Genomic DNA, 72089 nt, shown 5'->3' with positions numbered 1-72089 from the left:
ATTGACCATGGTAATCATAGCTGCTGATCCCTGATTACCATGGTCAGGTTACGTGCTTCCGTCATACCACTGCTCTGCTCTCTCCCCCTCCCTCCCTTCCTGTCAACTCAGGAGTCTGTGTGTGATCCATCTCCTCCCCACCCCGCCCACCGCTATAGCTGTAAAATTACTACTGAGAAATCCTGTAACCCCCTCTCATACAGGAAGATATAATGTGCAGTATCTTTTTTGTTTTTTTTATACAAATTATCCCACAAAATACCTTTTTTACAGTGCTGCTAGGAGCTTGCATGCTCACATGACCTCTTGCCGCTCTCCTCCCAGTTGATGTCAGCGGGGAATCTCAACTGTAGTGTTCGTATCGGTAAAGGAGAGCATCGTCAGGTTACGTGAGCGCCCAGTGGCGCTCTAAAATAAGGTATTTTGCAGTATAATTTTTAAAAAACACTGATACTGCACATTATAGCTTCTTGAAAGAGAGGGGATTAGAGGATTTAAATATAAAATGAGTACAGTGAAACCTCAGATTGCAAGTTACGCGGTTAACGAGCGTTTCGCAATATGAGCACTGTTTTTTTTAAATCCTGACTCGGTTTGCGAGTGTTGTCTCCGTTCCCAAGGTTTTCAGAGTTCAGCCGAGCTGTCCTCGGGCCTTTCCAAGTGTTTCCGAGGCTCTCCAGCGCCCCCCCCACCTCTGGCCACATGCAGTAATGCATGCCATTAAAGTCAATGCAGAACAAATTATTTTTGTTTCCATTGACTTCTATGTGGAAACTCACTTTGATATGCGAGTGCTTTGGATTATGAGCATTCTCCTGGAACGGATTATGCTTGTAATCCAAAGTTCCACTATACTGTTTTTCTTTATTATTATGACCTATGAGACTATTTAGAAAAAGTTGAATGTAGCAGATTAACTTTTTATAGATGTTATATAAGTTATCTTGTCTAATGTGAGCGTTTAAGAGAGCAGGCATCACAAAACACCTACATGTACCTTTAATTGTGTTCCTCTCCTCCCCTCTCCTCTCCTCATTTTGGCTGCACTCAGCTATCAGGCCCTAGGTTCTTTCTGATTTATTAGCTTCACTATTACGTTGCCCAAAAGGACACCTGTCACAATCAGGGGTCAGGCTTGAAGATCAGTTGCTATAGCAGTAGCGGGACTACCATCTACCAGCAGGATAAGTACACAGACAGTCTCCTGGCAGACGACACAGGCTCACCTGAAGTGCGGAGTGTAAGTAATAAACGGAGCGCCTGATTGTGAAGATGGATTTTTCTGCGTGTTAGTACCAGGTAGCAGTCCTTAGTATCGCCCCGACCGGGTGCTGAGCAAGCCGGGGTCCAGTATCAGATAAGCAGGTAGGGATCAAACAGAAGCATAGTCAGTAAACAAGGCAAAGGTCAGTAACAAGTAGTTGCAGGTTGGAATCAGACAGAAGAGTAGTCGAGGAACAAGCCAAGGGTTGATAATGAGTGGTAGTAAAATATGGACGGGAGCAGGGAAGACAGGAGTGAGATACTGGCTGAAGAGAGCACAATAATCTAGCAAACAGAAAGTGCAGAGACATGGCTTAATTTAGGTTCATAGGAGGAGGAAACAGTTCAAGGTTCAAGACAAACAAAGTTCAAGGCAGGGCCATCCAAGGAATTGTTCAGGAACCTGGCCAGCATTCCAGGTGGCTCAACAAGAAGAGACATTTCCTAACACAAAAGAGGTTCTGGCTTCCAGTACCTGACGGCACTTAAGATTTAGTAAAACTTCAGCCCATTGGAAATTGAGATTGTGGGGTTTTGTCTTACCTCTGACATCAAGGCAAAGTCTGTGTTTTCTTGCTGAGCGTGAGAAGTTAGGGTAAATACTGACACCATGGCATCTCATGGTTCTGTATTAGAAAATGTGACTTTTATAAAATTGACAGAAAAAAGGCCAGTGCTTTTAAATATTGTACCCAAAACTACTTACTGAGTTTTTCTACTGTCCCTGTAGATCTATATTTCAACCATTCACAATTGTCAGGTCACCTTTGGCCAGGTGACAAATGCACCCTGATGGAGACAGGGGTGCACCGCAAGGTAGTGAACCCAATAGCAGACTGCTGCGAATAGATAGGAAACGTGAACCCAAGATTTCCCAGGGCGCAGAGTCTAAGGTCCAGCAGGTGTTCACCAGAGCCTCTAGTGGTGAGGATGGCCTTCGCTGCAACTGAACCCAGGTCGCGGCCCCTGGGGTCCCCACAGTGCTTCCTGGTGTTGTTCCTAATGCTTCCGTCCCTTCATTAGGAACACCACCAGGAAGCACTGTGTGGACTGTTGATTTTTTAATTTTCCTTTGTAAGCAGCGTTTTACTTTTATTAAACTGTACTTTGCGTACTTCACCATGGAAAGTCCTTCTTATTTATCCTGAGCACTACTGATGAATACCTAGAGGACCTAGTCTACACCTTTGGACACCAGAAGGAACCGGATCTGTGGGAGCCACACAGCAAACATCTATTACCATCGCAAGCAGAGATCCATACACTTAAGTTGATTTTATCACTGCAGGAAGGTAAGCGCTCTGTGAGCTCATTGTTTTTGAAGAATTATCTAGAAGACCACAGAAAGAACATCATCACTTTTATTCACAAAGATTACTCACTGTATGGGACATTTGTGTCACGGTTTTCAACATATGTTTTAGCCTGTAGTTTTTAGGCTATTCACACAGCACTTGGCTGTGTCCATTTGCTTATTTATTTGCGCTTATCACTTTATCATCATTCACTTGTGTATTTATTTATTTATATACATTTAGATTGAGCAGCATTTTTTCCTCATATTTATTTTCACTCACTGAGTTCACTTGGAGGCACGAGAGCCCTTTACATAATTTTTAACCCCTTCCCTGCCAGTGGCATTGTTATAGTAATCAATGCATTTTTATAGCATTGATCGCTATAAAAATGCCAATGGTCCCAAAAATGTGTCAAAAGTGTCCGAAGTGCCGCCATAAGGTCGCAGTACCGATAAAAATCACTGATCGCCGCCATTACTAGTAAAAAAAAAATATTAATAAAAATGCCATAAAACTATGCCCTATATTGTAGAGGCTATAACTTTTGCGCAAAACAATCAATAAACGCTTATTGCGATTTTTCTTTACGAAAAATATGTAGAAGAATACGCATCGGCCAAAACTGAGGAAAAACTATTTTTTTAATATATTTTTGGGGATATTTATTACAGCAAAAAGTAAAAAAATATTATTTTTTTTACAAAATTGTCGCTCTATTTTTGTTTATAGCGCAAAAAATAAAAACCGCAGAGGTGATCAAATACCACCAAAAGAAAGCTCTATTTGTGGGAAAAAAAGGACGTCAATTTTGTTTGGGAGCCACGTCGCACGACTGCGCAGATGTCAGTTAAAGCGACACAGTGCCGAATTCGCAAAAAGGGGCCCGGTCATTGAGCAGCAATATGGTCTGGGGCTGAAGTGGTTAAACAATGTTCAATTGGTACTAAGGGGCCCAAAGTGTGCCAAGAAAACACCACACCAATACACCACCACCACCAGCCAGAACCATTGATACAAGGCAGGATGGATCCATGCTTTCATGTTGCTTACACCAAATTCTGACCCTACCATCTGAATGTCGCAGCTGAAATTGAGACTCATCAGAACAGGCAATGTTTTTCCAATCTTCTATGGTCCAATTTTGATGGGCCTGTGTGAATCAGTTTCCTGTTCTTAGCTGACAGGAGTGGCACCCGGTGTGGTCTTCTGCTGATGTTCAGAGATGGTACTCTTCATACCTTGGTTATAACAAGTAATTATTTGAGTTACTGTTGCCCTTCTATCATGTCGAACCAGTCTGCCCATTCTCCTCTGATATCACACTACTTCCTCTCACTGGACATTTTCTCTTTTTTGGACCATTCTAGAGATGGTTGTGCATTAAAATCCCAGTAGATCAGCAGTTTTTAAAATATTTGGACCAGCCCGTTTGGCACCAACAACCATGCCACGTTCAGGGTCATTCTGATGCCTGATTTGAACAGCAAGTCATCCTCACTAGATGCCTAAATGCAAATCTGATTGGCTGATTAGCAATTTGTTTTACTAAGCAATTGAACAGGTGTACCTAAAAAAGTGTCCGGTGTGTGCAAATATTTAGTAGAAAAGTTTCATAAGTAGGTCTGCATAATTGTAAGGATTTAAGGTGGAGTATTTAACCACTTAAAGCGGAGTTCCATTTTTCAACATCTTTGCATTCAAATTAACACTGCCCCCTTAAATAGAATTGGTATGTTTTGTTTTTTTGTTTGAAAAACTCACGGTTTTATTCCTGTGAGTTTGTTTCCCCCGCCGCGGCGGAATGGCCTCCCCGCCGCTTCTAGCGCTGCTATGCCTCCTGGGAGATGTGTCATCAATCCCAGGAGGCTGGGCTGAACGAGCGCCGCCGTAGTTGAATTTCGGGGGGGCGGGAGGGAGGGGGCAGTGCCGCCCATAGAGGTGGTGTCCTCTTCCTCCTCTCCAACTCCCCCCTGCTAGCACCGCCCCCCCCGCCTCCACCACCCGCCCGCTATCTGTCTCTGGTTCGCGGAGATACAGATCATTAGGATGACAGAGGAGCGCATCTCTGATAGATCTGTGTGTGAGAACACCCGCTCGTAGTACAGCCCCGGAGGCGGGGCTGTACTACGAGCGGGTGTTCTCACACACAGATCTATCAGAGATGCGCTCCTCTGTCATCCTGATGATCTGTAACTCTCCCCACTCTGCACTGGTGTCACAGAGTTAGTGGGAGAGCGGAGCTTGCCATCCACTGTGCCCATAACTGTGCCCAACGCTGCCCTCACTGTGCCCAACGCTGCCCAACACTGTGCCCTCACTGTGCCCAACACTGTGCTGTAACTGTGCCCAACGCTGCCCTCACTGTGCCCAACACTGTGCCTGTAACTGTGCCTGTAACTGTGCCCTCACTGTGCCCAACACTGTGCCCTCACTGTGCCCAACGCTGCCCTCACTGTGCCCTCACTGTGCCCAACGCTGCCCTCACTGTGCCCAACGCTGCCCTCACTGTGCCCGTAACTGTGCCCAACACTGTGCCCAACGCTGCCTCACTGTGCCCGTAACTGTGCCCTCACTTTGCCCGTAACTGTGCCCTCACTTTGCCCGTAACTGTGCCCGACGCTGCCCTCACTGTGCCCGTAACTGTGCCCTCACTGTGCCCAACGCTGCCTCACTGTGCCCGTAACTGTGCCCTCACTGTGCCAATGCGGGGTACATAGGCCGATGCGGGGTGCTGGGCCGGGGCCGATGCGGGGTGCCGAGGCCGATGCGGGGTCCCGGGGCCAATGCGGGGTGCCGGGGCCGATGCGGGGTGCCGAGGCTGATGCGGGGTGCCTAGGCCGATGCGGGGTCCCGGGGGCCAATGCGGGGTGCCGGGGCCGATGCGGGGGTCGATGCGGGGTGCCGGGGCCGATGCGGGGGCCGATGCGGGGTGCCGGGGGCCGATGCGGGGTGCCGGGGTCGATGCGGGAGGCCGATGCGGGGTGCCGGGGCCGATGCGGGGTCCCGGGGCCGATGCGGGAGGCTGATGCGGGGTGCCGGGGCCGATGCGGGGTTCCTGGGCCGATGCGGGGTGTCGGGGCCGATTCGGGAGGCCGATGCGGGGTGCCGGGGCCGATGCGGGGTGCCGAGGCCGATGCGGGGTGCCGAGGCTGATGCGGGGTCCCGGGGCCGATGCGGGGTCCCGGGGCCGATGCGGGGTGCCGGGGCCAATGCGGGAGGCCGATGCGGGGTCCCTGGGCCGATGCGGGGTGCCGAGGCCGATGCGGGGTCCCTGGGCCCATGCGGGGTGTCGGGGCCGATGCGGGAGGCCGATGCGGGGTGCCGGGGCCGATGCGGGGTGCCGGGGCCGATGCGGGGTGCCGGGGTCGATGCGGGAGGCCGATGCGGGGTGCCGGGGCCGATGCGGGGTCCCGGGGCCGATGCGGAAGGCTGATGCGGGGTGCCGGGGCCGATGCGGGGTCCCTGGGCCGATGCGGGGTGCCGAGGCCGATGCGGGGTCCCTGGGCCGATGCCGGGTGTCGGGGCCGATGCGGGAGGCCGATGCGGGGTGGCGGGGCCGATGCGGGGTGCCGGGGCCGATGCGGGGTCCCGGGGCCGATGCGGGGTGTCGGGGCCGATGCGGGAGGCCGATGCGGGGTGCCGAGGCCGATGCGGGGTGCCGGGGCCGATGCGGGGTCCCGGGGCCGATGCGGGGTCGATGCGGGGTGCCGGGGCCGATGCGGGGTCCCGGGGCCGATGCGGGGTGCCGGGGTCGATGCGGGAGGCCGGGGCCGATGCGGGGTGTCGGGGCCGATGCGGGAGGCCGATGCGGGGTGCTGGGGCCGATGCGGGGGGGCGATGCGGGGTGTCGAGGCCGATGCGGGGTGCCGAGGCTGATGCGGGGTCCCGGGGCCGATGCGGGGTGCCGGGGCCAATGCGGGAGGCCGATGCGGGGTCCCTGGGCCGATGCGGGGTGCCGAGGCCGATGCGGGGTCCCTGGGCCCATGCGGGGTGTCGGGGCCGATGCGGGAGGCCGATGCGGGGTGCCGGGGCCGATGCGGGGTCCCGGGGCCGATGCGGGAGGCCAATGCGGGGGTGCCGAGGCCGATGCGGGGTCCCTGGGCCGATGCAGGGTGCCGGGGCCAATGCGGGGTGCCGGGGCCAATGCGGGAGGCCGATGCGGGGTGCCGGGGCCGATGCGGGGTGCCGGGGCCGATGTGGGGTCCCGGGGCCGATGCGGGGTGCCGGGGCCGATGCGGGGTGCCGGGGCCGATGCGGGGTGTCGGGGCCGATGCGGGGTGCTGTGCCGGGGACGATGAGGAGTTCCCGAGGCTGATGCGGGGCGCTGTGCCGGGGCCGATGCGGGGTGCCGGAGCCGATGCGGGGTGCTGTGCCGGGGCCGATGCGGGGTGCCGGGGCCAATGCGTGGTGCTGGGGCCGATGCGGGGCGCCGGGGACGATGCAGCACAGTACAGGGATGGTGGGAACCCCTCATAATGGGCACAGCAGGAGTACAGCCACAGGAAGTCAGTGCAGGGATGGTGGGAATCCCTCATGAAGGGTTCCCACCATCCCTGTTCTGTGCTGACTTCCTGTGGCTGTACTCCTGCTGTGCTCATTATGAGCGTACGAGTCCGAATTGATAACGGCTAATGCGAAACGGAACTAAACAAAATGAATTTATTGACAGTGCACATGTCTAGTATATGTATACACACCACATATATAACAAGAGATATATATCATCTTGTTATGTAGATATATCTGCACAGGAACAAATTATTTAGTATATTTACTGGTTCCTGGAAGGAGGAGGGGAGGAGAGGTTTGCTTTGCATAGATAAGGGGCGGTAACTTCCTCTGACACTCCCGTTGCTATTGAAACCTGATCTGAAACCATTACACTGCTTGTACAGCACTGAGCATGTGCGAGGCTGAAATCCAGGAAGTCATACAGTCTGGCTTCATGATGCCCACACTTAAGATGGCCCCAGTCAATTTCTGTTTTATAAAGTGTCTAAATGCTGTAACAACCTAACAAAACGGACCTTAGTTTACAGACTAACTTTACTAGAATACATTAAGCTTGTGTATTACAGGGGTTTTCATATTTTAAAAGTTTTTATATTTAAAATTGTGGCCGGAACTCCGCTTTAAGGACCGCATCCTGCACATTTACGTCGGCAGAATGGCACAGCTGTGCACAAGCACGTACCCGTACGTCCTCTTTAAGTGCCCAGCCATGGGTCGCAACCCGGTCCGAAGCTCCGTGACCGCGGGACCCGCGGACCCTATCCCCGCTGGAGTCCCGCGATCGGTCCCCGGAGCTGAAGAATGAGGAGAGTTGTGTGTAAACACAGCTTCCCTGTTCTTCACTGTGGCGCTGTCATTGATCGTGTGTTCCCTGATATAGGGAAGCATAATCAATGACGTCACGCGTCCAGCCCCGCCCCCTACAGTTAGAAACACATATGAGGTCACACTTAACCACTAGGGGGCGCTGAAGGGGTTAACTCCCAAACTGCAATTGTCATTTTCAAAGTAAACAATGCATTTTTATACCATAATGTCGCGGTCACGGAAAAAAATCGCTGATCGCCGCCATTAGTACCGTATTTTCCGGTGTATAAGGCGACTGGGCGTATAAGACGACCCCCTAATTTTACAGTTTTTTTAAGATGTTTTGCCTGTACTCACCGTATAAGACGAGCCCCCTTCCTAGGCTTCATATTTCTTCCTTCTGGAGCCATATCTCTCTTCATTCTTGCTGGAGCTGGAGCCAATCACGGCGAGCAATGTATTCTATTAATGAATACAAAGCCTGCTTGGATGGGTAGACGCTGTAACATCATCAGCCCGCGCCTCTCTGACTCTCAAAACCAATCCGGACAGGCTACTGTATGTAGCCTGCTCGGATTGGCAGAGGTTGTTACTCCAATCCGAGCAGGCTCTGTATTCATTTGAATACATCGCTCACTGGGATTGGCTAAACGGTATATACTGTATGTAGCCAAAGCTACATACAGTATTACCGCACATCCAGCAGGCATCCGAGCAGCTGACCCGGCGTATAAGACGGCCCCTGCTTTTTGGCCAGTTTTTCTAGGTGTAAAAAGTAGTCTTATACGCCAGCAAATACAGTAGTAAAAAAAAAATAATTAATAAAAATGCAATAAAACTATCCCCTATTTTGTAAACACTATTAGCCAGATTCAGGTAGAGTTACGCCGGCGTATCAGTAGATACGCCGTCGTAACTCCGAATCTGCGCCGTCGTATATTTAAGCGTATTCTCAAATTGAGATACGCTTAAATGTTGCTAAGATACGACCGCCTGCGCCGTCGTATCTTAGCCGACTATTTACGCTGGCCGCTAGGGGCATGTACGCCGATTTACGCCTAGAGTGTGTAAATCAGCGAAATACGCCTATTCACGAACGTATGCTTGCCTGTCGCAGTAAAGATATGCCGTTTACGTAAGGCGTTTTCAGGTGTAAAGATAAACCACCAAAAAGATGGCGCAGCCAATGTTAAGTATAGATGTCGGAACCGTGTCGAAATTTAAAATGTTTACGTCGTTTGCGTAAGTCGTCCGTGAATGGGGCTGGCCGTAATTTACGTTCACGTCGAAACCAATGAATCTTTGCGGCGTAATTTGGAGCATGCGCACTGGGTTATGTCCACAGACGGCGCATGCGCCGTACGTTCAAAACGTCAATTACGTGGGGTCATGCCTTATTACCATAAAACACGCCCACCTCTTCCCAATTTGAATTTGGCGCACATTTACGCTACGCCGCTGTAACTTAGGACACAAGTGCTTTATGAATACAGCACTTGCCTCTCTAACTTACGGCGGCGTAGCGTATATGAGATACGCTACGCCTGCCTAACGTTGGGCACGTCTACGTGAATCTGGCTATATAAATTTTGCGCAAACCAATCGATAAATGCTTATTGCGATTTTTTTTACCAAAAATAGGTAGAAGAATACGTATCGGCCTAAACTGAGGAAAAATACTTTTTTTATATATTTTTGGGGAATATTTGTTATAGCAAAAAGGAAAAAATATTGATTTTTTTTCAAAATTGTCGTTCTATTTTTGTTTATAGCGCAAAAAATAAAAACCGCAGAGGTGATCAAATACCACCAAAAGAAAGCTCTATTTGTGGGGAAAAAAGGACGCCAATTTTGTTTGGGAGCCACGTCGCACGACCGCATAATTGTCAGTTAAAGCGACGAAGTGCCGAATCGCAAAAACTGGCCGGGTCCTTTACCTGCATTTTGGTCCGGGTCTTAAGTGGTAAAATTGTTGCACAAGCCCAGTCGGTTATCTTTAGTAGTCTATCATTCTGACTTGTTCTACTTCGGGTTTCACGTTTTCCACTCAACTAGTTTACATGGACAAGACATTCCTTTCTTGGAAGAATATGTTCTATGCAGCATTTTCAAGAAAAATCTATAAAAATAAACCAGTGAAGAGTATAGTTCATTTCTGACCACGTAACAGAAGGGTTTTATCATCTTATTAAAATGTTCCATTATGACCTAGTTGTATAAATCAGGTAATGAGATGGCGATTTTACAGGTGATTCTTTTTTCTGTCTGTACCATTCTCTAAACAGATTGTGATTTCAGCAAAGAAATACAGGAAAGAGTTTGTCCGTTGGGGAAATGTGCAGCGCTCAAGCAAAACCTGTCTGTATCTCTTATTATCTCTATACTTGCTCAAGTGAAGATTCTAACATAAGCATATTTCAAGACAATCCGCTAAGCCCTATGTATGTCGAAAGGAGAAAACCAATATTTCAGATAAATAATCCTTTGTGTATTGGAAAAAAAAAACACATAGGGAACTATTTATAAAAACGGAATGAATAAGTGAACCTTTCTTTGTTTTACAGGATTTATTTGGAACACAACTTTTCTGTTTTTAACCACTTAAATACCGCACGCCGTCATATGACGTCCTTGAATTTGTGTGGTGATATCTGAATAATGCCTGCCCCCGTGCCATCGGGGGCCCGGAGAACGTTTTGGCTGCCGCCAGATGACGACCATAGAGATTTCCGCCATCTCTATGACTGTTGGAGGCCCAGGCGCAACATTATGACCTTACGTCCGGCCCCGGATGTAAACAAAGCCGCGATCGAGGCTGTCAGCATGAGATCGGTGAATTTATTTTTCCGATCTCATGCTTTTCAGCCTGGAGGAGTGACGTGGGGTCCAAGACCCCACGTCACTCCTCCAGGCTGAAAAGCATGAGATTGAAAAAATAAATTCACCGATCTCATGCTGACAGCCGCGATCGCGGCTTTGTTTACATCCGGGGCCGGCATCTCTCCATAAAGAGGACATGTCACAATAGATTCCTATTACAAGGGATGTTTACATTCCTTGTTTACATTCCTTGTAATAAGAATAAAAGTGATAAAAAAAATTAAATGTAGAAAAGTGTAAAAATAAAAAAATTTGGTAAAATAAAAAAAAATATATATATTTTTTTTAAACGTCCCTGTCCCCGGCAGCTTGCTCTCAGGCCCCGTACACATGGCCGAGAAACTCGACGGGCAAAACACATCCTTTTGCTCGTCGAGTTCCTTGTTTGGCTGTCAAAATACTCATCGAGCCAAATGTTCCCATTGCCCAACGAGGAAATAGAGAACATGCTCTCTTTTTGGCTCGACGAGTTTCCTGACGGGTTTCTCGGCGAAAAGTGTACACACGACCGGTTTTCTCGGCAGAATACGTCTCCCATCAAGTTTCTTGCTGAATTCTGCGAGAAAACCGGTCGTGTGTACGGGGCCTCAGAAGCAAACACACACGTAAGTCCCGCCCACATATGTAAACACCATTCAAACCACACATATGAGGTCTTGTGCTTTCCAGCCTGGAGGAGAGATGCGGGGGCTTATTGACCCCGCATCTCTCCATAAAGAGTACCTGTCATGCACCATTCCTATTACAAGGGATGTTTACATTTATTGCAATAGGAATAAAAGTGATAAAAAAAAATATTAAAAAAGTGTAAAAATAAAGTAAAAAAAAAAAAAAAATTATTATTATTTTTTTTTAAAACACCCCTGTCCCCGGTAGCTTGCGCTTAGAAACGACATGTAAGTCCCGCCCACATATGTAAACGCCGTTCAAACCACACATATGAGGTATCGCTGCGTGAGTTAGTGCTGTAACTCTGTAACGCTAAACTGGTAACCTGTAAAAAAAATTAAAGCGTCGCCTATTGAGATTTTTAAGTACCGAAATTTGGCACTATTCCATGAGTGTGCGCAATTCTAAAGCGTGACATTTTGGGTATCTATTCACTCGGCGTAACATTATCCTTCACATTATACAAAAAAATTGGGCTAACTTTACTGTTTTGTTATTTTTTAATTCATGAAACTGCCTTTAAAAAAAAAAAAAGGCGTATGAAAAATGATTGCGCAAATACCGTGCGACATAAAAAGTTGCAATGTCCGGCATTTTATTCCCTAGGGTGTCTGCTAAAAAAATCATATATAATGTTTGGGGGCTCAGAGTAGTTTTCTAGCAAGTTTACATGTAGGAGAGAAGTGCCATAATAGGCCTGGTATGGAAGTGGTTAAAACCAATGACTGCATGAGACAGCTTATGGCACGGAATGGGCAGCTAACACTCCAATGTGCCGGTAGTGATAGCGCAGATAAATTGTATCAATTCTGTTGATCTTGTGAAACTTCTTTATTTCCTGTGGATAGATGTCTATTAGAAACAGATTAGAGTAGGTGACAAAAGTAGGTGTAGGATTAGATGTCTATTAGAAACAGATTAGAGTAGGTGACAAAAGTCTGTTACTAGCGAGAACGATAACTTGGCAGGAAAGCAACAAACTGAAGGATGAAAAGGAGTGAAGGATAACGAAATTTGGCCTTTAAAATGTTTGGTCTTTAAAAGTCATTCAGTTTGGTGCTCTATTCTTTTTACAGTTAATAAATATAATAATTCAACCCATTCACACAGTTTATAAGGTGAACTATATTGTAAAAAGTATTGGGACGCCTACCTCTACAAGCACATGAACTTTAATGGCACCCCAGTCTTAGTCTGCAGGGTTCAATATTGCATTGTCCCTCCCTTTGCAGCTACCGTGTTTCCCCGAAAATAAGACCTACCCCGAAAATAAGACCTAGCGTTATTTTCCAGGAGGGCTGCAATATAAGCCCTACCCCGAAAATAAGCCCTAGTTAAAATGTTTGTAACATCCTATAATCCACTCTATTACAGTAGTATATAATGTACAATGTGTGTGTTTCTGTAATTTAATTGTGGGGAAGAGAGCTCTGGCGGGTCACAGAAGCGCTGAACGAAGGTATTTGGCACAATTATATTACAGAAACACACACATTATACATTATATACTACTGTAATAGAGTGGATTATAGGATTTTACAAACATTTTAACTCCATTTACACTGGGGATTCCTGTCAGGCAGGGAGAGAGAGGGGGAGAAAAGACACCACATTACATGGTAAGACCTACCCTGAAAATAAGCCCTACTGTGTCTTTTGTTGCCAAAATTAATATAAGACCCGGGCTTATTTTCGGGGAAACATGGTATAACAGCTTCAACACTTCTGGGAAGGCTGTCCACAAGGTTTAGGAGTGTGTCTATGGGAATGTTTGACCATTCTTCCAGAAGAGTATTTGTGAGGTCAAATTCATCTCTAATTCATCCAAAGGTGTTCTATTGAGTTGAGGTCAGGACTCTGTGCAGGTCAGTCAAGTTACTCTACCCCAAACTTCCTCATCCATGTCTTTATGGACCTGATTTCAAATCATTTGGTGGAGGGGGGATTATGGTGTGGGGTGGGGTTATAGTGTGCTAAACCTACCTTCCAGCCAGAGCTCCCTTTTAGTTCAAAGAATGTAGGCCCAAAACCACATTTAAAAAAGCCTTCTTAAGATCTGCTACAGCCTGTGGTGGGGACCGAGCAGCCGCTGGGACCAGCTCCCCCTACTGCCATGGGAGGGAGAGGTGAGCACATGTGCCATGTGTACTATGATGAGCTCAGCAGCTGCAACAGGAGAGTACACACTGCACATGTGTGGTCCAAAAGAACAAGATGGTGCTCCCCCTGTGGCACGCTGGGGTGCTGATCCCACTGGCTGCTCCATCCCTACAATTTAGGAAGACTTCTGTTTAATGCAGTTCTTACCTTTATTCTTTGAATTGAAAGGGATTCCTGTCTGGAAGGTAGTTTTAGCACATTATTCTGCTATATGCATATCGGACAGCGTAGTGTGCTTTATAAAGGTGAACTTACACTTTAAGAGGAAGTGAAGAAAAAGGCTGTACATTTTCATTTAAACAGAAGATTTAAAAAAACAAACAAAAAAAACGAAGAAAGATGAAAAAACTAGAAGCAAAATTGTATACATACACTATATTACCAAAAGTATTGGGACACCTGCCTTTACACAGAAATTAACTTTAATGGCATCCCAGTCTTTAAAGTCATTGGGCCAGATTCTCGTAGATCGGCGTATCTTTTTGCGTGGGCGTAACGTATTCGATTTACGTTACGCCTCCGCAACTTAGACGGGCAAGTGCTGTATTCTCAAAGCACTTGCTCTGTAAGTTGCGGCGGCATAGCGTAAATAGGCCGGCATAAGCCCGCCTAATTCAAATTTGGAACAGGGGGGCGTGTTTTATGTAAATAACTTGTGACCCGACGTGATTGTGCATTGCTCCAAAGTACGCCGCAAGGACGTTTTGGTTTCGACGTGAACGTAAATGACGTCCAGCCCCATTCATGGACGACTTACGCAAACGACGTAAAATATTCAAAATTCGACGCGGGAACGACGTCCATACTTAACATTGGTACGCCACATGTACGCCACCATATAGCAGGGGTAACTTTACGCCGGGAAAAGCCTAACGTAAACGGCGTATCTGTACTGGGTCGGCCGGGCGTACATTCGTGAATTCGCGTATCTAGCTGATTTACATATTTCTAGGCGTGAATCAGTGTACACGCCCCTAGCGGCCAGCGTAAATATGCAGTTAAGATCCGACGGCGTAACAGACTTACGCCGGTCGGATCTAATAGAAATCTATGCGTAACTGATTCTATGAATCAGGCGCATAGATACGACCACACAACTCAGAGTTACGACGGCGTATCCAGAGATACGCCGTCGTAACTCCATTGTGAATCCGGGCCATTCAATTTGATGCTCTATGCTTTTTACAGTTAATAAATATAATAATTCAAGCCATTCATGAAGTTTATAAGGTACACTATTTTGTGAAAAGTATTGGGACACCTACCTTTACAAGCACATTAACTTTAATGGCATCCCAGTCTTAGTCTGTAGGGCTCAATAGTAAGTTGGCCCGCCCTTTGCAGCTATAACAGCTTCAGCTCTTCTGGGAAGGCTGTCCACAAGGTTTAGGAGTGTGTCTATGGGAATGTTTGACCATTCTTCCAGAAGAGCATTTATGAGGTAAAATTCAACTCTAATTTATCCAAAGGTGTTCTATCAGGTTGAGGTCAGAACTCTGTGCAGGCCAGTCAAGTTATTTCACCCCAAACTCCCTCATCCATGTCTTTATGGACCTTGCTTTGTGCACTGGTCCAAATCATTTGGTGGAGGGGGTATTATGGTGTGGGGTTGTTTATCAGGGGTTGGGCTTGGCCTCCTATTTCCAGTGAAGGGAACTCAGCATACCAAGGCATTTGGACAATTTCATGCTTCCAACTTTGTGGGAACAGTTTGGGGATATCCCCTTCCTGTTCCAACATGACTGCGCACCAGTGCACAAAGCAAGGTCCATAAAGACATAGATCGAGTTTGGGGTGGAGGAACTTGAGTGACCCGCACCCAATAGAACACATTTGGGATGAATTAGAAGGGAGACTGTGAGCCAGGTCTTCTCGTCCACATCAGTGCCTGACCTCACAAATACTCTTCTGGAAGAATGGTCAAACATTCCCATAGACACACTCCTAAACCTTGTGGACAGCCTTCCCAGAAGAGTTGAAGCTGTTATAGCTGAAAATGGTGGGCCAACTCAATATTGAACCCTACGGACTAAGACTGGGATTTTTTTTCTTAACTTTTTTAGTTCTGTTTGCGTTATTGTAGAATATTATTAGTATGCTACTGAGGATTTTTTTTTCACCTTTTTATATATAGTTTGTATAGTAATTAGCAGCACAACTATTATAACTCTATTTTTGTATTACTTTGTGTGCCTTGGAACACATTCATTTATTGTGGAAAGAGATTGCCTGCAGAAGGACAGCACTCACAACATGAAAGGAGACTTTTTAAGTAAGTTTATATTGGATTGTCAAAAACAACTATTGTTTGTATTACTAATATTTCAATGCTGATGTTAAATGAAAGCATATGCTATGACCATAGAACTTCTTTAACCTTTTAGCACTCAGAGTACGCAAATATGCGGCCTCTCAGCGAGTAGGCCTTGATGAGTGCATGCCCTGCGTTCTCCTGGTACAGTTACCGCCCCCTAATTGAAAGCTTCCGATCCCTACTACGTGAACAGGAGATTTTCAAACATGTGACCACTGTGACCGCCAATCACGGCGGTCACATGATCATAAACCCCACCCCGTCTCCCAGCATCAGAAACCCCTTAAAGGGCCGAGAAGCATCGACTTTAAGGGGTTAAGTCAGATCTTAGCACTCTGCTCTCTTTCCTCTTCTTGTGCTGTTGCTCTATGTACAGATTGGTGGTGGAATGCTGGCAACTCACTATTGGCAGGGGAAGCTGGGCTAAAAAGAGAACGTTGCACTATGAAGGAGCATCAGCTGAAAAATTTGAGATTGAATTTCTGCATGATGGTTGCAGCTACAGAGGTCAGTGAGAGCTTGTTCTAAAGCTGATTTGCTGCAAAGGATCTAGTAAACGTCCATAGCCTGGCTACAATTCTACTTTCAAGGACCGACTCTTTTCTGTCTTTTCCCACCCTACATAGCCTTACTTCACTTGACTCTAATCATTTTTAACACAGTTTTACATAAAATACTGCGGTCTTTTACTAACACGAAATCAGCAAAAGCAGCCCAAAGATCTTGCATGGAGCCCTAGACCGATGGAGATTGACAGTTACTTTCTGTTTCTTCCATTTGTGAATAATCACACCAACTGTTTTCACCCTCTCATCAAGCTGCCTGGCGATGGTCTTGTAGCCCATTCCAGCCTTGTCTAGGTCTACAGTTTTATCCCCGACATCCTTGGACAACTCTTTGGTCTTGGCCATGGTGGAGAAATTGGAATCTGATTGATCGCTTCTGTGGACAGGTGTCTTTTATACAGGTAACAAGCTGAGATTAGGAGCATTCACTTTAACTGCTTGCTGATCAGCCGCCGTCATTCTACGGCGGCAGGTCGGCTCTCCTGGGCGAGAGCCCGTACAATGACGTTGGCTCTTTTTGCGCCCACTTTTTGCGGCCCCGTTCGGGTGCCCGGCGGGCGCGATCGCCGCTGGGCACCCGCGATTGCTCGTTACAGAGCGGGGACCGGGAGCTGTGTGTGTAAACACACAGCTCTCGGTCCTGTCAGCGGGGGAAATGCTGATCTTCTGTTCATACAATGTATGAACAGAGGATCCGTGTTTCCCCTAGTGAGGCCACCCCCCCACAGTAAGAACACACCCAGGGACATACTTAACCCCTTCCCCGCCCCCTAGTGTTAACCCCTTCACTGCCAGTGGCATTTTTATAGTAATCCAATGCATTTTTATAGCACTGATCGCTATAAAAATGCCAATGGTCCCAAAAATGTGTCAAAAGTGTCCGAAGTGTCCGCCATAATGTCGCAGTACCGAAAAAAAATTGCTGATCGCCGCCATTACTAGTAAAAAAAATATTAATAAAAATGCCATAAAAATACCCCCTATTTTGTAAACGCTATAACTTTTGCGCAAACCAATCAATTAACGCTTATTGCGATTTTTTTTTACGAAAAATATATATAAGAATACGTATCGTCCTAAACTGAGGAAAAACATTTTTTTTATATATTTTTGGGGGATATTTATTATGGCGAAAAGTAAAAAATATTCATTTTTTTAAAAATTGTCGCTATATTTTTGTTTATAGTGCAAAAAATAAAAACCGCAGAGGTGATCAAATACCACCAAAAGAAAGCTCTATTTGTGGGAAAAAAAGGACGCCAATTTTGTTTGGGAGCCACGTCGCACGACCGCGCAATTGTCTGTTAAAGCGACGCAGTCCCGAATCGCAAAAAGTGCTCTGGTCTTTGGGCAGCAATATGGTCCGGGGGTTAAGTGGTTAAGAAATACTTATTTCACTCATTAAAATGCAAATTAATTTATATATTTTTTAAATGCATTTTTCTGGATATTTTTTGTTGTTATTCTGTCTCTCACTGTTAAAATAAACCTACCATTAAAATGATAGACTGATCATTTCTTTGTCAGTGGGAAAAACTTACAAAATCAGCAGGAGAGCAAATACTTCTTCCCCTTTACTGTATGAACTACACAATTGCACATATATGTGATTTTATATAGTTTTGTACAATTGCACACGTGTATTTTGGAAAAGGACAGCGGTCATCTTTGAAGGGATTTTCCCTTTCACAGCAGCATCTGTCCCCAATAGATATATATTTAAAAAAAAAAAATATTTATTATATTCAATTGATTTTCGTATTCACTTAAATTGACAAAGTGCGGGTTATAAGTAGCAACGCAGGTTGTCCAACATCCACAGAAGGCTACACATTATGTACAGAGATGACACCATTGACAAGAGTCACCAATGACACAACATTGTTAATGGTGTCATCTTTGTAAACATTCTGTAGCCTCCTGGGAATGTCAGACAGCCTGAGCCCCTCCTTCCTCAAGAACTCAGTGTCGGCTTCTGCTAGGAATCCATTATTTTCTTGCAGTGAAAAAGAAGATGTGTTACTATAGAAAAACTTAATATACCAACATGTGAAATCTGAATAACATATATAAGTTAAATATTTTCAGTGCAGCTCTTGCATATACAGTACAGAAGGTCTTAATAAATAATTTTTTTGAATAAAAAAATAAGACAACAGTAAAGTTAGCTAAAAAAAAAAATTATATTGTGAAAGATAATGTTAAGCCGAGTAAATTGATAACCAACATGTCACGCCTTAAAATTGCGCCCTCTCGTGAAATGGCGACAACCTTTAAAATCTCCATAGGCGACATTTAAAAAATTCTACATGTTTTGAGTTACAGAGGAGGTCTGGGGCTAGAATTATTGCTCTCACTCTATCGATCGTGGCGATACCTCACATGTGTGGTTTAAACACTGCTTTCAAATGCGGGCGCTACTCACGTATGCGTTCGCTTTTGCACGCAAGCTTGGCGGGACTGGGTGTGTTTAAATTGTTTTTGTTTTTTCTTATTTATTTTACCTTTTTTTTTTCACTGTTCTTTAAAAAAAAATTAAATTGGGTCACTTTTATTCCTATTACAAGGAATGTAAACATTCCTTGTAATAGAAAAACTCAAGACAGGTCCTCTTAAATATGAGATCTGGGGTCAAAAAGACCTCAGATCTCATATTTACACTACAATGCAATAATGACAATGCAATTGACATTTGAAAAAAATAATAATAAAAAAAATATAATAAGAATACAATGGCCCTTTAACCACTTAACGACTTCAGCCCCGGACCATATTGCTGGTCAAAGACCAGAGCACTTTTTGCGATTCGGCACTGCGTCGTTTTAACTGACAATTGTGCGGTCGTGCGACGTGGCTCCCAAACAAAATTGGCGTCCTTTTTTTCCCACAAATAGAGCTTTCTTTTGGTGGTATTTGATCACCACTGCGGATTTTAGTTTTTGCACTATAAACAAAAATAGAGCGACAATTTTGAAAAAAAATTATATTTTTTACTTTTTGCTGTAATAAATATCCCCCAAAAATATATAAAAAAAACTTTTTTTTACTCAGTTTAGGCCGATACGTATTCTTCTACATATTTTTTGTCAAAATAAATCGCAATAAGCATTTATTGATTAGTTTGTGCAAAAGTTATAGCGTTTAAAAAATAGATAGAAAACCTAAATTTTCACAATCCTATACCCACCGTTGACCAAGAGGAAGACAAAGAAACCACAAGTTTCTGCTTGATCAACTGCTATAAGATTTTGGTGTTATTGATGAGATCAAACTTATAACATTTGTATTTAAAACATAAAAAAAAAATCTTAAATGACGTTTGATTATTTGAATTACATACTCTTATTTTTTTTATTTTGTTCTCTTTTTAGATTCAGTTTTAGCCATAGGCGTGCGCACAGGGTGTGCCAGGTGTGCCTGGGCACACCCTAATCACCCTTTGCTGCATAGATTTCCCCTGCTGCTTGTCTGCTGAAGAAAGAGACTGGGGAATCTCTGTCTCAAAAGCGAGACATCAGGGGTCGCTTTAGACCCCTGATATTTCACCAAAGCCCCCCAATGCAGCTTGTAAAAGATTGTAAAAAAAATAATAATAAATTATTGTAAATAAGAAATTGAGAAAATTGTTAAAAAAATTGTGCAAAGTAAAAAAAAATGTACAAAGTAAAAAAAAAAAAATGTAAAAACAATTTATTGCAACTTTTTTTGGAAAAAGTAAAACAAAAATAGTAAAAAAGTAATATCATTTTTTTAATAAAAATAAACTACTAATCTCTGCCCTACTGACATTGTCCACTGTTCTACTGACACTATTCATTACCCTACTGCTATATATATATAAATAAAGAATAGGATTCTTAATTATCTTGTCTGTTACATAGATTCATACGATTTATTGGTATATTATATAGGGGACCAAAAAATAATGTAAGGGGTTAGCTCGGTAGCGAGGTGTGTGACCCCTTGGTTGAGTGTGTGGTGAACCCAACCAAGGGGTCACACACCCCGCTACCGAGCTAACCCCTTACATTATTTTTTGGTCCCCTATATAATATACCAATAAATCGTATGAATCTATGTAACAGACAAGATAATTAAGAATCCTATTCTTTATTTATCAATGAATCTTAAAGTCCACAGTAATTCTTGCAATCACAGCACTGTTGATGTTAATGACAAAACAAAACCAGCTCAAGGATGACACGTTTGCATCTGTATTAGCAAAGTCACATGATAGCTGTCCACGCTGTTATATTCTCAGTCGTCAAGAGTTGCTAAGCAACTGATAACCTAGGTCCTAGCTGTGATTTACTGCGCTAATAATAACATGAATATAAGTTTACCCAGCCACAATGTTATTTTGAATTTTGCAGCAATTTCTGAATATGATGATGTCTAATTTTACTAATTCTATTTAGGAATCTTATATAAAAAATGACCTGTACCTTGTGATGTGACCCACAGCTCTATTACAGATACATAACAGAAGGTAAAACCCTTGTAAAGCAGTTGGTCATGCAAAGGCTACTGTCAGAGGCAGGAGTAATGACCCAAAAGGACCAAACAGACACATTTGGGGTTGATGCAGAAATAGTTCCCTGGAAGAAAGATGACTGCCATCAGGGCAATAGAACATGCTATATTTGATTTAAAATCAGTAATGTGGCCTTCTGTGGAGTGTTGAAGCAATTGAGATGTCACTTTTCTGTGTGTAGGCTGGCTATAAAAAGTAAATATTTCTCTTTCGTTCATAGACGGACACAGCCTTCATTGACCTTAGGGGTTATGCTTCTTCCTACCAGGAGATTTAGGAAGAATTCTACAGCACTTAAGGTGTTAAAAACGTTCCTTCATGCCGCTCCTCCCAGGGGGCGTGGCTCCCCCAGGCATAACCCACACCCTGCTTTAGCAGCCTCAGTTTGTTTTCTGCCTAACGACAGGAGGTCAAGGCTCTCTCTGGAGTTCCTGGACTCTGGAGTTTTTTTCTGGCGATTTTTCTCGCTTTTTTATTATTTTGTTCCTGCATTTTGAATCCTGCGATTCTTCTATCAACAGCCGACTGGGTGACAGGCTGGGTCCTCGACCCTTGTAGTCCCCCAATGTTCGGCCTTCGAGCGTGTGCCGGCCCTCAGCTCAGCTTTGGGATGTCCACGACAGGCCCCATTGCTCCAGGGGCGGCCGGGGAACTTCGGTTCTAGGGCACACATATGACCGGTCTCTATGGCTTTGTCGCAGTGTGTCTGGCCGACAGCCATGCCGTTTACGGACGTTGGTTCTGTCTGGGATACCTCCAGCCGGGTAGTGGCAGGACAGGTAAGTAATGGCCCCTTACTCAGGTAAGTGGTCTGGCTGGTGGTTTCCCTGGGGAGGTCGACTGAGGGTCCGCCCTGCTTTCCTTTCTCCCCTTCCTCTCCCTCCTTCCCCTGACTGGGTAGTGGCTGTGAAGGGGGGCCTCCTGGGTTTTCTTTGTTACCACCGGAGCCCGTGTGTTGTTAGGGGGACTGTGTTGTTACTCTGGGGGGTGCTGCTGTGTGCTGCTGTGTTCTATGAGGTAATTTTTACCTCAGACAGCGGCCATCTTGGAAATCTCCTTGGTAACGCTGTGATTCTTTTCTGAGGTGACAAAGCACAGCCAGTGCTGCTGTGTTCTATGAGGTAATTTTTACCAGACAAAGCACAGCCAGTGCTGCTGTGTTCTATGAGGTAATTTTTACCTCAGATGGTGGCCATCTTGGAAATCTCCTTGGTAACGCTGTGATTCTTTTCTAAATGTGACAGACAAAGCACAGCCAGTGCTGCTGTGTTCTATGAGGTAATTTTTACCTCAGATGGTGGCCATCTTGGAAATCTCCTTGGTAACGATGTTTCCCTGAGATGACTCATCACAGCCTCTGGTCTCTTTTACCAGTTTTTAGTGCTGTGAAACGCTGTGAATCTTCCATGAGGTGAAGACACATTATAACAAGCACATCAGAGCACACCTGAGGTTTTTTTCAGCTCCCTCTGCAGCTGGGTGGGGTGGTGAATACCGGGGGCCCCCATGCTCTGCAATAGCAGCAAGGAGGTGACCAGTGGGTTTTTTTGTCCTGCCTTGCAGGGTGGGTGACTCAGCGCTGACACTATGGAACTCAAGCTATGCCTGAGTTAACCCTTAATGCCCCTTCCCCTGCCACATCTGTTATGTTGGCTGTCCTGGGTTTCTTGCCAGGTTTGAAGCAGCTAGTGCCCGGATGGGGGGTAAAAAAGCGCCCCCTCCCTGAAGCCTGCTTCTGGGGATGACACAGAATCGCTGTTTTTTTCTGGTTCTGTTATGTCAGAGGCTGCGGGTTTAACCCTTATGGATAGTGAGGATGACTCTGCTGCAGTCAGTTGCTGGCAAGAATTTGTTGGAGCTCTTGTTTCTGCGGTGCGTGAGACTCTAAAAATTGAGGATGTGGCGGAGACACCTCCGTGTCAGTACCAGCACACTACCACGCACCGCTGAAGTGTTTCCTTGTGTTCCTTATTTGGACAATATGTTATACAAGGAATGGGATGCACCGCAAAAAGTTTGTCAAAAAACTTTGCAACCTGTTACCCCCTTAAGGGGGGCTTTAAAAAAAAAAAAAAAGTAGGTCTCTCCTCCGCCAGTGGACCCAGACTGCGCATGGCCACCACGTTGCCTGTGGAAGGGGCTCCTGCATTTCAGGATCCCGCTGATAGGAGAGTGGAGGCCGTGGCCCGCTCCCTATTCACGGTGGTGGGTTCGGCGGTGAGGCCGGCTCTGGCCGGGGCCCTGGTCAGGCCCCGACTTAAAGGGCGAAGCTCCTGTTGCAGGAGCTGGAAGAAGGACCTCTAAGGTGGCCTTGGTGATGGCCGTTAAGGGTGAACGGTCCTTTTGGGTCTTCCCTGACTGGCATCATTGAGGATGCCACGGGTGGTAAGCGCATGCTGTTCCCACAGTCTGGGAAGGGCTAGGGACCTCGCCCTGTACAAGGACCCTCCTTGCCTACCTCCGAGCGTTTTTTCGCTCGCCCTGTGCGGTGGGGGTAGGTCTACATGGTGCTTGAATCCCCGCTGCGGGGTAGCAGCGCACCTGATACCGCATGCCTAACAAGTCTGCGGACATACCTGCTTCCGCCTGAAGGTCTGCTCCCGCCCGTGTCTCGGTTGGGAGACTGGCTTCGCATTGCGAAGTGTTTTCCTTGGGGTACAAGATTGAGTTTCTCTCTTGTCTGCCAAACAGGTTTTTTCCCTCCGGCTTCTGGCCTCCTCCGGTTCGCCGGTTGACTCCGTCGGGGGCTGTCCAGGATCTTCTGGTCAGGGGAGTGATTGTGCCAGTTCCCTCGTTGGAACGGTTTCGGGGTTTTACTCCATTCTGTTTGTGTCCCCACGGAGGATGGGGCCCGGTCGATCCTGGGCCTCAAGTCCCTCGTTTTGTTTTGTCAAGGTGGTGTCGATTCGCTTGGTAATAGCGGCACTTCATCAGGGGGATTTTCTGGCATCCTTGGATGTCATGAACGTGTACCTGCATATCCTCAAACCACCGGAGATTCTGTGCTTTGCGGTCGGGGGGGACCATTTTTCAATGGTGTCCTTCCCATTCGGCGGGTTTTCGCCAAGGTGCTCATCCCGATACTGGCCCGGCTGTGACAGCGGGGGTTTGTTATCATGGGATGTCTGGACGACATTCTCCTACGAGCTTCTTCGAGCTCTGCATTGGTAGAGCCGTGCCTATCACGTGTCAGGCTCTCCGAGTGTTCGGCTGGTTTCTGGATTGTCCTGAAATCAGGGTTGATTCCGTCTCAGGGATACCTGGGGCTGGTCCTGGATTCCTCCGGGGCGGGAGTGTTTTTCTCCTAGCGGAAAAACTTCAGACTCTGCTATCTGCTGTGCAGCAGTTGCCGACCCAGAAGCGGTCATCTCTGCGATTCTGCAGGAAGGTTCTGGGTCAGTTGGTAGCCTCTTTCGAGGCGGTTCCGTATGCCCAATTCCATGCCAGGGTACTACGGAGGGAACTGCTGTCACGATGGGACTAGCTTCCGTCATCTCTGGATTACCAGATTCAGTTTAGTCATCTGATCATGTCTCCCCTGGTGTGGTGGCTGGCGTTTCCGGTGCTTCGGGCCGGAAAGTCATTTTTCTGCAGGCCACTGGACAGTGGTCACGACGGATGCCAGCCTCTCCGGTTGGGGAGGGGCGCTTGGGGCACCCAGTCAGCCCAGGGGCACTGGACTCAGGTGGAGTCCTGCTTACTGATCAACGTTCTGGAGCTCCGAGCAATCAAGCTTTGCCTTGCCAGGTGGTCCCTGGATCTACAGGCCTGACCGGTCAGGATCCTGTCCGATAACACCACGTCCGTGGCGTAGGTTGATCATCAGGGAGGCACACGGAGTTCTGTTGCAGCGACGGGGGTCGCGCGCATCCTTTTGGTGGGCCAAAGGGTCCGTTCCGGCTCTATCGGCTGGGTACATTCCGGGAATACGGAATTGGCTAGCCGACTACCTAAGTCGCACTGCACTGGGCCAAAGAGAGTGGTCTCTCCACCCGCAGGTGTTTCGGGGTCTGTGCCGAAAGTGGGGCACTCTGGACGTGGACCTTCCAGCGTCCCGTCTCTATCGGTAGGTGCCACGGTTCGTGGCCAGGTTTAAGGACCCGTGGGCGGACGCGTCAGGCGCGTTGGTGGTTCCTTGGGGTCGCTGTCGCCTACTTTACACCTTCCCTCCTCGGAAGCTTCTTCCTCGCCTGCTGCGCAGAGTAGAAGCTGTAGGGATTCTGTCGGTCCTGATTGCCCCAGATTGGCCGCGTCGCTTCTGGTACGCGGACCAGGTGCGTCTGCTGGCAGACGCCCTCTAGCGTCTTCCCCTGGGAATTGATTTTCTGTTACAGGGTCCGATCTTCCACCCTGTTTCACAGCCACCGGCCTTAGCGGCGTGGCTGTTGAGAGCCAGGGGCTTAAGGACCGAGGCCTATTGGGCTTGGTGGTCTCTACCGTGCTGCCTGCACGGAAGTCTACCTCACGTAGGTTTTTTCCTCATACGTGGAAGGCCTACTTCTCTGTGTGTGGGGAGATGAACTGGCACTCTCGTACATGCGTTGTGTTCAGGATTCTGCTGTCTTGGCAGCAGGGAGTGGTTCAGGCTCTCGCCTTACGTACGGTTAGGAGCCAGATTTCTGCTCTGGCTGTTTTTACTTGCAGCGACCCTTGGCATCGCACTCCTCGGTGCGTGCGTTGGGTCAGGGGGTCTGGCAAGTGGCCCCTCCGGTGCGCCCTCCATTACCCCCATGGGACTTGAATTTAGTCCTTTCAGTGCTTCAGGATGCTCCCTTTGAGGACATTCGTTTATTGTCACAAAAGGTGATTTTATTTCTGGTAGCAATTACCTCGATCAGACGGGTGTCTGTCTGTTCTGGCGGCCTTGTCTTGCAAGGCTCCCTGCTTGGTCATCCGTAAGGATGAGGTGGTGCTGCGGCCGCAGCCGTTTTTTCTCCCTAAGGTCGTTTCGGCTTTTCACTTGGATGTGGACATTGTTCTTCCATCCTTATGTCCTCAGCCGAAGAACCCGAAGGAGGCCTCTTTACATTCTCTGGATGTGGTTCGGGCCCTTCGAGTTTACTTGTCGGCGACAGCTCCGTTCTGGAAGTCGGACTCGCTGTTCGTGTCTGTGTCCGGTCCCAGTAAGGGCCTGGCAGTCTCGTCGGCCACCATTTCCAGGTGGATCCGACAGGTTGTGCTTCAGGCCTATGCCCTGAAGGGCGGGCGCCCCCCTTTCGGGTCATGGCGCATTCGACCAGGGCGATCGGGGCCTCTTGGGCTTTCCGACACCAAGCCTCTGTGTTACAGGTGTGTAAGGCTGCGACCTGGTCGTCGGTCCATGCTTTTTCAAAGTTTTATATGGTGGATGTGAGTGCATCTTCTGATGCCTCCTTCGGCCGCAGGGTGTTACAGGCGGCAGTTTAAGGTTGGAGTTCCTCCGTTGAGTAACTCCGGTTTTTGTTTGGGGTGTAACCTGTTTTTGCTGTGTTATTTTCCCACCCCTCGAATTTTTTGACACTGCTTGGGGACGTCCCTAAGGTCAATGAAGGCTGTGTCCGTCTATGAACGAAAGAGAAAAAAGGATTTTTGTACTCACCGTAAAATCCATTTCTCTGAGTTCATAGACGGACACAGCACCCACCCCTCCTTTATTTGTACTGCTTGTTACGAACTGAGGCTGCTAAAGCAGGGTGTGGGTTATGCCTGGGGGAGCCACGCCCCCTGGGAGGAGCGGCATGAAGGAACGTTTTTAACACCTTAAGTGCTGTAGAATTCTGCCTAAATCTCCTGGTAGGAAGAAGCATAACCCCTAAGGTCAATGAAGGCTATGTCCGTCTATGAACTCAGAGAAATGGATTTTACGGTGAGTACAAAAATCCTTTTTTTTTCTTTTTATCTGAAAAAGTAGCTGCATGCAGGGCCAGGGGCTCAGTGTGACTTACCTTTCGGTGGACGGTGCGGCTTTGCATTTAAAAATGGCGCCGCCTGGCGCTTAGACGCCACTGCGCATGCGCCCTCTGCCCGAGAATAGCCAAGCGTTTTCGGGCTTTCCCGAGCAGCGGCGGCTCATGCGCAGTGTGCCTGTCGGGGGCCGGCAGCAGCCATTTTTTTCAGGTGCCGCAGCTGATGTGTTGCTCTTCATCCTGTCCCAGGGCAGAGGGACCTGGCAGTGCCTGCTGCTGTGATTCATAGGAGTCGGACTCCTGTGATGATCATGTGAGTAACTGACTGCTACTCACATTCTGCGAGCTGTGATGGCCGCGCGGCGCCCCTTTTGCCCATGGCGCCCTGTGCGGCCGCACAGCTCGCACACCCCAAAGGCCGGCCCTGCTCAGGAGCCCATCCTGTACCTCAGCAAACAAGGTCCGATGGAGAGATTCTGGAACAACTTCCTGCAAAAAAGAGCCTCTGGAGAACCTATACTTTTAAGGACTATAAGATCCTCTGGAGGACCTATAATTTTGGCAAAACACCCTCCAGAGTTTTAGACATAACATGGGTTGTATATTGCTTCACAAAGTACCACCTGATGAATGCCCCCAAGGCCCCTTTCACACTGGGGTGTCCGCTATTTTTAGCGGTGCTTTGCTGCCGTATTTTTGGGGGTATTCGGCCGCTAGCAGGCGCTTTTAACCTCCGCTAGCGGCCGAGAAAGGGTTAAAACCACCGCAATGCATATGCTGCAGCAGCGCTGTGCCGGCGGGATAGCCGTGGTGCCCATTGATTTCAGTGGGCAGGAGCGGTATACACACCGCTCCTTCACCGCTCCAAAGATGCTGCTAGCAGGACTTTTTTTTACCTTTCTGCTAGCTCACCGCTCCAGTGTGAAAGCCCTCGGGGCTTTCACACTGGAGAGACAGCAGCGTTTTTTTCAGGACGCTTTGAAGGTGCTATTTTTAGCGTTATAGCGCCTGCAAAGCACCCCAGTGTAAAAGGGGTCGTATGGTGTCACCTTTCAAAAGCTTCACTTTTGATATCACCAAAGGCACTGGAGAAATTATCCTACGAATGAAGGAAACAACAGTCAGTCATCACACCACCACTATATAGAAACTTGTTGGATTTTCATATGAATGTGTTGTCAAAAGTATAATATAGAATAAAATATTATTTATACCTTTTTTGTTGCAAAACATGATTTGTGCTTCTGTAAAGGTATTTCAAGCGAAGTTCCACCCAAACATGGAACTTCCGCTTTTCGGTACCCTCCCCCCCTCTGTTGTCACATTTGGCACCTTTCAGGGGGAGGGGGAGCAAATTCCTGTGTAAAACAGGTATTTTGCTCCCACTTCCGGGCATAGATACCCGAGCCACCCACATGTATCTATGCCACTTCCTTTGTCCCCCCGCTGTCTTCTGGGATACACACAGGTCCCAGGATACAGCAGTGACCAGTGAGATAGCGCAGCGTGAGTCGCGCAGTAGGGAACCAGGAAGTAAAGTCGCAAGGTTTCACTTCCTGATTCCCTTTCTGAAGGTGGCGGTGGCAGCACACGAGAGCCGAGCGATAGATCGGCTTCGGGTGCCGACATCGCAGGTGCCCTGGACAGGTAAGTGTCCTTATTTTAAAAGTCAGCAGCTGCAGTATTTGCAGTATCCCGTGAACACGTCCTTTGTAGTGATGAATTGCATAGGGGGAGCTACGTTCTAATGTCACTACGCCCACGTTAATCTCGAAAGTATACAGGCTGCTATCGAGAGCCGGCCGTCTCGATTTTATGCTGTTATTATCAACCTATATGTAAGTGTCCACTCGTATTTTTTACTCATTAAATGTGAAAGGTTTTACACTATATAAGCCTTTGTCTTTTATGGGGACATCCTTGATCCTGTTAACTGTGCACAAGGGTTACTATCAATGAAGTTGGACGTCCGCTGCATGCCAGAGAGACCCAAGGCTGGGTTTTTAGCCACAGGCGCTGTAAGGGATTAGCTCGGTAGCGGGGGTGTGTGACCCCCTGGATGGGTTCACTACACACTGATTTATACAGAGAAACAGCCGAAGACTGTTGAAAACAAAGATTTTGGTTTATTCTTCCATCTTGCTGGAAACAAGTGCAAGCATCCAAACAGCATAAACAAAATCAAACATAAAATAAACCCTGGCCACTTGGGGCGTCTACCTTCACCACACAGGAACCTATCTATGGAGTCTGGCACAGGCTACTGCTGGGCCGACACTGCTGGTCCTACAGCAGAAAAACAAATAGTCTTTTTGATTTTTATCAGACAGAAAAATCAACAGCACCTCACCTCTTCAGAAGTATTTCTGATCACTGCTCTCCTTCACTCAAAAAGCCTCAGGATGCAGCAACCAGTAGTAATCCTCTGGATTACTTATAGAGGCCTTAATTGCCTCATTCTGAACAGCTGAAGTTTTTCAACGCCCTTAAATCTTTCTGGCTGCTTCTGCAGCCGACACCTGATAATAATTGGTATATTGTCTAAACAAGGCAGAAATCTCCCGTCTGTGACAACACCCACAGATTTACCTGACTTCCTGTCACAGCGCCTATTGATCCCCTTTAACAAGGTATCATAGCATTGTGGTAAGCAGCAGTGTGTAAATAGGTGGAGGCACTTTCCTATCTTTACTTCTTCCAGGGTGTCTTTTTTGTATTTGGTGTCACTGTGGAGGATCCATTAATACAACTTATGGACTCTTACGTTTTTGCCTTCCATCTACATAGATTTTTGTGTTTATTCTTCAAAGCGACATCCCTGGGAGTCTTATTATACTTGACTGTGTGTGTTTATTTTTGCGAGTCTATGGCATTAGACTTACCTGGACTTCAATATTATTTTTACATTATATTTTTTTCTTTCTCACAGGTTTTTTTTAACTACTCATAGTCACTTTGATGTGTGTGGTTATATTCTTTTCAGTGTTTATCATGTGTTTTTTCATTTTCTGTTGAGTGCATCCACATCAGTGTTAGTGGACTAGTGCTTCACAGATCAATTTTTTAGTGCAACGTTTTGCTTTTCTATATTTATTTAGTGCTGTATTTGTAGCTGCTGACTTTTAAAGGAAAAAAATTGGCGGATCTCTGCTTTAAGTTATAAATGAACACAGTGAGTGATTGGTACGATCACTCATTTTGTTCGTTCAGGAAAGGAAGGAGCTGGTAAAAAAAATGAAAGGGATAGAGAGTGGAAAAACAAGGCGTGCTTTAAGTACCTGTTTAAATTTTAAGGCGGGCAATACCTGGTCCTACTTGTCATGATAATATCACCAGATAGGCAGTCAATAACAGGCAACAAGTCTTGGTTGTCAGTATTACATTGGGGCGCGGTATTACTTTGGGATGCTGTTTATACACTCCAGGGCCGGGACAAGGATTGGGCAGAAGGGGAGGCTGCCCTGGGCACTGTGGTATCATGTGAGGTTCTGGGGCAGCACAAGGAGATTGGGAGGAGGAGATTTGTATTGTGCTAGAAAAGGTAATATGGTAATATGGTCCGTCATGGTACGAAGAAAATCCATATTCCTCACAAAATCTTATTTTTCGTCAAAATTCTCAAATGAGGTACCTCATTTTTTTTAGCACTTTTTTTTACCTGAAGATCTGCTTTAGGCCCCGTACACACGACAGAGGAACTCGACGTGCTTGGCACGTCGAGTTCCTCGTCTCGTTTTGGGATGAAGCCGCCGAGGAGCTCGGCGGGCCGCCTTCTCCTATAGAACAACGCGGCCAACGAGAAAATAGAGAACATGTTCTCTATTTTCTCGTCGAGCTCCTCGGCGGCTCCATCGAGCCAAAACTGTACAGACGACAGAGATTCTCGGCAGAATCCGGGTTTTGACCGAGTTTCTCGGCGAATTCTGCCGAGAATCTCTGTCGTGTGTACGAGGCCTTAGAGAGAATGTGAAATTGTTGTTATCAGCCCCTCTGCTTTGTGTAATTGTGCGTTCATTCATTTTATTACTTTATAAAATGTTATTAATTTTATTGTTGTGATGAAAAATCAACGTCTTTATTGTCCCTAGTGCTAGCAAAAATACATGTGAAAAGCTTCAGCTTTATGGGACACAGTACATAGCCATAAGTTATATTACCACGTGAAAATAATAACCCTAGAGATTGGCCATTCCATTTTTTTAAAAGTGTATCCAAATTTAACAAGACAGTCCAATAGGAAAAATCTGAATATTCATCTAGCATAAATTATGAAGGGCTGATGCCCAATATCTTTGATGGGTTTGATCACATGCATTTTCTATGTACAGTGCCTTTGTCTATCTTATCAATATGTTTTTATATGGATGGTCCTATACTGCTCGTTTGAATGTTTACTCATGGATCTGTATCTTTATGTAAAAATGCAATAAAATATATAAATACAGTAAGGCGGGGATGCCCAACCTTTGAAGAGCGAGGGCCACTTAAGTGACTTGGTAACCTGTCACGGGCCACAATGAGTGGAGCGGGCGGATGACAGGTCTGTGTCCACTCTTCATATGAAGAGCAGACACAAACACAGTCCACTCTACTCTATGGGCCCTTCAATCCGATCCACCCAGGTGGAAGGGGATGGAGCCCCTTCTGGTTTATATAGCTGATCGGATTGGAGGTAGGCGGTGCACCTGCAGATCAGTTTGAAAGCAGCCCAGTAACCACTGCAGAATAGATATGCCCAGATTTGCTATCACTCCGCCTGTGACAGGAGCTGGTGCTATACAGGAAGCATCAGCTTATGCGGCTCTGCTCTGCAACCGCTTGCTTACTCAACCATCGGCTTCATTCACAACACTGATGCTCTGGAATGAAGGATCGACGATCCGCGATCTGGGCTTGCCAAAAAGCCATCCCAAAGCAGGAGGTCACGGGCCACATCTGAGGGCTCCGTGGGCCACATGTGGCCCCCGGGCCACTGGTTGGGCACCCCTGAAGTAAGGTATAATAGTGAAATAAGATGACGATTCCTACTTATTGTGTTTGGGTTAGCTGGAGGTGGATCCATCAGAATTTGCGAATCATAACATAATGAATGAATTTGAAATAATTTTGTTCCATTTGTAATGTTATGATTTGTAGATTCTGATGGATCCACCGTCATCCAAACTTAAACAGAGTGCATAAGTAATCTCCCAAAACAAATTTACATGTTAAAACTAATATAGGCAATCTTCCGAAATACAAATCTATTCAGAAAAAGGAATATACAAAATTGATCCAAATATATGAATCGATTTCTAAAAACAAATCATTCTAACATAAAGAATACGATGAGAGTGCGGCACTCTCCACTCTCTCTCACCTCACAGGGCAGATTGATTGCAGCGGGAGCCATTGGTGGGACCCCGGCTGCACATGCTGGTTATCTATGAAAAATGGGGCAAACTGCCTGCAAAACTGTGCACCTATCGGTCTGCGGCCAGCCAGCTAGATTTTGGGTAAAGCTGGCTATACACTAGTAGAATTTCAATCAAAAATATTCACCATAGTTATGCTAAAATTCTAAGGATCAAGATGGGAACATTTTCTTGAACAAATTGATTGCAAGCAGTGTATGTGGTTTTCATTGGGGAAATTACATTATTCCGAAATTGAATGTAAAAAGTATATGGCCAGCTTCAGTCTTCCTCTAATTGTGGCTGGTGGTAGCGTTGCCACTCATCCCATATTATATGGAATCGTCCACGGTTATACAGGATCGTCCCCAATTTGTGGTTGAGTGTTGTGTATCGTCTCTAATTAGGATGCAGTTTGTTTTATGTTTTTGCATCTGTCCTGCCTCCTTAGCACTGTGGACAGCATTCACTGACAGACAGATCCTATGCTGACCACCCCCATACGCTGTACAAGGAATGCATTCCCCCAGCCTTGGCATCAGCTGACTGGAAGGCCCTGGAAAATCTTGGTTCATTGTGTTGAAATAGGGTGACAAGGAATTTAGGGGTGAGCTGTATTACAAGAGGGTGGCAAGGAATTCAGGGATGAGCTGTATTAGAAGAGGGTGGCAAGGAATGCAGGGGTGATCTGTGTTGGAAGAAGGTGCCAGGAAATGCCAAGGGAAGGACTGGTAGAAGAAGGTTGCAGTGGATGCAAAGGTGAGCAGATTTGGAAGAGGGTGGTAGGGGGAGCAGTGGTGAGCAAGGGCAGAAGAGGGTGGGAAGGGGGTGCACAGGTAAGCAGCAATGGAATAAGGTGGCAAGAGGTGAGCAGCAATGGAAGAGGGTGGCAGAGGTTGCAGAAATGAACAGTGTTGGAAAAGGGGTGCAGGGGTGAACTTAAGTACAAGGAGTATGTGCTCCCAAAGTCTCAGAAGTTGGGTTTTGGTTGAGAGGCACTAGTTTCTCCTCTTCACTTGTGGCAGAAGAGTGATGGCATATTTTAAAGGAGCAGTACAGAGACTGGGGGTGAGTGGAGGAGATCTACACTGAATGACACAATCCTGGCACTGCATGGGTATTTGACAGTTGGGCTTTTAGGGGTGAACTGAACATACCTGGTTTCTGATCACAAGAGCAGTCCTGGGAGCCAAACTGTACTGTGCTGAAGTTCTAAACATTAATCTGAACCCCACTGAAGTCAGTGAGAGCCAAACAGTTCTGGCTATTTTCAAGACTAATAGGAAAGGGATTGTGAAATGGCATTGGGTAGAAAGGGAGCATTACCCACGAAGACGTACTTGGGTATTTTTCCCTTTGCCTTCAGTGCCATTTCACAATGGCATTTGGGATATCATTTGGTGGGATGCAGTGATTTTAATATTACTTGCTTTGAAACACTAAAAATGCCCAAATCCTTTAAATAGCATGCTTGCGGAATACTCTAAACCTATGAAAGAAGCTTGTCATACGTGTTATACATCACCGCGTTCTTGACGTTCGGAATTTCAGCCAAGATTTGAATGACAGTGTGTATGCCATACATATTTCAGCCGTTTTCCTGATGAAAAAAAACACGGTTTTCCTGTCGGAAAAACTGATCGTGTGTACGAGGCATAAGGTGGAAACGGCGCACGCACCACACATATGAGGTATTGCCACGAACATCAGAGCAAGAGTAATAATTCTAGCACCAGACCACCTCTGTAACTCTGTAAAGGCTTTTAAAGCATTGCCTAACTGTATTGAGTAGTTTGGCGCCATTCTGCTAGTGTGCACAATTTTAAAGCATGAAATGTTAGGTATTTATTTACTCCGTATAACACCATCATTTATATTTGACCAATAATTGGATATTATATTGTGTTTGTGTGCATTAAAATTTAACACATTTTCCCCAAAAATTGCGATCGAAAAACTGCTGCGCAAATACCATGTGACAATGTAAAACCCATCATTTTATTCTCTCGGGCCTTTGTTAAAAAAATACATATAGGCCTGGATTCACAAAGCATCTACAGATACGCCGCGTAAGTGCAAATATGCGCCGTCGTATCCAGGGGCGGACTGACCATTCGGTCCGTCGGGCACTGCCCGAGGGCCCGTGGTGGGGGGGGGCCCGGGCTGGCTCAGTCCGCCCATGGAGGTGCCTGCAGCAGCGTCAGCTTCTACACAATGAAAAAAACCCAGAGAAAGCAGTGCCTTGGATCCCTCTAGCTAGGTTGATGTGGCTGCGCTGTTGTATGAGAGGCTTGTGAGGTGTGAGCTGGAGATGGATGGAGCCGTGCGGGGATTTACAGTGACAGGCGCTCCGGCCACCTCTCCCCCCTGTGGAATTCAGCTGAGGGGGCGGGGCCGTAAGTCACTGCCGCGGAGGACTGTCTGTGAAGGAGCTGCTGGACTCGGAGGCAGAGTGAATTGCACAGCCACAGGCATGGCATCCACACAGACCTGCCTGTGCAGAAGCAGGTCAGTGTCATAATGAAAGCACTGTCTGTGTCTCATCTGTGGTATAAGAGCCATGCTGATTGTTACTTTACCTTCTTTCCCTGTGCTGTGTCTGTGCTTATTTACCAGGTAGCAGGTCAGGTCAGGTACTATTCACTAGTGCACATGATGAGCCATCCATCCTGGCCAGCTCATCCCTCCCGAGCCTCTCATACAACGGCCACATCATCCTAGCTAGCAGGATTTAATGGTTCAAGACACTGCTTTCTCGGGGGTACAGACTCGTTTTTTTTTTTTATTGTGTATGATAAGCTGCCACTGCTCCGGGCACCTCCAGGTTTCGGACTGAGCCGGCCCGGGCCCTCCCACCGCGGGGCCCTCAGGCAGTGCCCAACTGACCGAATGGTCAGTCCGCCCCTGCACACTGATATCTGGTACACTGAATGCCACTCAGTGTATAGATATCAGTGTTATATATAGGGAATAGCACTTAGACCTGATTTACATTGAAGCAATATACCATGCGATTTGACATGTCAAATCGCATGGTAATAGCACTACCCGAATCGGTGCGATGCCCCATTTCTGGCGCAGCACCGATTCCCAAAAGTAGTTTCTGTATAACCTTTGGCGACTTCTTGGTGCAATTTCCATAGACATCTGTGTATGGAATCCGCACAGACGTCTCTGAAATCACCCGCCAAATTCACACTGACATGCGGGTATGAAATCGTGCGAGTTTAGCTGAACTGTCTCACACAATTTCATTCCCGCTGTCAGTGTGAACCTGGACTAAGGCCTGATTCACATCTATGGCATTTTTTGTGCTTTTTGCATTTTGTAGATTTGCACAACAGTCCATTTAACATGGTTTCCTATGGAACACGTTCTGTAGTGCAAATCTGCAAAATGCAAAAAGCACTAAAAATGCATACTGTAGGTGTGAATCCAGCCTAAGTGAGTGTTATTCCCTATATATATTCCTTACATTGGTGATCAGTGAGAAGAATGTTCCTTACATTGGTGATCAGTGGGAAGAATGTCCCTTACATTGGTGATCAGTGAGAAGAATGTCCCTTACATTGGTGATCAGTGAGAAGAATGTCCCTTACATTGGTGATCAGTGAGAAGAATGTTCCTTACATTGGTGATCAGTGAGAAGAATGTTCCTTACATTGGTGATCAGTGAGAAGAATGTTCCTTACATTGGTGATCAGTGAGAAGAATGCTCCTTACATTGGTGATCAGTGAGAAGAATGTCCCTTACATTGGTGATCAGTGAGAAGAATGTCCCTTACATTGGTGATCAGTGAGAAGAATGTTCCTTACATTGGTGATGAGTGGGAAGAATGTTCCTTACATTGGTGATCAGTGGGAAGAATGTTCTTTACATTGGTGATCAGTGGGAAGAATGTCCCTTACATTGGTGATCAGTGAGAAGAATGTTCCTTACATTGGTGATCAGTGAGAAGAATGTTCCTTACATTGGTGATCAGTGAGAAGAATGTCCCTTACATTGGTGATCAGTGAGAAGAATGTCCCTTACATTGGTGATCAGTGAGAAGAATGTTCCTTACATTGGTGATCAGTGAGAAGAATGTCCCTTACATTGGTGATCAGTGAGAAGAATGTCCCTTACATTGGTGATCAGTGAGAAGAATGTTCCTTACATTGGTGATGAGTGGGAAGAATGTTCCTTACATTGGTGATCAGTGAGAAGAATGTCCCTTACATTGGTGATCAGTGAGTAGAATGTCCCTTACATTGGTGATCAGTGGGAAGAATGTTCCTTACATTGGTGATCAGTGGGAAGAATGTTCTTTACATTGGTAGTCAGTGAAAATTATTTAAAGTAAATACAATTATTTAAAAAAAATGTAAAACACACCCATAATCCCTTCACACACTCTATATAAAAAGGGTTATGTAGGATGAGCATATGTATGTAAACAATAATGGATACATGTATAGTATCCACCAGAACATCAGAGTGAGAGCAATTCTAGGGCCATAATTCATAGTTAAAGGGGTTGTATGGGTTCAGTTTTTTTTTTTTTTTAATAACAAACATGTTATACTTACCTCCACTGTGCAGTTTGTTTTGCACAAAGTGGCCCCGATCGTCATCTTCTGGGGTCCCACGGAGGCTCTCACGGTTCCTCCCCGCAAGAGCTAACCCCCTCTGGGAAGCTCTCTCCCGAGTGGGTTACCTTGCAGGCGCACTCCTGTGTGATACACTTGGCGGCCATACCCGATAAGTGTATGACTCAGCCCCACCCCCTGGCGTGCAACAACATTAATTTGATTGACAGCAGTGAGAGCCAATGACTGCGCTGCTATCAATCTAACCAATGAAGAGCCGATTGGAAAGCTATGCGGGAATATTGTGCTAATTTATGAAAACCTTAATTTCGAAAATGTACCATTGTTGCACTTTAATGTACATTTTATTTTTCTTTAATTCCTATAATAAACATTTATTTGGAACATAGCATCCAGAAATTCTTTGAATGCATGCAATATGGGCAGTGCAATATGTAGGTAGGATTTGTGTAGATGCAGCTTGAACGTGGGCAGGGACACATGGGCAGAGACACAGGGGGCCCCATGATCTCCTTTTGCCCGGGGGCCCCATGAGCTGTCAGTCCGCCCCTGGTCGTATCAGATACGCCTGAAAATAGGCTTCATCCGACCGACGTAGCTTGCCTACGCCGTCGTATCGTGGGCGCATATTTACGCTGTCTGCAAGGGGCGCTCCCATTGATTTCCTATTCAAATATGGAAATGAGGGAGATACGTCGATTCACGAATGTACTTGCGCCCGGCGCATAATATACGCGGTTTGCGTAAGTCGTACATCCGGCGTAAAGTTATTCCCCATATAGGAGGCGCAACCCATGCAAAGGTATGGACCAGGGAACGCAAGCCGTCGTATCTTATGTCGTTTACGTTGTACGTGATTATGACTAGGCGTAGGTTACGTTCACGTCGTAGGCAGTGATCCGTCGTATCTTAGGGAGTAGTTCCGACGTGATTCTGAGCATGCGCACTGGGATACGTCCACGGGACGGCGCATGCGCTGTTCGTTTTAATTACTTGTATGGCGCTCGGCCCATCATTTGCATGGGGTCACGCCTCATTAGCATGGCTCACGCCCACTTCCACCTACGATGGCTTACGCCGAGGAAACCCAGCGCAGTTTGGGAGGCAAGTGCTTTGTGAATTCGGGGCTTGCCTCTCTGCGCTGCGTCCGCGTAGCGTATATTAGATACGCTACGGCGGCATAAATATGCGCCGATGTATGTGAATCCGGGCCATAATGTTTGGGTTTCAAGTAATTTCCACAAAAACAAAGCAGATTTTTACGCGTAAACAAAAAGTGTCAAAAAAGGCCTGGTCTTCACACTTTCTTTTTTAGACTAAAGTAAGCATAACTTTTTCTGTGCTGCAAAAATTTGAATTCAGTTTATTTGTATTAAATCAGCATTAAATTGTCTTTAAATTTAATTTGGTGCAAAATAACATTTCCTATAACGTTACATAACTCAAATTTCTGAAAGTATCCCCAATTTCTGCCAACATTGTTGTGTTCAGGATGGCAGGTATATTTGTTCCAGGTTTAAGCAATATATGGACTGTTCCTTTTTGTGCTGTGTAGTTCCCCTTTTGAGTGGATCATCATGGATTTGATTGGCCCTTGTTGAAGTCTACACCAACACATCATGGTGATAATAGACTATGTTACCCGATACCCGGAAGCGTTTCCTCTCCAGAACACCTCGACCAAAACAATAGCCAAAGAGTTATTTCAGCTGTGTGAACATTCCTAAAGATGTATGTAGCACTACCCCCGGAGGAGCTGCTGGTTTGTTTTGGGTCTACGCTCTGTGATCAACCCCTTAGGCCGCGTACACACGGTCGGATAAAACCGATGAGAATGGACCGAGGTTCAGTTTCATCGGTCCAAACCGACCGTGTGTATAGCACATCGGTCTGTTGTCCTTCGGTCCAAAATTTTAAAACATGCTTTAAAATCAAACCGATGGCCCCCTGCCCGATTGGTCCAAACCGATGGTTAATACAGAAAGCATCGGTTCAAAACCTTTGCATGCTCAGAATCAAGTCGACGCATGCTTGGAAGCATTGAACTTCATTTTATTCAGCACATCGTGTGTTTGACATCACCACGTTCTGACCCGATCGGTTTTTGGAACGATGGTGTGTACGCACATCAGACCATCAGGCCACTTCAGCGGTGAACCGATGGAAATGGCCCGTCGGACCATTCTCATCGGTTTGGAATGACCGTGTGTACGCGGCCTTAAGGTCCTTTCACACGTCCGCTCCGTTCGTCCGTTTATTACAAGTCCGTTTGCGGACTTGTAATACATCCCTATGGGATCGCATCCGTTAGCGGATGGAGCATCCGCTAACGTCCGCGACCATCCGCGTCCGTCAGGATCCGCTTTTGCGGACGGAAGAAAACCCTATTTTTCTTCCGTCCGGCGGAACAGATCTGATGCAGACGGACAGACGGTCCGTCTGCATCCGATTCCCCATAGGGGAGAGCGGAGGAGAGACAGGGCGGTCTCTGCACTGTGTGCGGGGACTGCCCTGTCCGCCGACAGCTCAGCGGGGATCCCCGCTGAGCCGACGGACACACACGGAGCGGACACAAAAACGGTCCGCTCCGTGTGAAAGAGGCCTTAAAGTGTCTCAAAACCCTCCCTTGACATAACTGGTAATATGGGAGTTGTGGACCCCAGTAACTTGTGGGGAAGCACAGATTATGCAAATTAAAGGGGTATCTTAAATGGAAGGGATCCTGCAGTATGAAAGACAGGCTGCACACAAACTTCAAGATAACCAAAGTAGTACTTTACTTGAAATAGAAATAAAAGAACATGAGTAAAACAATGATAAATTATTTGCAGAGACCTGCAGGATCAGTAACAATAATAATGCATAGGTGTGAGCTAGACTACAATGTCATACAGACCTGTGTAAGCAGACAGCAAGGAGGACTCCTTCAACAAAACATGCACATTGAAACGCCCCCTTGCCAAGTCTCGCCCAAGCTCTCTGTCTCTCTACAATACTACACAATGTAATAGAACCAATTGCTCGATCAACGAGCAATAAAATCAATATCAACAGTATGTAACACTAAATAGATAGTCCTTAAGTACTATAGCTATAGCTAATCAATATGGCCTGGCGTCCCAGACCAAACTTCAATACAATTTTATACTAACAGTTCGTGCACTTGTGTGTTGGCATGCGTTGACACGCAAAGAGCAATTTATAATCCAAAAGGGAAATAGTAAAACTGGTGGAAGTTCCCTGAACAGTCAAACGCAAAGATGGATATCAGTAATTCGCCCTCCCGCAAGACAGTCAGTACTCTCGGGCAAGTGCCGTCTCACCCAACCGGTTCAGGCCTTGTCCTTCTGTGGCACTCCGTCCCCGATCTCCAGTCACAGTCCTGTTAGCCGGCAACCTCCGGTACTCAGACAGGTCAGGTCGCAGGGATACTGGAAGCCCGTCCGATCACTCCGACAGAGGTTCCGTCTCTTCTTCTCAAAGGCGCACCGCCCGGGCATATGTAGGCCTCAGTTGCAGCCTACTCCCCATGGAGACACTTCTGGCAGTGTCCTTCTGGGTTGAAGAGACGGTCCCCGAGAGAGCGCACCAAACACGTCCTCTCCCTTAAATTACCTCCCCCAGCAGGCGGCGTGGAAGGCAAAGCATCTTGGGGTTATCCAGCTGGTCTCTGGGTAATGTAGTTTATTACTGGTCAGGGAAAATGGAGTCTCTTCTCTTCCTGAACTCAATTCCCCAACATTCTCTGCGGTACCAGAACAAAATGTAAACAGGTGGCTCTAACCCATCTTGGCCACAAGAGGGAGCTGAGATCCTTAACGATCAGCAATGGTAGTCTTTCATATCACATCAAAAAGGTGATACCCCACTACATGTAGTAACTGACCAGGGCATCTTCTTTATTTCCAAAGTAAATAAAGAATTAAAAAAAAAAAATGGGGGGGGGGATTTTGTTCTTCAGTGTATCACCCTCAGACAGATGGGCAAGTTGAAAGATTTAACAAAATATTAAAACAGATGTTAAGGAAGGTGGTCAATAAAGATGGAAAGAATTGGGATTGCCTGATGCCTTATTTGATGTTTGCTATCAGAGAGGTTTCCCCAGTTGTCCACAGGGTTCTCTCCTTTTGAGTTATTGTATGGCAGGCACCCAACCAATGTACCATTGGGTTATAGGAGGCCAATTATCTGGGGTATACCATTGGGAGAGGTATAATAAAACTCAAGGTAAATAAAGTTCAGGCTATTCAAATTTGGCCACGTTCCACCAACGAGCAGCAGGTTTGAGCGTTTTTAGGAATCGCTGGTTATTACCGGCATTTCATTCCCCATCTTCCTTTTAGAGAACCCTGGTGGGTTATGCCCTAATGTGCTAGTATGCAAAGCATATTAGTACATTATGGCAGACTTACCCGTGAAAAGATGCCCTTGAACGCTGTGGTGGGATTGATCCAGCTCCCCCCCCCCCCCCGGTGCTTCCATCTTCTCCCGGTCTTCTTTTGGTGTTCCGTGCCTTCAGCCGGTTGATAGGCAGGGCCATGATGATGCCCGTGGCACAGGTCAGAGCCGTAAATGTGCGCTGAGCTGTGCATGCACGGCTCAGTGTACATGACAGCTGACAGGCAGGAAGATGCATTTATGGCAGAAAAGACCAAGAGGGTCTCCTCTATATTAAACACCCTGCACATTTTCAAAAAATTGCTTTTACTTCCACTTTAGAGGACTTGGTATCCGGTTGCAGGCCACAATGAAATGAAAGGGTTCACAATAAAAAAAAAAATATTGAATAGTATAATGAAGATCTTAAACAACAAACAAAAATCTGTCTGCTGATCCCCGCTGAGCGAAGCGGGCAGATGACAGGTCCATGTCTACTCTGCATATGAAAAGCAGACACGGACACAGCTTGCTCCACTTTATTGGCCCTCTGATCCACCCAGATGGAAGGGGGTGGATCCCCTTCTGTTTGTTTTTGTGGATCAGATTGGAGGTAAGGGGGTGTTAATGGACACAAGTCTGTCATTTTTTTAAAATGGTCAGTCTTTTTTCATTTATTTTGCAAAAAAAAATAAAAAATCCAGAGGTAATCAAATACCACCAGAATCAAGCTTTATTTGTGTGAAAAAAAAGATCTAAATTTTCTTTGGGTACATCATTGCATGACCGCGCAATTTCCAGTTAAAGTAGCAGCCTGGTAAAGAAGGGGGTAACTTACATTTTAAGGAGCTGAAGTGGATAATCCATATACCAGGATATGGAAGTCCCAACCACCAGGAATGGTGATAAACAAAGGATGATATAAATGTCCTCTAAAAAAAAAAATTCTCCAGTAATTCAGATTGCACGCATGTATTACAATTATTTAAACTCAATAAACAAATGCATAAAAAAGCCACACAGATGAGAACAAAAATGAATTTATCTGTCGTATACTAAGTGCCCTTATACATTCTCATTACTCTACACAGTTTACGCAATCAAAAAGCTTATAGTTTGCCATCTGTTTAGCATATTTTTCGTTCTTGCCTGTTCGGCGCATTTTTATTATTATCATCTGTTTGACGTATTTTAATTCTCGTGTTTGGCTTTTTTATGCATTTTTTCATAGATTTCAATGACAGGAATTGTACTGGCTTTACTAGTGACTTATAATAAGACTGCCAACAAGCAGACAGGATTTCACAGAACCTATGTTTTTAAGTGTCATAGAAGCAAGCTGTATTAAATGGTTGTCAAATAAAGGTTTTATACAGGTCATTAAAATATAAAACCTACGTTTTTAATAGAAGGGAGCAGGCATTTATTTATTAAAAAAAAAAAAAATTGTATCTGTTTGTGAGTGTATGAGCAAAGTTTAATAACCAATAACAAGCAGAGCTCAGTTTATTTTAGTACCTGAACAATTATTACCAATTGCTGTGTATAACTGTACTCTGTACTATGTAAATATGGCTTAGTTTTTATTCATCTATTACACTAAATAATAAAAAAAAAAATGTTTTATTCAAGTGAATATGAAATAATGCATATTAATATTCACATTTACCATGATACCAGATAGAAGTGTAATTGTTGATCTGGTACTCTAATTTTACAGAAATTTGTAGAATACTACAACAGACCCAAGTAGCATGGGAAGACTAATAGCTAGATTCAGTAAGAGTTAGGTCAGCGTATCAATAGATACGCTGACCTAACTCAGAATCTGCGCGGACCTAGGTTTAAGTGTATTCTCAAACAGAGATACACTTAAACCTATCTTAGGGTGCAATATTTAGGCTGGCCGCTAGGTGGCGCTTCCATTGCGGTCGGCGTAGAATATGTAAATCACTAGATACGCCTATTCACGAACGTACGTCCGCCCGTCGCAGTAAATTTTACGTTGTTTCCGTCAGAGATAGGCCGCCTAAAGTTATTCCATCAAATAGATGGAATAGTAATGTTAAGTATGGCCGCCGTTCCCGCGTCGAAATTCGAGAATTTTACGTCGTTTGCGTAAGTCGTCCGTGAATAGGGATTTACGTCGTTTACGTCCACGTCGAAATCAATAGGCCCGTGCGGCGGACTTAGGCGCAATGCACACTGGAAAATGTAGGCGCCCGGCGCATGCGCAGTTAAAAAAAAACGTCAATCACGTCGGGTCAAGCCTCATTATCATAAAACACGCCCCCTCAGACAAATTTAAATTAGGCGCCCTTACGCCCGCCCGCTTTAGGCTACGCCGCCGTAACTTAGCAGGCAAGTACTTTGAGAATCAAGTACTTGCCTCGCTAACTTACGCTGTTTTAGCCTAAACACGCTAAGCTACGTCGCCGCAAAGTTAGGACACCCTACATGAATCTAGCTATAAGTTTCCCCATGCCTAAGCTCCGTGAGCACAGTGAAACATGTTGGGTGCGTGTCCTGGTTGGAGCCCAAGCTGAGGCTCTCGTACAGTATCTCACAAATGTGAGTACACCCCTCTCATTTTTGTAAATATTTTCATTAATGTCTAAACCATTGGCAACAAAAATGAGTACACCCCTAAGTGAAAATGTCCAAATTGGGCCCAATTAGCCAACCCCCCCCCCCCCCCCCCCCCTGTCATGTGACTTTTTAGTGTTACAAGGTCTCAGGTGTGAATGGGGAGCAGGTCTGTTAAATTTGGTGTTATCACTCTCACTCTCTCATACTGTTCACTGGAAGTTCAACTTGGCACCTCATGGCAAAAAACTCTCAGAGGATCTGAAAAAAAGAATTGTTGCTCTACATAAAGTAGGCCTAGGCAATAAAAAGTTTGCCAAGACCCTGAAACTAAGCTGCAGCATGGTGGCCAAGACCATACAGCTCTTTAACATGCCAGATTCCACTCAGACTAGGTCTCGCCATGATCGACCAAAGAAGTTGAGTGCACATGCTCAGCGTCATATCCAGAGGTTGTCTTTGGGATGTATGAGTGCTGCCAACATTGCTGCAGAGGTTGAAGGGGTGGGGGGGGTCAGCCTGTCAGTGCTCAGACCATACGCCGCCCACTGCATCAAATTGGTCTGCATGGCTGTGATCCCAGAAGGAAGCCTCTTCTAAAGATGATGCACAAGAAAGCCCACAAACAGTTTGCTGAAGACAAGCAGACTAAGGACCATGGATTACTGGAACTTTTAAACTTAAACTTAAACTTTTTCGGTTCAGATGGTGTCAAGCCTGTGGGGCGGCAACCAGGTGAGGAGTACAAAGACAAGTGTGTCTTGCCTACAGTCAAGCATGGTGGTGGGAGTGTCATGGTCTGGGGCTGCATGAATGCTTGGGAGCTACAGTTCATTGAGGGAACTATGAATGCCATCATGTACTGTGACATACTGAAGCAGAGCATGATCCCTTCCCTTCGGAGACTGGGCTGCAGGGCAGTATTCCACCATGATAACGACACCAAACACATTTCCAAGACAACTATTGCCTTGCTAAAGAAGCTGAGGGTAAAGGTGATGGACTGGCCAAGCATGTCTCCAGACCTAAACCCTATTGAGCATCTGTGGGGCATCCTCAAACATAAGGTGGAGGAGCGCAAGGTCTCTACCATCCACCAGCTCTGTGATGTCGTCATGGAGGATTGGAAGAGGGCTCCAGTGGCAATCTGTGAGGCTCTGGGGAACTCCATGCCCAAGAGGGTTAAAGGGGTTGTAAAGGAAAATATTTTTTTCCCTAAATAGCTTCCTTTACCTTAGTGCAATCCTCTTTCACTTACCTCATCCTTCAATTGTTCTTTTAAATGTTCTTATTTCTTCTGAGAAATGCTCACTTCCTGTTCTTCTGTCTGTAACTCACCACCGTAATGCAAGGCTTTCCTCCTGGTGTGGAGAAAGCCTCTTGAGGGGGGAGGGGGCAAGCAGGAGTGTAAGGACGCCCACTAACACAAAGCTCCTTTCTCTATCTGCAAAGTAGAGTGTCCTGACTTGCCTGCTCGCCCCCTCCCCCCTCAAGAGGCTTTCTCCACATCAGCAAGAAAGCCTCGCATTACGGTGGTGAGTTACAGACAGAAGAACAGGAAGTGAGGATTTCTCAGAAGAAATAAGGACATTTAAAAGCAAAATGGAAGGATGAGGTAAGTGAAGGAGGACTGCACTAAGGTAAGGGAAGCTATTTAGGGGGGGAAAAAATTCCTTTACAACCCCTTTAAGGCAGTGCTGGAAAATAATGGTAGCCACACAAAATATTGAAACTCTGGGCCCAATTTGGACATTTTCACTTAGGGGTGTACTCACTTTTGTTGCCATCAGTTTAGACATTAATGGCTGTGTGTTGTTATTTTGAGGGAACAGCAAATGTACATTATATGTTATACAAGCTGTACACTCACTACTTTACATTGTAGCAAAGTGTCATTTTCTTCAGTGTTGTCACATGAAAAGATAGAAGAAAATGTGAGGGGTGTACTCACTTTTGTGAGATACTGTACACCTTCTTACAGGGTTGTGCAAAGATATGCAACTTCCAAGACTTTTCCATCAGATATCTAGAGCTGGGGCAAGTTCTGTCCTTGTCTGCACCCCGAGCAATTGTTACATCGGAGGACCTGGTGGGACCTTAAGCGGCACCTGTCAATTTACTGTAGTTTGGGTCACATATTCTTAAGTTACACACACAAACCTGTATGAGTTGTCTGAATGATTCTAAATCTTCAGTCTGCATGAACAATCATCAAGTGCAGCAATAGTGCTGGGCTTTCCTTTTAGAAAGTGCAGCCTGACCACCATACTGAGTCAAACATTCCCATAGACACACTCCTAAACCTTGTGGACAGCCTTCCCATAAGAGTTGAAGCTGTTATAGCTGCAAAGGGTGGGCCAACTCAATATTGAACCCTACAGACCAAGACTGGGATGCCATTAAAGTTCATGTGTGTGTAAAGGCAGGTGTCCCAATGGTAATATAAGGTATGTATACATGTTTGTTTCTAGTATTTTCATCATCTTACTTATCAAAGAGTGGAGTATAGCTTCATTAAAGAACATAAAAGAAAATAACAATGTACCATCATCCAATTTACTAAAGCAGAATAGGGGGGAGTGGGGAGAAGGGAGTAGTGGCTGAGGCTACCCTGAAATCTCTCCACTCCAAAGGATTTCCTGGACTATCTCGGTACTAGTAATAACAAGATACAATGTAGTATATATAAAAATAAATTGATTTATTTACAAAATCAAATATACAATTAACATAATCACTTCCTTTGCAACTACCTAGCAGCCTTGTCAGACTTCCTTCTTTCCCCCTTCCCCCCCTTTTTTCTTTCGACCAATCTAGCAATCGACAAACACAGATGTCTCTTGGGGGACCCCTGAGCGTCTGTCTTCTGTTTGTTCAATTTTAACAATGTTAATTGTATATTTGATTTTGTCAATAAGTCTATTTATTTTTATATATACTACATTGTATCTTGTTATTACTAGTACCGAGATAGTCCAGGAAATCCTTTGGAGTGGAGAGATTTCGGGGGTAGCCTCAGCCGCTACTCCCTTCTCCCCATCATCTTACTTCATTTTTTTTTTTTTTTGCATCTTCTGTGTTCAAAAGAAAATGTACAGCCTTTTGTTTGACTTCTTCTTAAAGTGTAAGTTCACCTTTGCCATAAAGCCTACTATGCTGTCCGATACGCGTATAGCAGCATAATGTGCTAAAACTACTTTCCAGCCAGGAATCCCTTTCAGTTCAAATAATATAGACCTCGGCCCGGCTTCACAAAGAAGCGCCTATTTTTAGGTGGGCGTAGCGTATCTCAGATACACTACGCCGCCGTAACTTAGAGTGGCAGGTCCCGTATTCAGAAAGAACTTGCACTCTAAGTTACGGCGGCGTAGTGTAAATGGGCCGGCGTAAGCCCGCCTAATTCAAACTAGGCTGGTAGGGGGCGTGTTGTATGTAAATGATTTGTGACCCCACGTAAATGACGCGCTTAATGAATGGCGCATGCGCGCGCATGCTCAGTATCACGTCGAATTTTCAAAGTAAATTACGCCCACTCAATGATTAGTCGACGTGAACATAACCTACACCCAGCCCCATTTACAGTCGACTTACGCAAACGACGTAAAATACGACGCTGTTCGGACGTTTCCGACGTCCATACCTAACATGACTTACCCCTGCTTTATGAGGGGTAACTTTACGCCGGTCAGACGTCTTACGTAAACGACATATCTTGATACGCCGGGCGCACGTACGTTCGTGAATCGGCGTATCTAGCTCGTTTGCATATTCAACGCGGAAATCAGCGGAAGCGTCACCTAGCGGCCAGCGGAAATATGCACCCCAAGATACGAAGGCGTAGGAGACTTACTCCGCTCGTATCTTGGCCAAATCTATGCGTAACTGATTCCAAGAATCAGCCGCATAGATACGACGGCGCACATTCGGACTTACGATGGCGTACGTGGAGATACGCTGTCGTAAGTCCTTTGTGAATCCGGGCCTATAACTGCATTTAAAAGAAGCCTTCCTAAATTGTAGGGATGGTGCAGCAAGTAAGACCAGCGCCCCAGCGTGCCACAGGGAGGAGCACCATCTTGTTCTTTGGACCACACATGTGAAATGTGTACTCTCCTGTTGCAGCCGCTGAGCTCATCATAGTACACATGGCACATATAATCACCAAAATGAACAGGGCGCCTCTCCCTCCCATGGTAGTAGGCAGCGCCGATCCTGACCTGCCTGGGGCTCTAAGCAAATTCTGCTAAGGTGCCTTCTACCTGACCCATGATGCCGTGAGCTATGTAAACCATTAGCCTTGTGCCCAGTGCACACCATGCAGCCTTGTGCCCAGTGCACACCAAATGCAGCCTTGTGCCCAAACACAGCCATGTGCCCAGTGCCCACCATGCAGCCTTGTGCCCACCATGCAGCCTTGTGCCCAATGCACACCCTGCAGCCTTCTGCCCACCATGCAGCCTTGTGCCCAGTGCACACCATGCAGCCTTGTGCCCACCATGCAGCCTTGTGCCCAGTGCCCACTAAATGCAGCCTTGTGCCCACCAAATACAGCCTTGTGCCCAGTGCCCACCATGATGCAGCCTTGTGCCCACCAATGCAGCCTTGTGCCCAGTTCCCACCAAATGCAGCCTTGGGCCCACCAAATGCAGCCTTGGGCCCACCAAATGCAGCCTTGTGCCCAGTGCCCACCATGATGCAGCCTTGTGCTGTGCCCACCGCTCAACATCATATACAGCCCCGCCCCCTGGCCGGGGAACTTTGATTGACAGATCACCGTCACCAGGATTGGACGGGTGACCTGTCTATCAAAGTCCCGGCACCAGGAGGAGGGGCTGTATCTGACAACGAGCGGCAGGAAACATGGCAATTGAAATTAAAACAGTTATCGCTGTGTTCCCTGCGTGCGCTGCACTCTAAAAATCAGAGCGGCTCTCTCTCTTGCCCTCCACGATCGCTGGGAGAAGGACTCCTATTCCACCGGGGGGCCGCCCCTGCACCCACGAGGGGGAGGCTGGGCCTCGAGTAATTTGCGGGGGCCTTAGCAAGTTTGCGTAGTGAGCGTATAGGGCGGATCGGCTCTGTTTGTTGGGGGAGCTGGTCCCAACGGCTGCTCAGTCCCCACCACAGGCTGCAGCGGATCTTAAGAAGGATTTTTTTTAAATGTGGTTTTGGCCTACATTCTTTGAATTAAAAGGTAGCCCTGGCTGGAAGTTAGGTTTAGCACACTATACAGGGTCATCTTTAACACAGGGCAAAATGGGCACCTGCCCCGGGCCCAGTCATTGTTGTGGGGCCCAAAGCAGCTGCGCCCACGCTGCCTGCAAATAGTTGATAAGTGGATTCTGGGGGGTCCCATGAAAAGGCTTGCCCAGAGTCCAATCAATATTAAAGATGGCCCTGACACTATGCACCAGTGGCGGTGCGTCCATAGAGGGCGCAGGAGCACCGCACCCTCTCGCTCCCGCACCGCCACTGAATACAATACAAAGATTCATGCATTGCATCTGTGTGTTGTTGCTGCCGCTCACTATTCAGATGGCCAGCCCCCTGGTGAGCGCCGGCCATCTAAATAACAGCAGCTGGTTGGCTTTGGAAGTGCCTATCAGAGCCAGCGGTTCTGATAGGCTTTCCGATTACAGCCTGAGGGCTGTAATCGGCTTCCAAATAGTTAGCCAGGGGACGCACGGGGGTGCGTTCCTTGGATAAGACTGACAGGCGTCTCAGCCAATCAGGTTCACCGATTCTGGTTACCGGTAACCTGATTGGCTGAAGCGTCATCGAGGGCGGGAGAAGACATCGAGGGACCGTGGAAGGAGGATGGCTGACCCCAAAAAAGGTAAGTGCCGCGGGGGGGGGGGGGGGGGGGCAAGGGGGCAGCATTTTACAGGGCACAGTGGCGACAATTAAAGGGCACAGTGGCGACAATTAAAGGGCACAGTGGTGACAATTGACGTCGGCACAGTGGTGACAATTGATGTGGGCACAGTGGCAACAATTGACGTGGGCACAGTGGCAACAGTTGATGGCATGGCACAGTGGCTGCGTTTGATGGCACAGTGGTGACAATTGATGGGCACAGTGGTGACAATTGATGGCACAGTGGCTGCGTTTGATGGCATGGCACAGTGGCTGCGTTTGATGGCACAGTGGCGACAATTGATGGCACAGTGGCTGCATTTGATGGCATGGCACAGTGGTGACAATTGATGGGTACAGCGATGATAAATGATGGCACAGTGGCTGCATTGCATGGCACAGTGGCTGCATTTGAAGGCATGGCACAGTGGCGACAATTGATGGCACAGTGGCGACAATTGATGGAATGGCACAGTGGCGACAATTGATGGCATGGCACAGTGGCTGCATTTGATGGGCACAGTGGCTGCATTTGATGGGCACAGTGAGGCTGCAATTTTTTTTTCTTCGTTTGTTTGCGCCCCCCCAAAATTTTTGAGCACCAGCCGCCACTGCTATGCACACATATACTGTACCTATATGGGACAGCATAGTGTGCTTTTAAGTAAAGGCGAACTTTCACTTTAAGACCAGACCAGATTCAGTCCCGCTTTCATTTGTGAATAAATGCTCAGTTATTTGAAATCTCTTCTCTTTCCAAATCAACAACAGGACCAGAGCTGCTCCTTTGTGTTATTGTAAATATGTTCTAGGCAAAAGTAATTGCAATAGGAAATGTTCCTCTCTCCTCAGCACTACATAGCAGTGAAATGATATTCAGAGCAACATTAATATATTTTAAGACATAATTTATTTTATAGCACCCGTAGAACGGATCCCCATTTTCCTCTTCCGTAGCTGCTATTTTTAACTGGTAACTGTGACCAAAATGAAAATGACTTTCTCCACTGCTTATAGAATGTATTAAAATGACGGCTATTATTTCATTAGAATTTAATTATATGGGATATTAATAATTGATGTATGTGGTGTATTTATTTTACACACCATTTTACAGTTTAAAGAGAGAATCTAAGCAATAAGAAAAAACAGTCAGTACACTGCTAATGCTATCCAGGAAACAATGCAACAATGCCATTCACACCTTCTAGCTTATAGCTCCAAAACACTGGAGGAGAAAAAATAATAATATTCTCTATGGAGATGGTTCACATCTCAACTCCAAGTTCTCAAAAAAGTTCTGGAGCTTTCCAGTGGAATCTCGAATTGCGAGTAACGCCGTTAACGAGCGTTTCACAATACAAGCACTGTACTTAAAAAAATCCTAACTCGGTTGTTGTCTCGCAAAACGAGCAGGATTCAGGCCAAAGTGTTGTGCAGTACCGCATTTGGCCTGAGGTGGGGGGGCGCCAAGCCGAGCGGCGATGTTCGGAAATGCACAGAAAGGCCCGAGGATAGCTCGACTGACCTCGGGAACTGAGTTTTTCTGAGGTTTGTCGAGGTGTCCTCGGGCCTTTCCGGATGTTTCCAGCTCCCCCCACATCTGGTCGAATGCGGTATTACATTGAAGTCAGTGCGGAACAAATTATTTTCATTTCCATGGACTTCAATGGGGAAACTCGCTTTCATATGCGAGTACTTTGGATTACGAATGCAAACGTGCAATTTGCTTGTTTTTGTGCGTTTTGTCGCATAGCATAAAAAAGAAAAAACTATGAAAAAACACTCAAAAACGCTATGCAGCCTAAAGGCTAAGGCCACATTTTAGACCTTATTTATATATTTATGGTGTAACATGGAGGATGGTCACATATACTATCCCCAAAACCTGAATTATGGGGTGCTTCTTTCTGCAGGTCATCCAGGTCTTTGGAAGTACATAGTAAATAACTACATTCATGCAAACCTGAGGCTCAGGAAAAACAATGAAAGAGTCTCAGTCTACACGGCCCCTGTGGTGCACTGATCATGTGTACAATACTTTGCAAGCTTCACTGTAAAAGACGGTACATGCATATGGATCTAATGATTTTATAGTTGCTGCACTTACTAATTTTTGCAAAAGGTGGACTAAGCCTTTAGCTCTGGTTCACACTGCCGCGACTTGTAATGCGACTTGAGAGTGCAATTGAACCATTCTAACCGGTGCGACTCAAGTCACTCGGACTTAGGAAAAGGTTCCTGCACTATTTTTGGTGCGACTTCAACACGACTTGCATTGACTTTGCATTGACTTGCATATGACCTGTTAGTCATATGCAAGCCGCAATGAAGTCGCACAGGGATGTCAGATTTGAAGTCTCGGTAGTGTGAACCAGCTCTTAATGTGTTTTTCTGTTTTGGTCAAGCAATAGTTTCAAGTTAAAGGCACCAACTGCTTAAAATGACTTTCTCCTCCCTCTTCCACCTCTCTGTTTGGTTTTAGAGAGCAAAGAGAGAAAGCCCTATACATGCTATATGTTGCATTTCGGAACTTACATTGGACTGAGGACTTTCTTCACACTTTCCATTGCTGGCTGCCTGAGTGAACAATCCCTAAGCAGCAACTCCATCATATAACCGGTGATATTGGGGTCATCACAGGCCTCGCAGAGGAAGGGTTCCAATGTCAGAATAAATATGAGGGGGGATGAGGGCAACCCTGCCGTGTCCCGTTTGATATGTTAAAAAAGTCAAATCTGGTGACTTTTACAGCCACGGAAGGTTGTGAATAAAGAGCAGAAATCCAGCTAAGCACAGAGGTCGTCAGGTCAATATGTTCCATAGTTGCTCGTATGAAGGACCAGTGGACCCTGTTGAATGCTTTGTCTGCATCCGTCCAAAACAGGATAAGCTTCTTAGAAATCCTGGCAGCATGAATCAGATTGACAACACGAATAGTATTGTCACAGAGTGGGACAAATCCTGCCTGGTCTTTGTGTATCAGACTTGGGAGATGGGGCATCAATCAATTGACCAGAATCTTTGCAAAGAGTTTCAGATCTGTATTTAAAAGTGCTATGAGACGGTAGCTGCTGCATCCTGGATACTTGCCTTCTTTAGGTATCAGGGAGATAAATTCTCTAAGAGCATCTACAGGCATAGACTTCCCCTCCACCAGGGAGTTAAGAGCTGTTACCATGTGTGGCACGAGTAAAGTACAGAAAGTCTTGTAGTAGACAGCTGTCGCACAGTCACGCTCTGGTGCCTTTTTTGGTTTGAACTGAGCGAGAGCCTTAGTCCCACCTCTGTGATAGGAGACTCTAATTGTTCTTGTATAGATGGGGAAATGGAAGACATGCCAGAGGTTGCAAAGTAGGTGCGAATTTTCATTGGGAGGCCTAATGAAGCGTCTGGGGAAGGCGTTGGGTCCAAGTTAGGTAAATCACAGAAAAGGGACTGGAATTCAGCAGCCATAGCATCCGATGTAGACAGTTTTTGCCCCAAAGATGAGGTGATTTGTGAGATTGTAAGTTCAGGTATGAGGTCCACGAAGTGCCCTCGCAAAGAGGGTGCCAGGTTTGTTTAAAAATTCGTACATAGTAAGATGGGACCAGGATCATTTCTGTTTTGTTTTATGAAAGAGAAGGAAGTTAAGTTCCTCAAGTTTTAAGTAGTTCGCAATGACACCTCCAAGTACTTTTGCAAAGACAAATATACATATATACACAGGTAATATATACCCCTAAAACTGCAAAGGTAGCTAAAGATCAACTAATGGACAGGGATACTAGCCTCCAAGTGGTGAACCCAAGCCTGTCCGCAGGATCCCAATAGAAAGTGGGAGATAAAAAAAATCTGATGCATATAGGCAATATATACAGTCATACATCTCCCCAGTGGGGCAGACACACTGTAATCAAACAGTGATGGGGTCCCGGGATCCTGCCCAGGTCACCACCAGGCAGCCATATAAACAGGCAACAGAACCGGTTTGATCATTCCATACTTTGGAGGAAACCGAGCTACATTAATGATTCCACTCAATGAGTTCCACGTCCCAGCTGTGCCAGAAAACAATAGAGCCCAACAGGCCTGGAGAAAAACATGCTCCGTGACCCGGCAACATTCTCCAGTCACACCTGCCAAAGAAGAAGAAAAAAAACAAACACATGGACTGAGAAAAAAGGCTAGCTTCCGAGGCGGGGAACCGATAAACATACAAAAAGTGATGCATTATAGGATCGGTTAGCAACTACTTACAGATTTAAATCCCCACACACCCCTTTGGCTTCATTGTTTAACAATCCCTCATTCACCCTGGGTCCCCACCCCCAAGAATTTGCATAGTGGACCAACAAAGGCTTGCTACGAATAGCGGATCTTTGTGACCATAGAGGTGTTTTTGTTGAAATCAGCCCTACAGGAAAAATATCACCTCGGAAATGTGGAATTCTACCGCTACACTCAGATTGCGCATTTCTTGGCGATACTGATTTGCACCTCCGACCTAACCACATTCACCTCAATGGAAAATCTCTGTAGGACGTTCGACAAACACACTGGCCACATATCACAGATTTATGGTATTTTATCCTCGACTTCTCAAAAGTTGTTTTACATGCAAAAATGGGAGCAAGATATAGAAACTAAGACCCCTTTCACACTGGGGCGGGAGCCGCGGTGGCGGTATAGCGCCGCTAAAAATAGATGCTATACCGTCCAAAGATGCTGCTGACAGGAGATTTTATTCTCTTCTGCCAGCACATCGCCTCAGTGTGAAAGCCCTCCGTCTTTCACATTGAGGTTGCTGGGCAGGAGTTTTTCAGGTGGTATAGCAGCGCTATTTTTAGCGATGTACCGCCTGAAAAACTCCTCAGTGTGAAAGGGGTGTTACTTAGAGTCAGAAGAGTGGAGCAAAATTATACAAAGCGCACCCAAATCATATATTAATACCTCTGATAGAAACTATAAAGTCTTGATGCGGTGGTACATGGTCCCAGCGCGGGTAGCACCTGTGTCCCGGGGGCGTCCCCATGGTGCTTTAGGGGATCTAATACTGACGGTACCATGTTTCATACTTGGTGTACGTTCCCAAAAGTGAGAAGGTTCTGGATACGCACGTTTAACTTTATATACTTGACCCAAGAGACCCTTATTAAATCACCTCAGCATGCATTGTTGGGACGCCCAGTGGAGGGGACTTCAAAACAAATGAAGAGACTTATAGCCTCCATATTTGTCGCAGCAAGAATATCCATAGCTAAATCTTGGAGGTCCCCTACGATCCCTTTTTACCCACTGAAAGCAAAACTATCATGGATAATGTGAAACTCTGGTTAAAGATAGTATACGCGTCCCTTTACCTTCTCAAACCAACACTGCGCACAGGGAAAATAAATGCAAATATATATACTCAAAATATATATATATATATATATATATATATATATATATATGCCTAAAGCTGCTACTTGAAAGGTATGATATATATGCAAAAATGTAAATGAAAAATTTGTAGCGCTATGTTCATAAATCATATAAACATATCTAAAACATGTAAATAATATAAATTAAATCACCACTTTTTCACATGTTATTTACATAGAGTCCAATAGTGCAGTGCTCCAGTGAATAAAAAAATATAATAATAATAATAATATAAATATAAAAGTCCAAATAAGTATGATCATCAATGAAGTTGAAATAAAGGAGCTCCACCAAAGCTTCAGTGTGCAGACAAGGAAACACACCACACCTTTGTGCAATCAGTCTGCTTACCAGAAAGACATAATTATGGGCATGGAAATCAAATGATGCATAGGTCAGTGGCAGTCTCACTCCAAACAGGATGTATGGATGAAAATGATGGTCCACAAACAGCGTCAAAGGTAAAGGACGTCCAGAACTCACAAGGACCCAAAAGTGAACATTGCGTTCATCAGCAGGAGTGTAACCAAAAATGCAGAGAGGAAACAGCAATAGTGAAGCCTGTAGGTAAAAGCAACATGCAGTTTATTGTATGGTACTTACAGGAACAAACAGGCAAACAGGCATCAAAACATATAAGAACTCCGCGGCTCATAGCGTACTTGTATCGGCCAACCTAACATGTTTCATCCTATGTGGATATCATCAGAGGCGTGGCCAAAGATACAAGCACGCCCAAATAAATACAAATGTTCAAAAGCCATCCAGGCCCATGATAGGCAGATCTGGCAGACACTGGAGTTGTGGTACACTATTCCACTATAAAGAGATACTTGTACAAATATGGTCTTCATGGAAGAGTCATCAGAAGAAAACCTCTTCTACGTCCTCACCACAAAAATCAGCGTTTGAACTTTGCAAATGAACATATAGACAAGCCTGATGCATTTTGGAAACAATATTCTGTGGACCGATGAGATTAAAATAGAACCTTTTGGCCGGAATGAGCAAAGGTACGTTTGGAGAAGAAAGGGCACAGAATTTATTGAAAAGAACCTTTGTCCAACTGTTAAGCATGGAGGTGGATCAATCATGCTTTGGGGTTGTATTGCAGCCAGTGGCACAGGGAACATTTCACGAGTAGAAGGGAAATGGATTCAATACATTTTCAGCAAATTTTGGATGGTAACTTGATGCCATCTGTGAAAAAGCTGAAGTTAAAGAGAGGATGGCTTCTACAAATGGATAATGATCCTAAACACACCTCAAAATCCATGGGGGATTACATCAAGAGGCGTAAACTGAAGGTTTTGCCATGGCCTTCACAATCTCCTGACCTCAACAAAATTGAAAATCTATGGATAGACCTTAAAAGAGCAATGCGTGACAGACAGCCCAGAAATCTCAAAGAACTGGAAGACTTTTGAAAGGAAGAATGGGCAAAGATATCTTAAACAAGAATTGAAAGACTCTTGGCTGGCTACAAAAAGCGTTTACAAGCTGTGATACTTGCCAAAGGGGGCAGTGCATGCTATAAATTCTGCAGGGTGCCCAAACTTTTGCAGACACCATTTTTTTGTTTTCTGTAATTTTGAAAGTGTAAATGATGGAAATAAAATCTAACTTTTTTTGACATATTATACGAATGTCTAATCTGTAATTTGATGCCTTTCGGAGATTTTTCCATCTTTCCTTGGCTTCGTTATGCACATTAATACATTTTTTTACCTGGGGTGCCCAAACTTTCGATCCCCACTGTATATGTAGAACGGAAAATACAATAATTAAAAACCTATGATGTATATAGTCACAAACAAAATGAAATCAAACCAAATAGACTAAGGTAGATGCCACAAACTGCATTACCTAAAAGAAACAGATGCTGCAGTCGGCTGACTCTAGCCTACCGACAAACCGACTAATTACATACAACTAAAATCTTACTAGAGGGGGCTATTTTAACAATTTTTATGAATTTCTGGATCTTCGTTGAGCCCTCCAGGGGGTGACAGGGTTGCCTGGTTCAATCAAACATGGGACCCCTGGATCAACTATCTCAGAACTACGTAATGAGATGAGACTGGCTCTAGAGGGTCTTCCTCTGGTGCCGGAGTGCATCCCCCTTTCCCTACCCTCTATTCTTTCTCTTGCTATCTCTGTTTCTCCCTCTTTTCTCTTTCTAATAGAATTTGCCCTAAAATGGATCCTGGTACTATGTATTGTTCTTGAAACCACGTTAAGGGTCAGTGAGTGGGTCGCAAGTTTGGTTTAGATTTTACCCTAATAGGTGAATAATGTATTATTAAGGCCTAAGTGCATATAGGTTTAACAGCTGTGTAACTGAACCTTCAATGGCTTGTAAATGTACAATTATTTTTCATTACAATGGCAAATGCTGATTTAGTTTTTTTATCTGAAAAATGTGAATAAAAACATTGGAAAACAAAAAGTGATGCATAAAAAGGCACCAACACTGAACATGTTCAATTAACACATGACATAATTGAATCAGCAGGATCCTCCGTGGCTAAATAGGTATAATACAAACGTTTATGGGTATGCAATGGTCACTTCATTGTGTGTTCCTGAATGGCCACCACTCTAAATGGTGTTGTATGTATTAAAAAGATGACAGAGGATCTAGAACACACAAATTAAACGATAAACAGAACCCCCAATAGTGAGTTGCAAAGTCCAGGAGACTCAGCTGAAACATCATTGCTTTGCAATGAGATGAGAATACCAACTATTCAGAGGACAGGAACCCCACTGCTACAAAACAATACAATGAGGTACCAAAATTGTATTAGTCTTCAGAGGTGGCCGGGGTGCGTCTGGGTGGGTCACTGCTAGACACACGGGAGTGCACCCTGTGGGTCCTCTGCAGTCACGGAGGATGTGGGCCTGGAAGATCAGACCGTAGAAGGGATTCCAGCCAATCAGGTACCACAAATTCCTGGTCAATCAAGGAATTGAAACATAGGTTGAAGCTGGTCAGGAGAGCGTAGGTAGAAAGAGGAACCTTGTTTCTGGACAATAAAATGGAAAGGATGACCCCACCGATAGGTAGTCCCCATGTCCCAGGTGGCCTCCAGTAAGGGGCGAAACATGCCCCACATCATATGGGTCTGTTAAGAAATATCCAGGTAGACCCGCATAATAGCGCCATCAAAGTCAATAGATCCTTTGATCCAGGCTCTAAGTAGTATATCTTCCTTAACTCATTAAAAATGCACCCTGCACAGAACATCCCTGGGTGGGGGGGGGAGAAGCCAAGGCTGTAGAGGCTGAGGGATAAGGTCATGGGCCTTCTGGCATAAGTGCCTTCTCCAGGAGCTGGTAAAGGATGGTGTAGCTTACCTGTAGGTAAAAGTGGTAGTACAGGGTTTACAACCACTTTAAAGACTTTATTTCTCCTGTTCCTATTTTCCCCATCATCGATTCTAAGCTGGATGTCAGAGAGATGGTAGAAATATGCGGCCTGATTCTCCTCCAAAGCCTCTAACCAGGTGTCAACTGTAGACGTGGAAGATTCCAAGGTAACTATGCACTCCTCCACTGTGTCAATCTGCTATTTACTGTCATGGATCTCCCTGGACAGAGCAAACACTATGGATGCAGCCATTGTTTGTAGGTCTTGCCATGTGGGCAGCTCCACCAGCAAGTCCCGGATATCTTCATCTGAATGTGCTCTTGAGACCTGGGAGATGGGGAAGCTCGTGGGGGAGTCTGCCCGTGGCAGCTCCGGTGACAGGATGGGAAATGCCGGGTGGGGAGCATGAGAGAGAGGGGCTCACCTTGCATAGTGTCAGGGCAGGGTTCAGCCCTTTCTTCTAAGAGCTCTAGTGCTCAGCTGTCAGTTAATTGCCAGTACTCTTCATTCCACAGTGACTCACCTGGTCTTCATTTCCTGCTCGTCAGCTAGCCCTGCTAGCTATTTAACCACTTAAGGAACAAGGCCCTTTTTGAGTTTTGGTGTTAAAATCTTTTCTTTTGCTAGAAAATTACTTAGAACCCCAAAACATTATATATATATTTTTCAAACACCCTAGAGAATAAAATGGCTGTCGTTGCAATACTTTATGTCACACCGTGTTTGTGCAGCAGTCTCACAAGTGACATTTTTTTCAAAAAAATTTGAATAAAAAAAATAAGACAACAGTAAAGTTAGCCCATTTTTTTTCATATTGTGAAAGATAATGTTATGCCGAGTAAATTGATACCCAACATGTCACGATTCAAATTTGCACCCGCTCATGGAATAACAACAAACATTGACCCTTAGAAAATCTCCATAGGTGACGTTTACCAGTTTTGAGTTAGAGGAGGTCTAGTGCTAGAATTATTGCTCTCGCTCTATACCTCACATGTGTAGTTTGAACACTATTTATATATGCAGGCATGACTAACGTATGCGTTCACTTCTGCACGCAAGCTTGGCAGGACGGGGGGCTTTGAATTTTTCTTTAAAAATAAAAAAAATGGGTCTCTTTTATTCCTATTACAAAGTTCGTAAACATCCCTTGTAATAGAAAAAAAGCATGACTGGACCTATTTAATGTAAGATCTGGGGTCAAAAAGACCTCAAATCTCATATTTACACCAAAATGCAATAAAAATAATAATTTCCCCATGAAGACTGGAGGGCGGAAGTGACGTTTGACGTTGTTTCCACCCTCCAATGTCATAGAGCTGAACGGTGGGGCCATCTTTCCCTCACTCGGCATCCAGCCTGTGAGGGAAAAGCAGTCAGCCTGCGGAAGAAGAGGATACCGCGGTTATGGCAGCTATTCCTCTTCAAACAGCTGCCGTATAATGATAGTGGCCAGTCGGTAAGTGGTTAAACTGCCTGGATCAGATCAGATCTCCTGTGCCTTCGCTTGGTCAACATATCTGGGAAACTCTCTACTGTGTTTTCCTGTAAAAGTGGTTGTAAACTCTCATAAAAAACAACAACCTGCAAGACAAAGGCATAATGAGCTAGTATACTAGCTCATTATGAATTATTTATCCACTTACCATTGAGGCTATTGATGGGAGACCTCTACAGCCTGCCCATGTGACTCATGAGACTGCTCGTTGACCATGACCGTAGGGGCGGTTCACATTGAGATAATCAAATTCCAAGTAATTTACTCATCTCATTTCCCGGTGGTTATTGATTATCCTTGGTTACAGAGGCACAACCTCTTGTGCACCTCTTCACTCTCCTCGTATGATTACACAATTGACCTTCAACCTGGTGCCATACCCCCTTGTGGCCGGGTTTATCCTTTGCCGGTCTTGGAGGACTTGAGACTGGGGCGGAGGTTCACATTCCAGCAGGACAATGACCCTACACATACAGCCAGAGCTACAATGGAATGGTTTAGATCAAAGCATATTCATGTGTTAGAATGGCCCAAAGTCCAGACCTAAAGTAATTTGAAAATCTGTGGCAAGCGTTGATAATTGCTGTTTACAGACACACTCTATCCAATCTGACAGAGCTTGAGCTATTTTGCAAAGAAGAATGGGCAAACATGTCAATCTCTAGATATGTAAAGCTGAAAGAGACATCCCCTATAAGACGTACAGCTGTAATTGCAATGAAAGGAGGTTCTACAAAGTATTGAATCAGGGGGGGGGGGGCTGAATACAAATGCACGCCACTCTTTTCAGATATTTATTTGTAAAAAAAATTGAAAACCATTTATTTATTATAATTTTTCTTCCACTTCACAATTATGTGCCACTTTGTGTTCGTCTATTACATAAAATCCCAGTAAATACATTTATATTTTTGGTTGTAACATGACAAAATGTGGCCAATTTCAAGGGGTATGAATACTTTTTCAAGGCACTATAGGTGTGATCTCAATTTGACTGCAAAAGTGGAAACATACTTTAAGGGCAACAACCACTGTCTATTGTATAAAAGGTATCACCTTCTATTTGTGTGTACCCTATTTAAATAAGAAAACAAATGGAAAGAGAGCATCTTAGGAAAAAGTCTTTATTTATTTTTTCTTGTGACTAGTATGAACAGTTTACTTCAAGAGCAACAATAAATTAGGTAATTAACCATTGCACAACTTCTGAATTAAATCTACAAACAGTAAAATGGCACGTTATGTATATTTTTTCCATGTATACAAATTGCAGTACTTCGCTAAATGTCCAGAATACTGCAAGCCAAACATTACATTAAACATACAGTACTACAATTTGATATGCACAGTACAATCTACTTTGTAGGCCAAACCTAGAGCTACATGCACCCGACAACAATAAAGGTTTGTTTTAAAAAACAGAATTTTATATTTCACTGTCACCATTTTGGAAAAAAAAAAAAATTTAAATGACAGATCATGCGTTAAATTTTTTGTAGTAGTTTCCATCAGGGTCGTATGCATTTTTTTTTTATTCTTTATAAATTATGATGGTCAACAAAGTGTAAAAATTTTGAATGAATATGACTTGTATATTAAGGCTAAAGAATATGTCTAAATATCTGGTAAAATACATGAAGCTTGTATTTCCGAGATGTTTTTATTTTGCTTTATGTTTATTGAGTTTATATGATTTCATTATTTAATTTTCTTTGGATTAATGTCACTTTATGAAAAATAATTACTTTTTTTATTACATTTTTATAATGAATATGTTATGTGGATATTTTTCAAGTTTTTGTTCTTATTTCAACCCCTGAGTGCTGTTTGCTGATGGGATTTTTGATAATGGTGGTTACAGTCTTAAGTTTCAAAACATGTTTAGCTTACAGTGTAATATAATAATTTTATCACTGATTTATTTTTGTTATCAAATTTGTAACCTATGAAATATATTTTGTGCAAAACACACATTATATATATATATATATATATATATTTCGTATTAGCATATGTTTGTAATGTGGCCAACTACCTGCCAGTCCACTTATTTTGTGTTGTCACTTGGACCTAGCTATAAAGAAGTGTTTCATCCCTTTACTCATGGCTTAATATACACTATATTACCAAAAGTATTGGGACGCTTGGCTTTACACGCACATGAACTTTAATGGCATCCAAGTTTTAGTCTGTAGGGTTCTAAAGGAAAACTTTTATAATTCTACTGTTATCTAATACCTTTATACAATTATTATTTCATACAATACTGGCCTTTTTAAATTTAACGGTATCAATGCAATCACCATGCTTAAACTCCATAGACTGCGAGGAGCAGTGCAGAATAAATCAAACCAAGAACAAAGTTGATATGACCAAGACTGCCCACTACCTTGTATGGTAATGATTTATTTCCATACATGGACAGGTTCCCTTTTACATAGGACGTGCTTAGTGACCCTAACAATACATTCTTCAATTATGGTAATTTTATCTTCTTATATGTCTCACCTTTAATTATTATGTTCTGAAAAAAAAAAATCACAGTAAACAGATTATGGCGTAAGTATGTTCCAGGCATTAGCCTTGCAGTTAAAGTTAAGCTATAGCTACTTCCTTTTTTTTCTATGTCAGCCTTATAAACTGTAAAATAATAATCAATCTTAATGAAGTATCCCAGACTTAATTTCACAAAGCATTGGAAATAATTCCAGAGGGTCAACTCTCCTGGGAAGGCTGTCCACAAGGTTTAGGAGTGTGTCCATGGAAATGTTTGACCCTTCCTCCAGTAGCGCATTTGTGAGGTCAGGCACTGATGTTGGAAGAGCAAGCTTGGCTTGCAGTCACCACTCTAATTCATCTCAAAGGAGTTCTATTGGGTTGAGGTCAGGATTCTGTGCAGACCAGTCCAGTTTCTCCACCCCAAACTCGCTCATCCACATCTTTATGGACCTTTTTTGTCACAGTCATGTTGGAACAGGAAGGGGCTATTCCTAAACTGTTCCCACAAAGTCGGGAGCATGAAATTGTCCTAAATGTCTTGGTATGCTGACGCCTTAAGAGTTCCCTTCACTGGAACTAAGGGGCCAAGCCCAACCCTTGAAAAACAACCCCACATCATAATCCCCCTTCCAAATCAAGGTTCATAAAGACATGGATAAGCGAGTATGGGGTCGAGGAATTTGACTGGCCTGCACAGAGCCTTGACCTCAACCCGATAGAATACCTTTGGGATGAATTAGTGTGGAGACTGTGAGCCAGACCTTCTCATCCACATCAGTGCATGACCTCACAAATGCACTTTTTGAAGAATGGTCAAACATTCCCATAGACACACTCCTAAACCTTGTGGACAACCTTCCCAGAAGAGTTAAAGCTGTTATAGATGCAAAGGGTGGGCCAACTCAATATTGAACCCTACGGGCTATGACTGGGATGTCATTAAAGTTCATGTGTGTGTAAAGGCAGGCGTCCCAATATTTTTGGTAATATAGTTTCTATGCAAACATGGGAACCTAGCTCTCTAAGAACTCCAAGCTCTCTAAGTTCTAAACACTTTGCTCAAAATGTATTTACTTTTCATTGTAGTGGGGTTTTTTTCGTGACTTTTGTGTTTTTTTTCATTTATGACTTTTTTGGGGTAGAAATTTTGGCCATTACCAAGTTGCAGGCTTTCAAAAAAAAATATTACCATGAAACAACCTGACTTTCAATCTTATTGCAAGAAATTAAGTAAGAAATTAAACCTTTAGCTATAAGATGAGTAATTTAGTTTTCAAGCTTATTTTCATGACCTTCACAACTCTAAGGCCTCGTACACACGACAGAGTTTCTCGGCAGAATTCAGCGAGAAACTCGGTCAGAGCTGGATTCTGCCGAGAAACTCTGTCGTGTGTACACTTTCAGCCTGATGGAGCCGCCGAGGAACTCTTCGAGAAAATAGAGAACATGTTCTCTATTTTCTCGTTGTTCTATGGGAGAACTCGGCCCGCCGAGCTCCTCGGCGGCTTCAGGGCTGAACTCGCCGAGGAACTCGATGTGTTTGGCACGTCGAGTTCCTCGGCCGTGTGTACGAGGCCTTAGGCCTCGTACAGACGAGCGGACATGTCCGATGAAAACGGTACGTGGACTGGAACTCCACTTAAAGCATGTGTTACATTACATTGTTTCCTAGCACCTGGTCTTGTAATGGACTCAAAAGTATAAATATCCATAACTAAATGACAGCCAGCACTTATTAAGGTAATGCCTTCACTTGGCTAGTGAGCAACCTGAAATCAATTCTGCAATTTACAGCGTCCTGTATTACCTACTGCAGCCATTCACAAAATTGCCTCCTGCAGAAAAATGGCAGCTGTCATAATACCCGAACAGCGACGTTATGCAACCACTGTTCGGTTAAAAGTTTTCCAACAGGCCCCTATGATAACAGTTGATCAAACAATCAACTTTTGTTGAACAGATTTGGACCAGCAGGGCCACCTGCTGAGTGGATTCTAGCTGGCTCCTCAGGAACCAACCTAAATGTTCATAGTGTATGACCAGCTGTTGACCCTATGTCAAGTTTTTTTGCTGTCTGTATTCCTGATGGGGAGGTTTAATTGTTCTGGTGGCTATTATCACTGAGAGGAATAGTTAAAATTCCAATTTGTCCTCAGAGCAAGAGGTTAAAAAAAATCTTTTAGCGGAGATGCTTGTTCCTGTGATAGCTCTCTAAGATGAGAATTCGGTAAAGATTTTCTCTTATTTCTTGTTGCACATCCAGGGCAGAGAGTACAGAAAAGCATCCAAAACCAGACACGGACAGCAGAGTTTTTAACACTCCCTGGGGCAGATCCACATAGAAATAGATGGGCGCAGCGTATGTGAGATACGAATCCCCAAACGAATCCCCAAAGAATTTGCGCCGTAAGTTACGGCGGCGTAGTCTATCTCTGGCGGCGGAATTCAAATCGGCGATTAGGGGGCGTGTTTCATTTAAATGAAGCACGTCCCCGCGCCGAATGAACTGCACATGCTCCATTTCTAAATTTCCCGCCGTGCATTGCGCTAAATGACGTCGCAACGACTTCATTTTTTTTAACATAGACGTGAATTACGTCCATCCCGATTCACGGACGACTTACGCAAAAAAAAATAAATAAATTCAAATTAATCGCGGGAACGACGGCCATACTTAACATGGCAAGTCTAACTATACGCAACAAAATACCAGCTTTAACTATACGCCGGAAAAAGCCGACTAGAGACGACGTAAAGGAATGCGCCGGCCACTCGTACGTTCGTGGATCGTCGGAAATAGCTAATTTGCATACCCGACGCAGAAAACGACGTGAACGCCACCCAGCGGATGCCAAAGTATTGCATCTTAGATCCGAAGGCGTACACCTGTCGGATCTAACCCAGAAGCCGTCGTATCTTGTTTTGAGGATTCAAAACAACGATACGACGCGGGAAATTTGAAAGTACGCCGACGTATCAGTAGATACACCGGCGTACTCGCTCTGTGGATCTGCCCCCCTTACTCCATCCTAAACAGCAAAAGGTTTTGGCCTTACATTAGTATAATAAAACAAAAAACAGTGCGCAGGGACCCACAAAAATATTGTATTCTTATGACTGATTTGAACTTCAGGAAAGCTCAAATCTGTTTAAAAATTATTTATGAGTAATTATTGTTTTTACGATTGTTATATTACATTTTTACAGCAATTTTTTTATCATATAATTTAAAAAAATGTATCATTTATTTTTACATCATATTTTGGGACACATTTAGTTTTTTTTTGTTGTTTATCAAAAGATTGAGATGAGCTAAAAAAAAAATTGCATTCTAAGAGAGATTTAGTGATTATTTAGCCTTTTCATTTGTAATGACCAACTGTTTTTTTTATTGTGTGTTAAATGTTCTACAAAAAAGTGCAGATCATTTTGTTATACCCCTTTGAATAATTATTTAAAAGAACCTGTAACTTGACGTGATTGTAGCCGTATTAGTGCAATTGTGATAGAGAAAATTGAGTACTGTCCGTGATACTTTTTTTATTTGCACTAACATACAATTTTTCAGGACAAGCTTTTGGGGTGTTACCCCTTCTTCAAGGTCCAAGCAGTACTCAAGTACTTGAGTACTGCTTGGACCTTGAAGAAGGGGTAACACCACAAAAGCTTGTCCTGAAAAATTGTATGCTAGTGCAAATAAAAAAAGTATCATGGACAGTACTCAATTTTCTCTAAAGAACCTGTAATAAAGAAATATACAGGCTTCTGCTTATCCCTCCTTCTGAAAATGCTAGTTACCTGGCTATCATACCAATCTTTTAAGATCAATACTTTGAGTTAGCCGAGTTCATATGGGTGGCATAGGGATGGTAAAAACAGGCAGTTGATCCACGTTTTTAAAGTGGCTGACAAGTTTGCATTAACCATTTTGAGTTGTGGGGCATGAAATATTTATAAGGTTGGCCCTCTCAACCACAAAAATGGCACATATACAAAATATACAAAAAACACACTCTCTCAAAATGTTATACCCTTGCAAAGGCATTTTCTTTACATGAATTTAAGGGGATGTCATCTTCTTGACTTAGTTTGTCAAATGTTATGTGTGAATATGTGTATTTTGGTTTGGTCATCATACATGAGATGATTGATTCCTATTATAACACCAGAATATGTTAGAAATGAATATATATTTCCATAATAATTTTGCTTCATACTATATACATAATATGAAAATATGTGTTCATTTTAAGTTTTGTGGAAAGTCGTGCTTATAAGCATGAAACTAGCCCTTAGTTTTAAAGTGCAACACATTTTATTTGAACTATGTTCCCTCAAACATAATGCATAAACTGAGCATTATAATAACTGTTGACCAGCTTTGGTTGAAATAGTTAACATGAGCCAGATTAGAACAATATAATTAGAAAGACCATCTCATTTACACTAGCCTGTACTCACATTGAATATCAGAACAGGTTCAGGATACATTTTAAAAACATATTTTATCTTAACAATGACTGCCTGAAAATGACTTAATTTAGTAAATTAGACCAGTTGATCAAGATGCATTTACACTTGTCACATGATTGGATGTATCCAGTTTACGAACAATCATATTCTGTCCTCTGAGATACTTTCATCTACTTTGTAAGTCCCCTGCTTATATAAGGTATTTAAAAAGTGGCCCCAAGCATCAAAAACCCAGCACCTGTGCATATAGAGGAAATCTCTAATCCATCTTTCCTTAAAATTAGTTTTGGAAAAAAATAATTTCTTTAAAAGTGTACATGTAATTTTGCCACAAGTTTAGCAGCTACCAGTACAGTTAAACCGGTAACACAAAGCATAACTTCTGCTTGGGGTGGGCTCAGATGCTTAGCTCCTACTAAGTTCTAATGGTCGTAAAGTAGGGCAGGCAAGGACAACCTCCAGGTGTTTGTCTTAGGCGATCAACTCATTTTGATAATAGCATTCCTTGCTTCAGAGGGGGAGACTGAATTATCACTAGGCTGTATTTATTGATCCTAGCAGCTCTACCATTGGAAACCATTAAAAGTTTTTTTTATTTCAACCAGGGTTAAAGTGCAGTACACATTATATGTTGTTGTAGATATATATATTCCGAGACAGCCTTAGAACCCAGATCAATTGTTTTATACAAAACGGCTGTATATAGATTTCGAATTATAGGCCAACATCTAGTATAATGTAAAGATTATAATTTCCCAAAAATCAAAAGTGTTTGATTAGAAGGCCCAAGGTTCTCATGAACTAAAAATCTGTTAATATAATTTAGTTTTCTTTGAAAATAATGATGTATTTGTATGAAATTTTTCATAATTGTTTATTTCACTTTGATAAAAGATATTTACTATTTATTTAAAATTTTCCTTATACAGAAACACGAATACACACCTGTATATATTGCATCTATGGTATAGACCACAAACCATTGCTGATTGTTTTTTTTCCTTAGTATTCACTGCAACACTAAAATGGAATCAGCCACAAAATTCCAAGCTGTCTTGTGGTCTAATCATTGGTGTCCCAAAGTAGTGTACTGAATTTATTTCTAGCCAGAAAGCTGGAACTTTGCAATATCATATCATACATTTGACATTTAATGGATATGGTTTGCATATGCAATGGGAACCTGCAGTACAGTAAAAAAAATGTATCCTAAAAGATTAAAATCTTCTTAAAATGCATATTCTATTTCATAAAGACAGATGAAAGTGTATAATGATTTACTGTGGCTTTAATATAAAGCCACAAAGCTTGTGTATCTTGTGGTTCAGTACATACATAGAGTAAAAAAAAAAACATTTCTGATGTCGTGGTAATTTAGGTGAAAACTTCAATTTAAGTTTGCTCCCAGCACAATGTAAAGGGATTACTGCTGCTCTTCTTATCTCCAAGCTGACATAGAAAATCTTCCAATCTAGTCTGAATAAAGGCTCAGTTCAAAAAGCTATCACACTAGGATAAGGATCTTTTTTATAAAAAATTACATTAATATTTGTGGAGCACTGTGCCGTAATATTGTAAAGTTGTTCTTGCTTTTTAAGACACATGCGAAATGCAAAAACTGATGGTCCCTAAAAGGTTCCCAGAATATCGGCAATAGGTAGAGAAATAAGAAGAATGTGCAACAATTATGTTTCAAGTCTGGTGGGTATTATTGATTGCAGAAAGTATCACCTAAATACCCAATGAGTTTCAGGGATTTACTAGCCCCCTTATCAAGGCTTGAGAAGTTTTTTGGGGTTTTTCATGTAGTTGGTCTAGCAACACTACTGGACTTAAAACATCATTGTGGGCGATCACTTTTCTACCAAGCTTATTTTAGAAAAAGTGAGTTATGGGATATTTAATAAATAGTCAACATGGTCGAAAATAAAGCTCCATATCCTTGTGTTAAAGCTTTGTAAATGATTCCTATTGCATGCCCTGCTTGTCTCCCAAATCCTGGTGGACTAGCAGGTAAGCACAAGCTTCTGTTTGCCAACCACTGGTTCAAACCCCTACTAGTTGACTCCTACTATTCTCAGATTATCTAAAGGATGTACTTCTTAAAGCATGTCCTGTATCAGTCTTTGGGCCTCTGGAGGAAGTTCAAAATATACATTATTTAAAAAAAAAGCTTGGTTTGCTCCAAAGAGAACTATCAAAACCACATCTCCAAAGCTTACAAACTAGCAAGGAAAACAAACTCTGCAGATCTAAATAGAAATGTGTGTCTTTACTATGGGTTACATTGGCCTCGTTTTCATTTTTTGGCCAGCTGTTATCTTTTTTCACATACCTAAAATCTTGCCTTTTTTTGGTTAGAACTCATAGCTTATGGCCTTTGGCGATTTTAGATTTAATTTGACTGCAAGCCTATTTTGAAAAACTAGGTCATGGCTTATTACCATGGGCCTGGACAACTAGTGTGCCTTGCATTAATGGGACATTTAAAGTCAATAAAAAGCCTAGCTTGTTTCTAAAACCTTAATTATCTCTGAACACTCTGAAACACTCCAAGTTAACAACAACAATTACACCAAATGCAACAAGAAAGGAGACTCGAAAGTGATTGCAAGTCGACTTTAAAATCTTATTTCAATAGTAAAAGATCACCTGTCATAGACAGACACTATATAGAAAAATAAAACTGTATGATAATGTACTAAGACTTTTTGAAAAATATAAATGTTATTCAAGCCAAGATGAGCTTAATATATGTATGCAACATTACTATGTATTATTGCTTTCCTACACATAAGTTAAAAAAAAAATGCAGGTTAGCCTAACAACTACATTAGAATTATTAATATTATTCTAGTATAATACATTAACCTACGTACATAATAACTTTCTAAGGGCCATTTCACACCTATGCACATGCTTTAGCATAAGTGGTAGCGTAGGTGTGAATGAGCCCTTATAGTTTCCCTTTAAAAATACACTGCAACATATAAATGTGAAACAGCCACTTTGGAAATAACAGGATTTCTATTTGAAATGCTTTTTTCATGCAGTAAAATGTATGTTCTTTACTGCAAAAAAAATAGGCAAATGTCAATGGCTGTGCACATGCCATAATTTCCATTTCTAACTGGATGACCAAAACGTAGCCACTGCTGTTCAAAAATTCAAAAAAAAAACCTACAAGTGCAACTCCTAATTTATATTGTCATCCAGTAATAATGGTGCAAATGGAAAACAAGCATACAGAAAGCACTTGTGGAAAATTTAAAGGCTCCCATTTACATATTTAAAATGAAATCTCTCCTTACTAGCTCTAGGGCAGTTCCAATATTATCAGACACAGCTGTAAGAGGATAGGATGTGCATTTTACACAGGGATCAGTAGTGGGGACAGCATGAAAAAAAATGACTTATGAAAAATAAATTAAAATCCTTTAAACATGTAGGAATTAACATAAACCTCTGGTTTGGTGTCTTACTACTCAGAAATAGAGCTCATATATTTAATATATTATTACCAATTACAAAACCCATAGATGTAAAAAAGGTTAATATATTTGTTTTTAAACATACACCATGGGGCTTCCTGAGAATAAAAAAAAAATAAAAAAACTTTGTTGTCTTTTATACTCTATATTATGATTGGTGCACTCATCAAATTAATATTTTTTTCACAATGAGCATTATAATACGCTCATTGCTTTGGTCTATCTCAATTAAAAATAATTACTCATAATATGTTTATGTGTGCCTTTTAAAATAGCTTTTTATATTAGGTTGGTCTGAAGTGAAGCTATATTTTACAATAGGTTATAAGACCATCAAACGATAACAAAGAAAGAAAATTCCAAACTATTCATTTGATTTCTAATGAAACTTAGAGTACCTGGTTTCTAAATGTATATAGGTCCTTAACAGAAAGATTAAGCACTGTGAAATTCCTTCATTGCTCTCATTAATGTGGTTGGTCATTGTGTCCTAAGAGTTTTCACTGATGTCAAAGAAGATGCCACATAATTCTGGTGGCTAAATTCAGCAAATTTAAAGTGACACTAAACGCACATTTTTTTAACAAAACAAATGCAATATGTTTAACCACTTAAGCACCGCCTAAGGCCGATATATGTCGGGAGAATGGCACAACTGGGCACAATCACGTACCTGTACGTGATTGTTAAATGCCCAGCCGTGGGTCACCCGCGACCCAGTCCGAAGCTCCGTGACCACGGCCGCGGGACCCGATCGCCGCCGGTGTCTCGCGATCGGTCACAGGAGCTGAAGAACGGGGAGAGGTGTGTGTAAACACACCTTCCCCGTTCTTCACAGTGGCGCTGTCATTGGTCGTCTGTTCCCTGATATAGGGAAAGGCGATCAATGACGTCACACATCCAGCCCCTCCCCCCTACAGATATAAACACATATGAGGTCACACTTAACCCCTTCAGCGCCCCCTAGTGGTTAACTTCCAAACTGCCATTAGTAGTAAAAAAAAAAATAATTAATAAAAATGCAATAAAACAATCCCCTATTTTGTAAACACTATACATTTTGCGCAAACCAATCAATAAACGCTTATTGCAATTTTTTTACCAAAAATAGGTAGAAGAATACGTATCGGCCTAAACTGAGGAAAAAAAATGTTTTTTATATATGTTTGGGGGATATTTATTATAGCAAAAAATATTGCATTTTGTTCAAAATTGCCGCTCTATTTTTGTTTATAGCGCAAAAAATAAAAACCGCAGAGGTGATCAAATACCACCAAAAGAAAGCTCTATTTGTGAGAAAATTTTGTTTTGTGGCTCTTTTGTTTGAGAGCCACATCGCACGACCGTGCAATTGTCAGTTAAAGCGACGCAGTGCCGAATCGCAAAAAGGAGCCTGGTCCTTTACCTGCATATTGGTCCCGGTCTTAAGTGGTTAAATATAAGTAGAATGCACAGTATGTACTATCTATCTTTTTCTTTGTTTATTTTCTCAAATGTGTCAGGGATCTCGTTCTGCAGGTGCTCATTCCCATGTAGCAGATGCTTATTCCTATGCACATGTGCAGAGTCATGAGCATAGAAGCCCAAGAAGAGCAAGGATTAGAATGTGCAAACATGTGGGCACATGAGCGTACACATAGGCATGTGCATGCATCC

This window comes from Rana temporaria, chromosome 12, assembly GCF_905171775.1.
Source record: "Rana temporaria chromosome 12, aRanTem1.1, whole genome shotgun sequence".
Classification (NCBI taxonomy): Eukaryota; Metazoa; Chordata; class Amphibia; order Anura; family Ranidae; genus Rana; species Rana temporaria.
The sequence above is the reverse complement of the archived record's forward strand: the minus strand, read 5'-3'. Positions refer to the sequence as shown.